Here is a 72,089-nt window from a genome sequence, read left to right as displayed (position 1 = left end):
ACCTAGCAGGTTAAGACAGAAGATCTTCATGGCTATCTTGGCCTGCTACAGCTTTCTTAATCTTACATAAATGAAATTAGTTCCCATCACCATGATCTGTTACTGTACAGAAGCCATAGTGACAATGTCCTCCTTTCAAATCTTGTGCTTTCCCTTTAGCTCAAAGAGCTACCGACAAGACAAAGCAATTCCTCTGTGATCCTCTAAATGTGATTTCTCTGCTTTTATTATCCTCTATCAGGAAATGTCTGGAAATAACTGCTCAACAGGAACAAGAGCAGTGCAGGACCACATCCTCCAAAACTCCCTGGGGAGGGTTTTGCTTCTTCTCCCTCCAACTTTATCCTTTAAAGAAACCTGTGCTTAGGATTTGCAACTTTTATGCAAACTGCTAAAATCTCAAGCAAACACACACCAAAAAAAAAGTCTTTACAAAGATGATGGGCTGTAATGTTTGCCATTTTAAAAGAGTCACTTCTTAGTCTGCTGCACAGTAAATCACCCATTTGTTTCACTCAAATCACTTCCCATCAGAAAGGACCTGTGGAAATGCAGCAGGAGCTCTGTCATTCCCAGGTGATGAGTTGGCACAGGAGGATTTATCTCCATCATCTACCAGTATGAAAAGCTGGTGCTGCGCTTTTCAACACAAGAAACAGGGGAAAAGTTGCTGTTCTGGTCTGTGAATTCATCAAGAGCTGACTTCATGAAATCTTAATGAACAGATTTGAGCAAGGACTGGGGATAACTCATTCAGGCAAACAAAAACACATTAAGGCAATACTAAGCTCAAGAAAATGTAGACCCGTGGAGCCTAAAATTTAGTCATTGCAGGTGAAATAAATAGTATCTTTTTATATGCATAATTACATTTATTTATATACAGACAGAAAGACAGGCAGACAAAGTGAGACAGAAAGATGAAGTTGTAAGTAACCATAACTCAGGATGCAATGATCTAGCACTGTACAGTAACGTTTTCTGTAATAATAGGTTTATAACATCAGGACAAAAGTGGCCCTTGAACTTCCTCAAGAAAAGGCTGATAGCAAGGGAGAATTTTGTCTAGCATTATAGTGAGAATCCAAGAAAGTAAAATTTATTCTAATGTATAAAAATGTAGATGCACAACAGGTTGGACTGACTTGTGCAGTTTTTTCTTTCTTTCTTTCCTGGATGAAAGTGCTCCTTCTATGCTAGCAATCCTACCTCTAACCCACCTTTCTCTGCCATCATTCCTGAGTTGTGCTCTGCAGACATTGATGTTCCTTGAGGCTTTCCAGGAGCCCGCCCTTCATCAGGGGCTTGAAGTCAGGAGAGGTTCAAGGCTGGCTAAGGTTTGCAGTAAAAATGCCAAGAGGTAGGTGGAGAATTATAAGGAAGCTGTTTATCTCAAATGCCAGTAAGAGTAGAATGATGGCACATTCTGAGGTCCAGCAAACATTGATGGGAACACTTTCTCATCTACCAGATATGGTCACTTCCTCACTGAGGCACTGGAAAGAAGCCTCACTGTCCTTATTTTTTCTCAGGTGATGAAGCCAGGGTTTGGTAAGGTGAAGTGCTTGCTCATGTGGTGAGTTAGGCAGAAACCCAGGACATAAACTATGTCCTGTTGGATCTCCTGCTTCCTCCTCATCTACGCCACTCCATGCCATTCTGGTCCAATTCTGTGGACCCTGTGAAAGTCCCCATTCTTGTCACATACTTGTGTCTCCTTCTTTCAATGTCACATATAAGGAAGCAAAGGCCTAGCTTGGGAAGTGAAATGCAAAGTCCACTCCCCAAGAAATTCATTTGGGTTGCAAAGAGATTTGGGCCAGGGCATGTTCTGCTCCTGCAACCATATGTGACAGGCTGCCTGAATTCCTTTCAAGCCTGCTCACATAGCTAATGGAGGTCACATAAGGAGACAGCTAGTGCAGACTTCTTTGCAACTAAGAGCACTTCACACTCAGAACATCTGAAAACTATACAAAGTAGAGCCTAAGCGATATTAGTTGGACTATTTCAGCTAATGGTTGTTTTATCTTCCTATAAACACTTTATTATTAATTCCATAAGTGGTTAATATGAAACCCTTAACAATGTTTTCATTTAGAAGGACTTGGTAAAATCATCCACTTGTTAGGTATATAATTGGCAAAGTTGTTAATATAAATATAAATTATCATATTGTGGTCATGTGTGGTTAATTTTTCTAACATAAAGCACCGAGGAACCCAATATGGAAATGTCAGAATTGCCTCAGAGTGAAAAACTCAATTTGAATATTTATGTACATGCTCCAAGTTGAGGCAATCCAGCAAACTGTTTAATAAAGACAAAAGGATTCAGCTGTTTGTGCATTTTAATTTGCAAAACAAAGAACATCACATAAATGTGATTTAGTTATATTATTACACACTTTAATTTATTATTCATGCATTTTATTTTCTATAACCAAAACAAGAAGACATGTGTTGCAAAATATTCAACATAGCCACAATTGAAGCCAGGTACCATAAAAGGTGGGTTAACCAGTACAGAGCCCAACGGTAACAAGAGCAAGCCTATGCATATGTACATGAGTATGAAAGAGAGAAAGAAGATTCTCCTATTAGGAAATGTGTTAAATGTATCCAGTCAAAATGTGGAATATGTTTTACTTTGTGAGCACTATGCCTCTGCTGGCTACTCCTTTGTTTGTTGTGTTTGTTTATCAAGGAGAGGACACACGCTGGAAACACGAGGCCCGGCCTTTCCTGTTTTCTTTTGGGCAAGTGAGTGCCTGCCTCTTTCCATCTGCTCATACTGCAGTTGTGTCAAAGACTGAAGGAGCAGTGTCTCTAGTCCAGCTCAGTGCATGCAAATGACTTGGGATATCATGACCAGTAAGAAATGACACCGTGGTGATCCCAAGTCCCAACTGCTCCTTAGGCATGTGTATTTCCTTTTCCTTGTTTATTTATCTTAACTGTGGCAAAAAACATATTGCGAAATTCACCAGTTTAACCATGTTGAACATACAGGTCAGTGGCATTAAGTACATTTGTGTTGTGGTGTAGCCATCACTATCATCATCTCCAGAACTTCGTTCATCTTGCAAAGCTGAAACTCTGCCCATTAAACCCTCAGTCCCAATCCCCACTTCCCTGACATTGGTAGTCCCCACTCTACCTACCATCTCTCAAAGCTGCCTTTAATTGTGACTACTTTAAGGACCTCATGAGTGAAATCATATGGACTCCATTCATAAATGAGATCATATAGTATTTATGTTTTTTGACTGGCTTATTTCATTGAGTATAATGTCCCCAAGGCTCACCTATATTGTAGCATGAGTCAGAATTTTCTCCCTTTTAAAGGCTGAATAATAGTCCACTGTATAAATACCATATTTTCTTATCCTTTCATCCAGCCATGGACACCTGAGTCACATTTGTTGTGATGCCATGTACTGGGTGGGGCTTTTTGTTAATATAATTTATTTTGACTGTCTTTACATAAGGCAAGTCTTGTCTAATTCCCATCTCTCACCCACTCTCCTCTCTGGACTTCTCACCCAGTTTTGCCATTTAGCATGCCTGTTCATGCCTCTCAATAAAAATTAAATTATGTCAATACAGTCTCCTTGCTAAGGAAGTTAGAATGATAATCTATATTCGAAATCAATAATTAAACCAGACAAAAAGCTTCTAGGTAGCTTCTAGTTTTTCTTGCAAACATTTGAGAAAAATATACATTCCTTGAGTAGGAGAGACATTTTTTGAGATTTTAATAATAAGAGATTTAATAATGGAGAAGCAGTCTCCCTTGATTAAATCCTACTCAATACAAGTCTACTGTGCTTATATGGGCATGGAGAAACCTAGAAAATCCTGACAGAAATTCAATGAGTTGCTTGAACTCCTATCTCCCATTCATTCACTATTAGTTCATTCAGTAAATTTTGGATTTGTAACCTGCAAGGCTTTATACTGCTATGTGGACCCAAATTTTTGCCCTTGTGTTGCTCATTACATCTAGCAGGGCAAATATTAAGGAAATAGTGCCCAAAGCAATGAAAAACATAAAACGTAAAACTATGTCAGGTGAAATCTAAACAGTGAAAAGAATATGAAGTTATGGTAGCAAAGACACGGCCATTGGATGTAGTCTTCTGTGTGTGTACAGTGAGGAGGGTAGAAGTAAACAGAGGAGTGAGTCTTCTGCCATCTGATCAAGAGTACAAAGCATCATATGGGGGGATGATATAGGTCACCCCACTTCCTTCCTTTTCACTCATTCATTCAGACAGGCCAGTAAGTAAATGTTATTGTCATCAGCTAAGTACCTTGCACAGTAGTAGGCACTAGGAATATAAAAAGAAACAAGATAGACATGTTTCTTACCTGTTTGGAGATTACATCTCATTGAGGAAACACACATAAAAAATACAAGTAAAGCCAGAAAAGCACCAAGTAAACAAATAAAATAACAGCATCGCTGTGGGTTCTATGAAGGAGACCTACCATGGCTGAAGTAGAGAACACATTCTGGGGAAACTCCTTTAAGTAGAATGGTCAGATAAGGCAGCTTTGAGAAGTAAACACTGAAGTCTTAAAAATATAGGAAATAACTGGTCATTCAATTAAATGGAAGGAAAAGCATTGTGATGAAAAGTTATAGCATAACCAAGCCCAGCCATGAACTTGGATGGCCACTGACTATAGACGAGTTTGATTTTTAGATAAAATTTGTAAAAGGAGCAGAAATCTTCTAGGCCCTGGCAATGCCTTTAGGGGATGTTTTGTTGTATTTTTGTGTTTTGTTTTTTATTTTGCAAATCCAAAAAAGTGACAAGATATGACTTGTATCTTAGGAAGATTATTCTTGCTCCCTGGAGAAGCACAGCTCATGGGTGCCACTTGGGAGTAGCCCAAGGTTGGGATGGCTGTGTCCCGCACTTTTCATTTTCACAGCATATTTTTCTTTGGGTGCCCTTATTAGAAGTAAGCTCCACAAAGGACGTGCTTCTGTCTGCTTCACTGTTGTACTCCTGAGGCTCGCCGGTGCCTAAAATGCAAGTGACATCCTCAACAAATATTTGTTGTTATTTTTCAGTAAGATCCTTATCGCTCAAAGTGTTTACTTTCACACACTGAGATAATGACCAGGATAAATTTACTGAAACAATATCTGTGGTGGGGTTCTTATCATTTTCACTTGGCCTGAGACTTCTCATGAATGTGCCTGCAATTTCACTCTATTCTCCAGCAAAGATTTAATATCTGGAAGTAACAGTAAGATTACAGATCACTAAGGCTTCATTACCTTTACAAAACAGACTACAGGGCATTTACATGTGTGCTCTGAAATATTATCGTAAAACTAAACCTCACCTGTTAAAACAAACAAGCAAAGTAAATTCCATGAGGCATTATAGTTTCAATAGCAATTGCATTATTTTTACAAGCTAATTCATAAGCCAGATAATTGATAATGGTGTACCCTTTCATAAACGTGAACGTGTGGTGCACTATGACAATAATACGTCAATGCAGATGTGGAAATAACTACACTGATCCCTCAGTAAAAGTGTTTTACTCTTATCACTGTTGGGTACATATGTCACCTGAACAATTTATTTCTTTCTCTACTTGAAATAAAACTCCTAAAGTTAAAATTTTAGATTTGGAAACTTAAGAAAAAATAAGTTTTATGAGAGTCTGCCAAACATCAAAAAAAAACAAAAATGTGAATGACAGCTAATAATCATAAAAATAGTAGTAACAAAGCATTTGGTTTGAAAAAATCACTACTTTACACATTTTAGCCAATTAGTCAGCACAACCATTTCCAATATTTCATATGTTTTGGCATTATGCAAATACATCAGAATGACTGGCTACATTTTTCTTTTTTTATTTAAATGTTTTTACTCTAAATTATTGCAACTTTTAGAGGAGAGCCAATGTTTTTAAAGGGACTTATGCACAGCACGCTTTGATTTGATTAATCATCACAGTAAAAAAAAAAAAAAAAGAAAAAGAAAAACCTGCTAGTCACTTAACTAAACTCTCTCTCTAACAACTGCAGTCCTTATTCTCTATATGGCATGGGACAGGTAAACCTTACCTCTACCAATATAAAATGATGCTTAATATGCATATTATAATCTCAGTTCCAAATACCCTTTCATATTCCAAATTCAATAAATAGGAAAAGAGCCAAACTTTGAGATCTAGCTGGAATCCCTTAGAAAATCATGCTTACACACATATTATGTGGTAAACTCATTGTAAAGATACATCTATAAATAATATCGATATACCTTTCTATATTTAGTTACAAAGACATACATCTTTATATCTATATATATCTATGTATATAGATATATATACATATATCTATGTATATCTATACACATCTCTATATAAAGATATATAGATAGATATAGATATAGTAAAGATATCTACAGATATATATCATGATCATGATCATACCTATTTTCAGTTTCAGTAGACCAGAAATTCTTTCTTGAACATCACTCACTGAAATTATGAGAATTTCTATAATTATAACTCCCAGTTAAAGCTGATAACAACTTTGTGTCTAAAACTTAATCACAACTATAGGCTTAATGTAGTACATGTAATGGACCCTACTTCTCAATGTGAGTGCAAATTCGGAATATAAATTGGTATTCACAACTGAAATGATATGTATGTTTATTAAAAGCTATTTTAAACTAGTATTCAGTAGGAAATATTGACTAACTTCTAATATAGTATAATATATACCAAGATATGTATATGGGGGCATAGTTCTTGGAAAGGTGGGAGATTATTTCATTGAATGGTGGAGAAAAGAACCAGGAAGATTTAAAATAAATGAACCTGAAAATGAATTAACACCTACAAGCACTCTGGAAATAAGTAAGACTCTAACTGTAATATGAGTTTGCTTCAGAAAATCCCTTGACTTGAATGCTTTTGAAATTCTTTAAGGAAAATTACCAGATGAGTGAAAAGCATCAACATTATTAGTAATTGTTTTCATAAAACATTAGCAACACAAAAATAGGTAGTAAGCTTCACAACTATAAATACTGCATACACTGCTAACGTTTTGGCAAAATAAATAATAAACCTATAGACTTGTTTATTGTTTTTTATTATTTCTACACCTGAAAAACAAACAGCCAGATGAGTAAAGCTATCAAATGTACTAAGTGGTATTCAATAGCCTAGAAATAGTTTCCTAACACACCAGCTTCCTTTCCCACTGTGATTTCATTTATTCATCTCACTTATTCAACAAATGTTTTAAGAGGATTCACTACCTTTCCAGCCCTGTGCTTGGAACTGCAGGCCAAAAGAGCATGGAAAGAAGCCTGACCCACAAGGCACTAAGGGCCAGGAGTGGAATTTAGACAGGCATGCAGTTGTCTTCATTAACAGTAGTTGCAGAAGAAGTGGTGCTATTGTCAATAGTGGTTGAGTCTCACCTCAAGGTGAGTAAGAATTAGAAGGGTTGCGCTCCTGTGCTTCTCATGTAACTGAATATGCTTCTAGGGTCCTCATGGGTGGTTGGGCTGGCCCTGAGGTTGTTCTCCATCTTTTCTCCATGATGAGCACCTGTTCATCATGAGTCACAATGGAATAGGACATTTCAAAAGACTTCTTAACTATAACATTCTCTAGACCAAAATACGGTCTAGTACATTTTCAGGGTTCCCCAGATACCAGAAGAAGTAAACACAGTGAACAATTAAGATTCAATACGTAAGGAGCTGGAAAAAGACCACCCAGATAGAGTAACAGTCTGTCCCTAGGAGAGATTCCCAGCCAACCCTAGGAACCTAGGGAAGACACAGGATGGACTCACAAGATAGTGAAACTGGTATGGATATTCCTCACTTCTATCATATGTATTGCTCAAATCAAGAATTTCCCTCAAATCTGAATAGTTATCCTGGGTCTCTCTCAAATTTAATTCCAATATTGGTCAGGTTAGAGATTAACAGGAGTGAGGGATCACTCAAGGAAGAATAATTTATCTTATTTCTGTCCAGGGAGTCAATTATCCTATGAACAGTGGAAGAACTCTAGTTTTGGAGCTTTCTGAATGCAAAATGGGAATTGCAGCTGTGAGTAAAATGTTGCTTTGTGAGGGAAAAACACAAAGTGTGGCAAATGCCATAATGTACACTCAAGGTAGAGACAGTGGGAACCTCAAGTGAATCCAGTCACTGTGTTAATTAGATGACAGGGCTGAAGCTTTACAGAAGCCCAAGTGTGGAAACGGTGGAAAGTGGCCAGGTGGTGCGATGCCAGGATACCAAAGGCACCAGAAGCTAGGGACAGTTATATTGTCAAAGGAAGCTGAGACTGTCATCAGTGCATATATCAGCACAATATGGAGAAGAGCAGGCAGGGACAAGTTGAAAGGGTCAGGTGACAGGGGATTTGGGCTTTGCTGGTTCCAGAGGCAATCATGTGTTCTCAGGCTTGGAGGCCATCAGCCAGGTAGAGGGATACAATTACCACTGGGCAGAGGAAGCCAAGGCCTTGAGCCCAGAGAGAGCTGCCCAAGCCCCTGGGGAGCCAATTGCTGGAGTCATAGTTCCAGAAGGGCAGACCAGGGCATTCCTGTCCCATCCGCTTGCAGCCTTCACCAATCCTCCGCAGCAATAATGATGCACAGAGCCCAGGAGAGAAGAGACACTGCTTCAGGCAAAGGCTGGGCCCCAGGCAAGTGCTTGGGGCTTCAAGGGTTTCTTTCATATTCTTTTCTTTTTCTTAAGAATAGTTTAAAGGTTTGGGTGTGTTGCACAAATTTGGAAATTTTAGATTTTTTTAATAATAAAAGAAATGTAGTAGATACCTTTATAATTAGCACCATGTCTTTCTTTTTCTAACGTGGCTATAAGAAAATTTTAAGGGCATGGTTCATGTTTCTGACTCTCATCACACTTCTGTTGAACAATCAGAAGACAAAATGAAAATTCACTGTTATTTTTTACTCTAAACATTCCTGATCTGCAGGAAGAGAAAGAACTCTTAATCGTTTTTCTATTTCTGGACACTTGCTTTGATACCGATAAAAATAAAAAACAAAGGCATTTGTCTACATCTTACCAAAAGAGACTTGGTTTTTGACCTAAAAGTACATGTAGGAGACACTTTAAGATTAGTACATCTCCCTCCTCATTATCGTTCTATGAATTCTGTATTAACATCCCCCAAATACACATAACATTCTCTTATTTAGGGAATTTTATTTTCTCACATTTTTCTTTGCAATAATATTATGGTAACATACTCATAATTGCTTGGTTAAAGACTACCATACTGTCTTCCAGACAGTATTCATCAAGCTATATTACCATCTACATAAAAACAGTTCTTCCACACCTTTGCCCAGCTTTTAAGATTTTGTCCAGTTTCATGGAGTAATTGTGTCATTTAAATTTGGTTTTCCTGCTAGTTGCTGAGATGGAGCATTTTTTTCATCAGGTTATAACTAGAACAAATATTAAGCAGAAAACAACTTTCCCATGCTCACACTTCCTGTTCAAACTCAGTCTGGTGCTCTGATGTTTTCCACATGTTCTCTCCATCCTCACTTTTTGGGTGAGACCTCAGAAAATCCCTTTGCGTTTCCAATGACTAACAGAAAGTGAAAGTGATCCAATTTCTTCCAGTCACAGGAGCAGTCTTATTTTAGGAACTAAAACATCCAGCTCAAAAGCATGAAATTCTTTACTCAATTAGAGTTGGCCTATCCTCCAGCTTGGCCTCCCTCACTCCAGCACTTTCCCTCTCTCTCTTGCCCAGCCCATGGAGGAGCTGATATCTTCCTGCTTATTCCTTTTACCCTCATATCACAATAAGTTATTAGTTGCTTGGGGTTTTGTTCTCAGCATTTGTGGAAGCTCTGTAAATATTCTGCATATTAAATTTTGTCTGTTATATACGCATATATTTCAATATGTATATACACATATATAAATATATATAATTTTCTCCTAGTCTACCCTTTTTCTTTTTTTTAACTTTGTGCCTTTTACCAAATATAGATTTTGAATGTTGATTTATCAAGCTGTTCTTAACTTCTGTGGTTTATGTACTTAGCAAAGCTTTCTATACTTCAAGATACAGAAATAGACTCCTATTTTTATTTTTGTTAAACCATTATTGAGATAAGCTTCACATACATTAGAATGCTCCCATTATAGTATACAATTCAGTGATTTTTAATATAGGCTAAGCATACCTAATCCAAAATTCTGACATATCTCTAAATCTGAAACTTTTTGAGCTCTGATCATGATACACCAGGGGAAAATTTCACATATGACCTTATGTGATAAGAAGAAGTCAAAATACAGGCACACTAAAACTGCCATATAAAATTCCCTTCAGACCATATGCATGCAGTGTATATGAAACAAATGAATTTTGTGTTTAGACTTGGGTCTTATCCCCAAGAAGTCTCGTTATGAATATGCAAATATTTCAAAATTGGACAAAATCTTATATACAAAACACTTCTGGTCTGAAGCATTCCAGAGTAAGGGATGTTCAATCTATATGTGGTTTGATCAAAACATACAGTGAGTATATACTTTTTTAAAAAAGAAACCTTTATTACAGTAAAAGTCATACCGCTGCTTTTAACCCTTCTTCCCTTCACTTTGGGTATTTTCTTTCTCAAATTAGAGTTAATTCTCAACACTAATATATCACACCAAGTAAGAATCATTTAGTTATCTGCATTCATTCCTATTGAGTAATAATTTTTCTGAAATTATAATTTAAATCTCAGCACTGTGTGGTGTATCAATTTTATTATGTTATTATGAATAATGCTATTTTAAATATTTAGTACAAGTTTTTCATACACATAATTTTTTTTTATTTTCTTGGCTATATCCTAGGAAATGTTAGGTCAAATGCTAACTCAATGTGTAAATTGTTGAGATCCTGCTAGCCAGACTATGTTCTAAAGTAGTTGCACCATTTTGCATTCCTACCAACAGTATATGAGGATTCCAATTTCTCCACGTCCTCATAACACTTATTTGACTTTTGATCTTAGCCATCCCAGTGGGTGTGAAGTACTATCTCATTGAAGTTTTGATTTGTTGTCCAATAATGATTTAATGGTGTCACAAATTTCTTCTTGAGTTTATTGATCATCTGTGTGTCCATTTTGAAAAGTTTTTCTGAATCTTTTATCCATTTTTGGTCGAGTACTTTGTCTTTTTATTACTGAGTCATAAGAGTTTTTATGTAATTCAAGACCCTTATTAGATATGATTTACAAATATTACCTACCATTTCCTGGGTTGTGATGTGTTGTGTTCTCTCTGTCTCTTTCTGTCTCTCTGTCTCTATCTCCCTGTCTCTGTCTCTGTCTCTCTCTGTGTCTCTCTCTCTCTCCACTAGGAATTGAACTCAGGGCCTTCACAGTGTGCTACATCTCCAGCCCTATTTTATTTTGATACAGAGTCTCACTAAGTCATAGATTTGTCCAGGCTATACTCAAACTTGCCATCCAACTGACTTAGCATCTTAGAGGTCTGAGATCAAAGATGTGCACCACCCTGGCTGGCTTCATTTTCTTGAGAGTGTATTTTTATATACAAAATTTTATATTTTGATACAGTCCCATATGTCTGAGGTTTTGTTTTTGTTCATCATTTGTATTTTGGATGTGAAATGTAAGAATTCGTCATCAAACCCAAGATGATAATTTCCTCCCATGCTCTCCAGTAGGAAGCTAATAGGTTTTAGCTTTTATATTTACATTTTATATCCATTTTCAGTAAATTTTAGAGTATACTTTGAAATTGGGGTCTAAATTCATTTTTGCTAGTAGATACCTGGTTGTCTCAAGTATCATGTTTTGAAAAGATTCTTTTCACATAGAATTGTTTTACCGTCCTTGCCAAAATCAATTGAACAAAGTGACAGAAGATATCATTTTTTTGTTTCATAGACTTAAAAATTTTTAATTTAGATTTATTTTGGAGTATGGTGCGAGCTGGGAATTTGTTATATTATTTTCTAGATAGATTGTAAATTGTTAGGATAACATTGTGCATAATCGATTGTTTCTTCAGTAACCTGAAATTTCACTGTAGCATTTCATTAATTTGAAATGACCATGACCGTGGTGTTAGCTTTGTTGCTAGGACATAATATGCAATACCCACAACATAAAGGAGGAGAGATGTATTTTGGCTTACAATGTTTAGAGGGTTCCTCCAAAGCAGGAAGGCATAGTAGAAGGACCTGGATGAAAGAAAGCTACTCACATCATGGTGGCCAGGAAGTAAGAAGCTGACCAGGGAGATATACCCATCTGCACCAAGCCCCCAGTGGCCCACCCTTTCTGTCCAGACCCCACCTCCTAACAAGTCAGCTACACCACCCTGATGACTCAATCACCTTCCAAAAGCCCCACTTATGAGAGCATAAAGGACTTTGGAATCATTCCTGGTCTAAACTTCAACACTATGATGACCTTAGAAAAACTGTATGGGGCAGCGGGTATAGCTCAGCAACATAGTGCCTGCCTGGCAAGCATAACATCCTGAGTTCAATTCCCAGCACCAGAAAAAAAAATTAAGAAAAACTGTATGTTTTTTTTAAATTTTTAATTTTTTTTATTTTAAGAAATAAAAGAAGGAAAACATTAACAAACAGACACCCATTTACAAAATAGCATAAGAACAACACAAACAAAACAGTGTTACAGACAAAGTTGTTGGAAATTAACAATGGTTATTGTATTGCTTATTGATATCCTCAGAATGGTTTCTCAAGAAAACAGAGACATACACAATTGATTAAACAAGTAATCATTGGCTGTTCTGTTCTGTAGAGGAATAGAAGACAGTAGTAAAATTATGTTAGCTATCCTGTATATATATATTTACATATTTTCCTCTTCTTTCCCCTCTCTTTTCCTGCACCACAGTTGACCTTTACTTTTGAGCATTTTCTTTTCTTTTCACAATGTCTATCATACCTCCTAGTTTTTATTCACTCCTTCAGGTCTTACACTAGTAAGACAATACTATTCTTACACATGCAGGTCTGATTTATTTCACTTATGAGTATGGTCTCTAGTTGTGATCATTTACTTATAAAGGTCTTGAGTTTATCTTTCTTTATAGCTGAGTAATATTTCACTATATAAAAATACCACATTTTTTAATTCAATTCTCAGTGGACAGACATTTGGGTTGCTTCCACAATTTAGCTATCACAAATTGCACTGCTGTGAACATGGGTGCACATATATCACTGTGATATGATGTTTTCAGATCTTCTGGGAAAATACCCAGAAGGGGAATAGCTGGGTTGAATGGGACCTCTAGACCTAGTTTGCTGAGGAATCTCCAGACTGATTTCCACAGTGGTTTCACCAGTCTGCATTCCTACCAGCAGTGGAGAAGACTTCCTATTTCTCCATAGCCTCACCAGCATTTGTTATTGGTTGATTTCTTAATGGTAGCCATATTAACTGGGGTGAGATGAAATCTCAATGTTGTTTTAATTTGCATTTTGTGAATGACTAATGATATTGAACATTTTCTCATGTATTTATTTGCCATTTATATTTCTTTATCTGAGAACTGGATGTTCATCTCAGATGCCCATTTTTGGATTGGGTCTTTGAATTTGGGGGAGCTGATGTTTTTTAATTCTTTATATGTTCTAGATAGACGACCTTTGTCCAAGGGACAGTCAGCTAAAATTTTTTCCCAATTTGTGGGTTTTCTTTTTACTTTGCAAGCAATTTCTTTAGATATGCAGAGACATCAGTAGGATGAAATCCCAGTTGTTGATTCTTTGAAGTATTTCACATACAGTTTGGCTTTTGTTTATGAACTCTCTGCCTACCCTTATGTCTTCAAGGTTTTTACCTACTTTCTCTTCCAATAGATTTTGTGTTTCTGTTTTAATATTGAGATCTGTGATCTATTTTGACTTGAGTTTGGTGCATGATGATAGACTTGGGTCTACTTTCTGTCTTTGGCAGGTAGCAAGCCTGTTTTTCCAGCACCATTTGTTAAAAAAGCTATCTTTCTTCCAGTGAGTTAGTTTGGCCCATCTATCGAAGATTAGGTGGCTGAGTGTGTTTGTGGTTGTGTCTGTGTCTTCTAGTCTTTTTCACTGATCTTCTGGTCTGCAAAACTGTATGTTTAAGAGTTTGTATTTGTCATTATATTGTCTCTCTAGTGTAAGAATCTGAAAGAGTAAATAAAACCCAAAAGGTACAATAGACATTGTGAAAGGGAAAGAAATTGCTCAAAAGAAAAGAACAATTGGGATAGGGAGAAAGACAGAAGAAAGAAAAAAGAGAAAATATATATACGGATATGCAAGGATAACTGGGATAATTGGACTGCTGATGTTTAATGCTTTATTGAAAGGAACAGTTAATGCTTAAAATTTTTTTAGCCAATTCTGCATGCTTATATCTGGTAGCTGAATGACTAATTTGAAGACAACACTATGCAATATAACAACCACTAGTGAATTCCTACCATCTTGATTAGTGAAACTGTATCATTTCTAATGTTTTTTATTTTTTTATTCTCTTTAATTTTGTTTGCTCACTCTTGCATTCTTACATCTGGTTATCTAAGTAACTTCGCTGAAGATAACAATATGTAATATGACAACCGTTGTTAATTTCCTATATCTTGTTTTAAAGTTTTGTATTGTTTTTACTGTTTTGTGTTGTTTTGTTTTTATCTTTGTTGTTATTTTGTTTTCTTTTCTCTTTAAAATTATTCATTTTTTAATTACTAAACAAAAAGTTTGTGTTTGTAACACTGTCTGTGTTAACAGTCAACAAGACATTTTGGTCTAAGAACTTGGTTCATTGTTCGACAATAACGTTTTCTTCTCTTGTTTTCTTTCCTTCATGATCTCCATTCTCTCTTGGTAGGGAGGAATGTTAGAATTTTTGGATCAATCTCTTATACTTCAACCTTCGTTTCATGCTTCCTAGCTCTTGGTGCTCTCCCAGCATCTTCTGAGAGAGTAATTTAATCTTTACTTGAATCTTTACCCTAACCCTAATTTACTGTTCATTTGTGCTTTCTGTATTACTAATTCCAAATCTTCCACTTGATATTATTTTTACAAGCGTATGAATGTAATTTCTTCTCATGTCTGTCTGAGGACATTGATTTACTGTAGAAGTCACAGGCAGGCTGCTGTCTCTGTGCCCTTCTCATCCCTCACTCTTAAAGAAACCTGTACCCAAACCGACTGTCATCACCTACGTGTCTTTACCTGAGGACTTCTATTGATTCAGAAGCCCATACTGTTGCCAAAATCATGGGAGGAAATAGTGAGTTAATATCCTAATAGCTGACAGGAATGTTTATACCCTTCACCCTCAGCTGGGATAATTCTAACTCATTTGTTCCACATCGGTTCCCAGTGTTTCCCCACTGGAACTGAGTTTTACTTGCACGCTGTGGCTGTGAATCCGATCTCATGAATCCCATTAATTGCCTTCTCTTCCCTTCCCTGTCTCACCTTCTCACTCTCCTACTATTTCCTTCACCTTTAAGCAAATTAGTTGTACTTGAATCTTTGTCTCAGCACTTGTTTTTAGGGAAGGAAACTAAGACACCCTCTTTCTGTGGACTCCATTTGTCCAAATCTTCCATTTATTGTGTTTTATGCCTCTGCTTTTGGTGAATGATAATTCTTGTTTATTTCTTTATCTTTATAGTTGAACTCTCCTGCTTCTTTTTCTGTTTTGATAAGGTGATCTAAGGAGTTGTAGGAAAAGAACCATGCAGTTATCTTTTCTTTCCCAACCTTATCTCCTCTTATGCACCCACTGGTCTCTAGCCTTAGCTTCTGATGCCTCCACTGTAGAAGCTGGAGATGCAGGAGCTGAGGGTACATAGTAAAAACAAGAGATTTATTTAACCAACACATTTGAAGTCTGTTGATAGTCCTACCTGAATGAAGAATACACCTATGTTAATTTTAAACACACCAGGCATTTTGTTAGCTCCTCTAGGAGTTCCTACTGCAAGCCACCAGCTGCAGTTCTTTTTGATGCAGAATAACAGCTAAAGACTCCAATGCCTGGACCTGGGGCATCCACACTGACTTTCTTCACTGGGGGAACTAAAACTATCTAGCTGAACTTTCTAGTAAAGTTTCTTTTAAGCTCTAGGCTGGCTGGCAGGTCTAATTGACCTATAGGTGAAAGAATTACCCACACAATCAAGCAAATGAAAGCACAAAGCTTTATTCCTGTTTAAGGCAAGCAGGGCATCATTCCAATACAGCCAGTTCTCTTGTCTAAGACAGCCATGTAGGGTGAAACTGGCAAGGCTCGAGGGTTGAGACTACCCAAGCCCTTTGGAGCTCACAGTTCACAACCTCCCTTAGGTGCTGAACTTAGAACTACAGGATTAAATGTTTGCCCTACTCAGTTTTGGTCCAATTCCTTCATCTTCCTCCATTATGGAATGGGAATGTTTACTCTGTCACACTGTGTATTGGAAGTATTTAATGTTCTTTCTGAAATTTTCAAGGACTCACAGCTGAGATTTTACTTTGAGTGATGGAGGAGAATATAAATCTAGATTTTTCATCAATGTTGGAAAAGTTAAGACTTTTGTTGTCTCTTAGAGGCAAACTAAATATATTTTTTCCTAGTGAAATGGTGTTGTGGATTGACAACTGGTGGTCAGCTTGTAAGACCCAGCTGAACTGAACTGGTGTGGTGCTGTGTAGGAGGCCCACCTGGGTGTTGTTGCCCACAGCACAAAAGGCAGAAGTGGAGAAGAAGAAGAGAAGCTGTTAGGGAGCTATTAGTTCTCCTGGAGCTATTGATTCTCTTGGAAGAGCTTGTCATGCTGGCGTTCTTGATGAATTTGGCTGTTCTCATCACTGATGGAGTTCAGGACTTTGTTGTTCCTGAGAATGGCTATGGTTCACTTTGGGAGAACTCGGGTCCTTATTTTGAGCATTGCTTCCTGGCTCCAGAGGGGAAGATGGTGCACTGTTAAATGTTCTGGAGAACATTTTCACACTGGCTTCCCTGATATAGACTCAGCTGTTCTTATCATTGGAGGAGCTCAGGACCTTGTTGTCATGGAGGATGCCTGTGGTACCTTTCGGGGGAGCTCTTGTTCTTACTTTGAGCATTGCTTCCTGGATCCAGGGCAGATTCTTCAGACTGATAGCACAGACCCTTCATCCCACTGGCACAGACTGTCTAGCTTTCACCACTGACCTTTGGGCCTTCACAGTGCACATCCATGGAACAGACTTACATGAGGCATTGGCATGGGTTCTAGGTCTTTAGATGGACTCACGAAGAACATTGCCATGGGATCCAGGCCCTCAGTGGGATTCTTTTGATCTTGAGTGTGTGGACAGATTTCCTTTACTCTCTTTGTATATGATTCTTTGAGTGACTATTATATAATAATCATACAATTCAATGTCCTGTATTCCATTGTTTCCCTTGTAAATCCCTGAGAGCAACAAATGGGTATTAGAAGCCATAGCAGAGTCTTACAGTTCAGATCAAAAATGTCCCCTAAAAGTCTCATGTGTCCAGAGGTGGCACCTGATCAGAACAGGTGAGTCACTGAGAGTGTGACCTGGAAGTGTGTCAGCTTTTCTCTCCTCTCTATGCTTCCTGGGTGCATGGACTGAACAGTCTCCCTCTGGCATGCCCTTTCACTGTGGCATTTCTGCCTTGGAGACAGTTGACAATGGACTGAACCCTCTGAATCATGAGTCAAAATAAACCTCTTATTCTCTAAGTTGTAGGTGTCATGTATTTTTTCCTACTAGTGGGAAAGTGACTACTGCAGGCTCCAGTACCTTCCACTTTCTCCTTCACTTTCTGGCTATGAGATGATTAGTTTGTTCCATCATGCACTTCCCACTATTGTCATCCTGCACACTCACCAGAGGCCCAGTGCAATGGGACTATCTAATTTTGGACTGGACTCCCCAAAATTGTGAACTAATGTAAGACCTTTAAAAAACTTAATTCTCAGATATGTTGTTATAGTGACAGAAAGCTCAATAACACAACATTTCCTTTTCATTTTCTTGCATAAGTTTTAAATTATATTTTCCACATTTAGGACTTACATAATTCAATGCCCTCTTCATTGCCTTTGAAATCACAGTGCTCTGAGCTGCCCCAGGTATTCATCTGCTGTCCTTCTCAGCTTCAGGAAATGGACAGGCTCCAGAAATGGTAACTTCAGCTAGAACAAGGCGGCTATTGTTCAATTTTAGTTTCAAATTAGATCTTAAGTGCAAAGTGAGATAATTGTCTTGAGAGCTGGGGCTTCTTAAAAAAGAAGTGTTTTAAGATTTCAGAATCTTTCTTTTGCTTATCAAGAGGATGCCTAATGAACTTGAATGATAGAGCTTGGCACCAGGAAGCTACCATCTCGCCTTGGGAAGGTTTCCCTAACCTTGGACGTGGAGTAAAGATAACAGAAAAAGAGTTGGAGAAGAGGTAAAAGCCCAGTTTCTAGTTTCTGTGGCTGGAGGGGTAAAGAGTAGGGGCAGTGGGAGATTCACAGAGTTGTAGGCTCCTGAACTACTTACTCAGCTATAGATTGGGACAATATTAACTGTCCTTAAATATGTGCCATATCCTACCTGGCACCAACTACACGTAATCAAACAGACTCAGAAATTCTTATCCTAGGAAGGACTAGAGACAAGCTCCGTTAACTCACCGCAGTTTCCATGTAGAATCAGAGGACTTGATATTCCAAGACAAAGATACTTGCTGTTCTTTACACTGTCTGTGTTTCCCTGGGCGTTGAGGTACACATTGAAAACTCTCAGTACATCTTTTACAAAGGTGCTGGTATGGAACTACCAGTGGACTCATACTACAGGTCAGACATTTATGTGTCTCCAGGAGTTATTCCTCATTTATATACTTTTTTCTTTGTCTTTTTGAGACAGGGTCTCACTGTGCAGTTCTGGCTGGCCTTGAGCTCACTTTGTAGCCCAGGCTGATCTCGAACTCATAGCGATCCTCCTGCCTCAGCCTCCTGAGTGCTGGGATTACAGGAGTATGCCACCACGCCTGGCTCCTTCTTTATATACTTGTTCTGGAACTAACATTTAACTCCAGTGCTACCATCATCATTCACCCTCAAACTGTACTGCCAGTTTTAGGGAACCTCCTGAGAGCTCCCAGCAAAAGAACAGGATGTCACAAGATTGAGTTCGGAGGACCCGCCAGGACAAACTCTCCTGATGACAAGAGAAGACTGCAAGAGGTGACACAGGGAGGTCAGCTAACCTAGCAACAGTATGGAAGACTTGGCACTGATCAGAGGAGAGGAAAAACAAGGCCAAATTCAAAGTGTTGGCCATGCTAAGGAAAGGATATGTGTTCCCCCAAAGAAGATGCCACTGTGGGCCCTATTTTGCAGCAAGCTCAGAGGACACTGCTTTCCTGGGAAGACCAGAGAAGACACTAGGCTGTGAGGATGAGTCATCTTCCCACTGTACCCAAATACTGTCCTGGCAAGGAGCTAGGCAAGAGAGGGCTGCTCTAAAATCCTAAACATTTACCTAACTGCTAAATGAACTCTAAAAGGATCTTTGTCTAGAAAAGGCATCAGTGTACCTTTCTTGGGCCATTTTCCTCCATCCACAAGAGGATGAGCACCAGTGCAGAAGAGGGGGTAAATTATTTTAAAAATTAAAGAAACTACATTTTCTGTTGTGAGGAAAATTCACTTCCACATAGCACTAGCCACACTGATATAAAAGAATGGTAACAAATACCTTTAGACACTGTACGGCTCTGGTCTGATTTTTTAAAAAAATTAAATGCTAGATTTGATTAATAATATTGGTGCGGAAAAGTTCTACATCTTTAGTGTCACAAATGTCAGGCAAAGATGATGTGCTCAGCTTTGCCCTTATTTCCAGTGTCTGCTGCAGTTATGAGAGCATGGGGTGGAAATAGACGGTTGAAAGTAGAAGGCCCACCACTTTCGCAGACAATCAATTACTTTACTTAACTGCAATTACACTGGGAGACCAAAGTGTTTATCCTTCTCTTAGCTCCCCTATTTGCTCTTCCTCAGGAGGCGCTGGATAGATGGGCACTTTTAGATGCTGCTGTAGATAGTCTCCCTGCAGTAAAAGGCTATTAGTGGGATTGCTAGTCAGCCAAAGTTACAGCAAAGTGCACCTTCCCCTGTACGAAGGACAGAGAGTTCTCTAATGGAATGACATTAGAGACACACACTCAGTGCGAGACTGTGAGTGCTCAACAATGTCAGCACCAAAGACGCTGAATTATGCTGGACCTTGACTCTCTGAGTCAGGAAGGGCAGTAGCACCTGCTCAGTCTGAAAGTGAAGAGATTGTTCAGGCCAATTAAAGAATATTGGTAACTATTCATAGTTATAACTTAGAGTAGTAAAAGCAGGTGAAGGAGAGAGAAACTTTAGAAAACAACATACAGAAGAAAACATCGTTAGGGATAACATTCTGTTATAAGCAATAAAAGCAAAAGAAAAAGGAGCTGAAATATGTCTTCCCTTTCATCTCCATATATGGAACTATTGCCGAGGACCATTGCAGAGAGAAGGGCAATCACGTTTTATCCTTCTCATTCATCTCTCGCACTCCATCCTTGCGCTCCCTGGCTCCAGCACAGGATTAGAATACCTTGTTTGTAACTTCTAGAGTTTACTCTGCCTTCACGTAAACTCAGTGCCATATTGAACATCAAAGGATATATTTCTATTATTCCACAGTCACCAAGAGTCATAGAATGAGTCATTGTAAATCCCAAAACCCGCAGAAGCAGCCCATAGTATCCAGTACTGAGATTTGACAAAAGCAAGAGAAAGAATGATCTTATTGGGTTTGTAGAAACAGAGCTTGCTAATCAGGGACCTTCTGGCCATTCAGGACCAGCTGTGCTAACTTCTGTATCTAGTCATTAAGTGCACTATGATATTCTGACTTGCCAGGAATGCTTACATATTTTAACAAATAATGAGTAGAATAAATAGCTTTCTGGATCTTCAGTTCCTCTGTTGCTGAATGCTAATTTTGTGCTAAGATCAAACCTGAACATTATTGATAAATTTTTTGAGTTAATATCTCACCAATCTTATAATTATTATTGTCTTAGGGAGGTGAACATAATCTGTCCATGATCACACAGAATAGGTAGAAGGGCCCCCAAGGCCACACACATAAAACTTTCCCTTTGGAGTCAGAGTATGCACCCTGATTGATACAGGTCCTTTCACTGAACTTGTCCTCATAGTAACTGAGACCAACATTCAGGGAACGCTCTAGGAGACCCTGTCCAAGGTGCACTGAAAATCAAACCTCTTCCCAAACCTTATATTATGGCCGATGTTACAATACAAAAGCAAAAAACAAAGCAAAACAAAACAAAACAAAAAACCCCAAACAACAACAAAAACATCCCACAAGTACATAGCTTTTACATGCATATTTATTTATACCCTTTCTAAATTACCATATGTGTCAATAGGCAATATTCATATTTCATGGATATTAGCTTGTTTTTGCTTGTGTTTTCCCAAATCAACATGAATTTTCTGTTGATATAATGGTCACTAAAGTTGTTTGTGGGCCACCGCTCCACATAATCCCCCAACAGACACATACTACTTATGCTGTCCTATAATCTTATGTCTTGATTGACTAAAGGACACTTCTGTTTAGTAGGAGGACTTCTCCACAGGTTTTCTGTGCTCTAAGTATTTGCAAAGCTTCAGCTTTCACTGTACAAGGGGAAAAGTATATGGGTGAATGTAGAAATCTTTTCTCTTCTTTTATTTCTGCATATGTATTATAGTACTAGGCCAATTATTCACAATCTTCTGTTAGTCTGAGGCAGACTACGTGCTATGAGTTAAGTGTACATTTTGCACTGGATGGGGAAAGATATTGTCAAAGACAAGGAACAAAAGTGCACATAGCCTTGTTGTGGACCTTAGTTTGGAAGACAGGAAGTTTGTAATTTTTTCAGACTTTCAGGGTTTAAAAATTTGCAACATGTTAGATACATGAGTCTTAAAATATGAACAACCCTGGACATTCTACCTGAAAAACACATTCTTGTAGAGAAATAAGAAGACTCTGTAATGCAATAAAGAATAATAATAATACTGGTAACACAACAAACAACAGCTACAACACCCTCTTAAGTGTAACTTTAGATCACAGTAGTGTAAAATTAGTAAATTAGTCAGTGATACAGAGAGACTGAGCTAATAGGGTAGATAAATGGATGGGCAGATGTATAGAAAAATAGATAACTGAGAGGAGAATTTGTAAAGGGCATTGGTTCACACAATTATAGAGGCTAAAAAAATCCCACAACAAGCCATTTGCGACTTGGAAAACTTGGGATTCCAATCATGTTGCTCAGTGCAAGTCTAAAGATCTCAGAACAAAGGAAACAACTACTCTAACTCTAAGCGAGATGGAAGGCCTGAGAGCCTGAGGGCTGCTAACATAAGTCCTGGAACACCAAGTCCAGAGAGCTTGAAGTTCTGATGGCCAAGGACCAGAATTGAAAGACCCTCACAGACATACCCAAAGCAAACACTTTACCAGTTTACCAGTTTTCTAGGTATTCCCTAATTAAATCAAGTTTATACATAAAATTAACTATCACAGATATTAAACTAAGTTAACAGAGGACTAATCTGTATCTAACCAAATAGATCACCCTTTAGCTGTGCTAAACACAGGTGATTTAATATAAGGGAAGAACTATATAGATGATGGATGAACAACAGCACCAAACAAGGAATAGTGAGGCAACTCAGACACATACAACAGCAGGACTTTGGTGTCACTCTTAGAGCCAGAAGGCCAAAGGAGGATATGGTAGTGCCTGTTTTTCAGAAGCTTTGTTTTGCTCAAAAGAGAGGCTGGCCAGCAGAAGCCAGACCTGGAAATAAGCAGCGTTGTTCCTGGAAGCGCCACCCAACCAAAGAGAAGCAGGGAGACATCTAGGCTTCTCCTCCATCCCATCTGCCAATCTTCAGCTAGTGCCACCCGTTGGTGGAACCACCTTAGCAACCAGAAAGCAGGAGAAACCTGGCTTCCCTACACTCTAGAACATATCAGGCAGGAGCAAGGAAAGGATCTGAGAAAACAGGTGAGAGACTGGCACAAAGCCTGTTGGTTTTCTTCACTCATTACCAGTCTGTTCTCACTCATAAGAAATGAAATCATACTTTTCAAAAATCAAGGAGTTAAGATATTCAGATATAAGAGTGTTGACATTGTGATAGCTGGCATTTACATTAGCAGCAGGTGTGGCTAAGGAGTAATATACACTATTACTAATATATACTGGTGATTTAGTAACAATGCAACTAAAATAATATAGAATTAAAGATGTGAATACAAAATAGTAATATGCAGCTTTGCTTCTTTAAATAAGAACAGAAAACTTTTGCCATTAGGTTTCATGATTAGATTACAGTATGTTCCTGCATTCTGTTTTCTATTATCTGTCACTCCAATCTGTTGCTACCCTGTGCTCATCCATGTTTAACATGGGGCTATGTTTAGTCAGTTTTGCTCTCTGGGAAAGAGTTTTTGTGAAAGACAACTTTACATCTATACAATTTAATCAGTGACCCTAAAAACATGGGAGAAATTGTTGCTCATATTACATGTTTCTACAAACATGCTTTTCATAAGGCCATCCTGAGTGCCCTTGATCTGAATGGCCAAGATTCTCAAGCCTGAATTGTTTGCGCTCATCAATAAAAGAGAATTTATTCCCCAAACATGTGCCCTCCATTGACTACTTGTCCTCCAGCAATTCCTGCCATTTCTCTTTGGGACCCACATCTGTCTCAGGCCCATAGGTGGGTATCTTTCTGAGGTAAGGGGTCAATGGGAACACTTTCAGTAACTTGTTTTCTCCAGAGCTGGAAGTGCTTATTATAACAAACCCTTATTAGCAGTTAAAATAGGAATATTACTGATCAGTTCATTTTGAACTTCTTTTAATTATAAAGCAACACTGCAAGACCAACTTCTTTATCATTTAGTTAAATCCTTCTGTAAGCACAACTGAAAATACATCAGACAGAAATCTTTAGTGGGAATTTCCTGGGACCCCCAGTCTACTCAGCATTTCTCTTTATTCCAGTTGTACTGGGTCACCTGCTGCTTCAGCAGTGAGTCCCTCATGCCTTTGATCACTACACTGATGGGGCTTTTATAACGCTTGATATTTATAATCAGAGAGCTGCATGCAGGTTATTGTTACATATTCAGAATGTGCTTTTCCTTTCAATGAGAATGAGAATGATTCCCCAGATAACAATAGAAGTGATGGAAGTATTCACTGGAAAGAGTGAGGTTACAGTAGGACCACCGTGAATTTAAGTGCCTGGGATAGGATCATGCTTTGCCCAGAATGATGGACATATAGGCTGGTATCTACTGAAGAGGAAAATGAAATGAGATCACATGAAATGCAGGCAAACTTTTATCTACTACAGAGAAAGAACCTCCTGGGAAAATATGGGCCTGCTAGGAAATAGTGCTGGGTATCAAAGGTGATTTATGTTTCCTGTAGTCAGTTCTGAACTAATTCCCAGAATGGCATGAGGGGATGCCAATTTGAACAGAAGACAAACTGTGCTCTCTGTCCATTTCAAATCACATCACCTACAAGAGTAATACAAATGGCTTGGATTTTTTTATAGTCACTTACTTCTAAGGAGGTCCAAGGGCTTCCTACCCATGATCTCATTTACTAGCACACTGTGAACTCTATTCTCCCACGTGCAGGAGAAGTGCAACTTCCCTGCATAGAAAAGAAAAAGGGACTTCCTCTACTTGCCTCTCTGCTTAACCCTCTGTACAAGCAAAGGGGTAAATACCTCTGTGCTTGGATATGTGTGATGCTTAAGACACTGTATCATTTCTTGTTGCATATTTAGTTGACCCCAACCCCAACATCAATCCCATTTCTTCTCTCCATTCCCAATCCCACTACTTCTTCTCTTTTAAGCCCACTTTGTGATATGAATTCAGAAAAATGGGAGAGTAAGGGTGGAAGTATGCATAAAGTAGGAGATTTCCTGCCCTGATCATACACATGAATACCAGCCAGGGTCCCTTCTCTTTGTCCTCTGCTCTTAATTGAGAAAAGCTTTATTCATTTCCCTGGAAATGAATGAATGTCTCTGGGAATCCCTTATTTATGGCTGCCAGGTAAATACACAAATTTCCAGACAAAAAAATGGTAGTCCTTAAAAATCTCTCCCATGCCAAGGATATAGAACTTTAGTTATTAAAAATTGATGTGGTTATTAAAAATTTGATCTCAGACATACTATCTTCTTAGATGTCTCCTCTCAGTAGTCCTTGCAATAGGAAAGACACTGTCTGAAACCCAAGGAGCGAAGGCCCACTTATTGAAAACCCTAAAGTATTGTGGTTGAGGTTATATTTTTATACATCTGTAACACAGGGTGAAGAGCAGACACCTCACTCTGCAGGAACACTGGAATGTTTTCTTTTCTTTCCTAGGCATCCCCAGCTTGCTGCAGAATAGAGCTGGCAAAGGTGAGGGGTGGTATTTAGAGCCCTGTTTTATTTTTCACTATTTCAAAATTAAGTCCTAAATTTTTTTAAGAGAGAGTGACTTTTAGCTTTGGAATAAAAGCATACACAAATCATCATTGTTGCAGTTTTTCCCCCTCAAGCTTCCTAGCCATTACAAATTAGTCCTCACACTCTTTGCAGAAGTATTGTATGAAACAATAGAACTATGATCTTCATTGTTTAAGTAGCTTTTGAATAAAGGTATGTATTTCCACACCTATGGATCCACATAGAGAAATAAACACCTTTCAACATAAGTTTCATGGGATGTATTTCAGTACCAAATATATTTATTTTCTAGAGGATAAAAATAAAACCTGGTTGTTTTCATGTGCCTTTATTGCAGAATGAACTGGTGTCACTGAAACTGTTGTAAAGAACCTGTTGTAGGTTCCTAATAGAAACAGCCCTGTCCTGCAGATAAGTATTTGGGAGCATCCCCCAAACCATGATAGAAAATTCACAATCAACTAAACATCAAGGTCCCCAAACTGCCTTCTCTGTTTGGATGCCACTGTGTGGGATCTACCCTGACACTTTCTAAACAGACTGCATGAATGGGATGTCTTGTCTGCTTTGGCTGGTTATCATTCTTGTTTCAGAACGATTTGAGAAAAGACCATAAGCTTGTGACAGAGTGAATTTGTGATCTTATCCAATCATCTGGGCTGTTTGCAAAACTTCAGTAGGTGGCAGCGTTTTGTTGATAAATGTTTTGTTAGCCAAGTGATCACATTTAGTGCAACTGTTGCAATATTAATAAACTGAACTTATGATCATGTTTGCCAGGACTGAAAATATTACCATTCTATCCAGCGGGTGCTCTTCTTGGACTGACAGCAGCATTCATTGTATTGGGGATGGGGGGGCTACCTCTATGTGACTGTGTGTGCAGTTACAGGAGAAGGGATGGAGGCAAAGGAAAGGGTTAGAAAGGATACTGGAGAGAAAGAAAGAAACTATAAAGGACCTAAAAGAGGATATCATGCCCACTACTTGGCTGATTATTACAAAACTCTGGGATAGCTTGAACATTTACTCTTTCCTTGGGTATGTTATGTGGCCCACATGACCCTAAAGGAGATGTCCACAGTCTTGAGGATACTGGCTGAGGGTCCTTGGCTACAGATGAAGCTCAGATCCTTTGCAGCAAAATGGGAGACTCTGGGAGCTGAATCGCTAACACCCATTTGATGAAGTTAGTGAAAATCCTACACTGCCAGAGCTGGGACAACTACTTCTCAAATTACAATGACTCTGGTCAAACTCACCATGACCAACAAGGAGGACAGTGCCAGAGTAGTCTGTAGAAAGAGGGAGATGGCAAGCCTTTTACCAAGAACTGCAGCCTTCACCCAGCTCTCTTCAGATCTGATCCCAATCAGTCTCTGTCATCTCATTTTTCTTCATTCCCCTATGGAACCACTCTTTTGAAGGTTGCAGAGGCCTGGCTGGAAAACACTTCAAAGTGACCACTCTTTTTGAAGAACTTCTCCCACTTTAACCTGTTCAAAATCAGTTAGGCCAGCATGACATCAGGGTCCCCCAAGAATCGTAGACACTGAACCCAGGACATGGTGCTGTTTCCCTCCAACCCACTTGAGATGACCCTTATTCCATTATGAGATGACTTATATGAGAAAGACAGATTCCAGGGGTTGACTCACCTCATTTCTCAGCAAGAAAGTCTTCTCTGATCACCCCAGATGGAGGTACATTTTTTTAAATCAATGCCCATTGTAATTATTGATATGCCAGCTTCATGGCTTTTGCCACCTGAAAGTAGTAAGTAAACTTGTCATCTCTGCACTGGGCTTCAATCTCTGGACCTCTAAAAAGAAGACCATGTCTGATATGAACCTCTAGGTGCTCAGTTAAGACTTTGCCACTGCATCATTTGTGTTGCTTTCTATTTATACCCATTATACCTATTATTTTTGCCTTGTATCAAAATAATAAAATGCCATAGGAGCGAAGCCTGCTTTCCCCTGCAGACAAGAAACTTCCTGCATGCAAAGGCCCATTCTAGTTATCTATGTCTTTCTCTAACGTGAGCACAGTGGCTTAATAAAAATGGTTCGAGTTCATTAGTGATGAATGGGCATGCCTGTCAGTTTCATTGCTACCTGGCAAAGATGCTTTCAATTTTTTTTCTGTAAATTCATTTCTCTAAGATACCATGATTAAATTTCTCACCAAGAAAAGACCACATACTCTATACCAATTCAGTCATGGTATACATCTGAGTCACTACTGGAATGATTGGAAATTATAGTTCCTTTGCTTCTACATAAGCATAAAGCACTTTTCTTAATGATAATTAGTAATCTTTCTTATTTCTATTTATAATGGCATATATCAATTCAAAAGTTATCATTTATGGGAAGAATCCACTTGCTCCCGACAAGATTTTTCTATGTAGTTTAAGTTAGCCTTGAACTTACTATGTAACCTATGCCAGCCTCAAAATCAAGGTGATTCTTCTGCTTTAGCCTTTCCAATACTGCAATTACAGGTGTGTTCTACCATATTTAGCCATCCATCCTTTCTTGTCTATCAAGAATTTTGATGCCATCCATGTGGCCCACTTCTACAATCCCAGCTACTTGAGAGGTTAAGGCAGGAGGATCACAAGTTTGAGGCTAGCCTGGGTAACTTACTGAGACTCTTTCTCAAAATTTTAAAGGATGATAATACAGTAAAAAAGGCTCAAGATATAGCTCAGTACTCTCTGAGTTTAATCCTCACTACAACAAGAAGAATTTCCATGAAGATGCTGTAAATGGTGGCCCAGAAGAACACACTGTGGATTCCAAGTTACTGTTTGGCATAAATTAGAACTAAAGACCGTTTACTTTGTCCATTTCCTTTCTCTTCATATGAAATGCTTTACTAACACTGATGTATTAGTTAGTTCGTCATGTCACACAAAGTTATGGAAATTTAAAAGTGCATAATATTCTACCCATAATATTCCATCATCATTACATGCAAATATTTTCCAAGAACCCACAGGGAGCCGAGTGACATCTATGCTTAAGATTTTACACACAGTTGGAAAAGATGACATAATTTGGAGAAAGGATTTGGACACAGAGTAGCTGAGCAGCACACATTTATAAGTTAGCTTTTATTTCTGGCCATTCTGTTACACATATAATACGAAGCTGGGAAAACATATATCCTTCAATTTCTGCCCCAAAATATGTTTCATTCCGTAATATAATATTGTAGTTCACATGATCGTCTTTCCTCCATCCAATTCTCTCCCTACCAAATCAACCAAGGCCCACTACACACTCATTCCCCTATCCAGGTTCACAATAAACCTGAAAATGAACTCTGTCTGACAAAGATAAACCCTTTTGAAAAAAACAGTGTAAGCACTCCCTCCCCAGACTTACATACACGACTAGAATCACCTGAGACCAAATCATCCCTGGAGTTTCTAATGTCTACACAAGTCACTAAAACCATGTTTCAAACTTCTAAGCCATACCTCCCTGGAAACTCTGCGGCCACGCTGATCTGCCCATAGCTCACTTCAGAGTGATCATTAGTGCAGTCAAGTCCCATCAAATAATTGGCCTTCACACTGAAGGAACAACTCAGCGTTCCCTTCTCCCATGATGCAACCCACATAAATGCCAATTAGTTGCAGCAATTAAATTGCTCATATGGACCAAAGAGAAACACACCATTGACAGAAGTGGATGATGATATTAATGAATTACATAGTTATGGGAGACCAAGCAAGTATATTTTCCATGGTTTGCTCAAATAATCATTTCTACCTCATAAGGTCAACTCTTATGTAGTGGCAACATTATTATTTGAGGATTAAATTTATTATATACTAGATAGCGCAGTTTTATTCTACTTTTTGCATTTAACAATAATAAGATTAATGAAAGGTCTAGAATTCATACTGCCAACCTGATATCAGTGGGCAATGGACGTGTTATAAGTACAGACTTTAATTTAGGAGGCAGCTTTAGAAGATGACCTAGTTGGGATAGGAGAAGATAAGAATTTGAACTTCTCCCTAAGTTCTGATAGGTGATGAAATATTGAAAGTTGACATCTCAGCCAGTTCCTGCAAGACATCATTATGTAAGTCTCTCATTATTAGAGTATTGGCAATCAAATGGAATTAATTTTATATCAGTATGACCTATATGTCTGGCGTGAAGTGGCAGTGCAAAATCATTACAGGAACCACTTTCCCTTCCCAATCAAGAGAAGTTGTGCAGTTGTCTTGAGTCCAAGAAACCAACTGAGAGAGGTGCCAGAAAGAGCAGTGGGCAGGAGACTCAAATCCAGGTACCAGTTCCATTTCTAGTTCAAATAGATGGCTTTATGTAAATTAATTCTCGTCCCTGGGTTTATGTTATCTTCCTGGCAAGATGAGGCCAGAAATTTGCCAGGACCATCTCCTCTTAAAGGAAAGGTATAGCTTTGTAGAAATTCAAAGACTAAACTTTGGAGCATTCCAAAATAAGAAATGATTGTAGAAATGTAGAGGAAATAGAAAAAATGAGAATGAGGTATTAGAAAAGCCAAGAGTCTTGTATCATGGAAGGTACATGGAGAAACTGAAGGAGAAAGAGGCAGTGCTGATGAATCAAATGAGATAAAACCTGAGATTTGATAGCTACATTTAGTGATGTGGAGGTCTCATTAGATTTAGTGGAGCAGAAAGCAGGGTGTAAGTGAAATCCTAATAAGGGTGATTTTAAGAAAGAATGAGAAAAGAAAAATTGAAGATTTTAAGTACAGAGAACTCTTTAAAGGAGCTTTGCTATAAGGGAGAGCATATAGCAGCAGATAGAAAGGGCAGTGGGTATTTATTTGTTCTTTTCATTTATTTTTGTATCTGGTTTTACAAGATGCTAAAAATAACAGCATGCTTATGCACTAATGACAGTGATCCACGAGACAGCAAACAAAGCTGAAAGGAGCAGGTGAGAGTTGAGGGAAGCACTAGAGAAATGCCCACACATCAGTGGGAAGTGTCAGGATCTGATGGAGGAAAGGAAGGCTGGACCTTAGCTTAGCACACCCTATCCTTCTATGGAATAAGCGAAGGAACCAGAACAGTGGATGCTGCTGCTGGCAGGTGGGTAGGTGTGGGGCTGACAGCCTGCTGAAGGACCCAACTAATAGCTACCATTTTCTACTGGAATAGGAAGCTAAGTGACAGATAAAGGTGCAAATGAGAGAAGAAATATTTGAGGTTTGAGCAGGAAATATAATTGTCTAGAGGAGTAGGGAATTCATGGGCTAGTTGCACAGAAGGAATCTGGGGCACTACCTCAGGTCTGGCTGAGATTAGGGATCGTGAATTTGAAATGAAAACAGCATGTGAAAGATTAATGTAAAAACACATCATGTGGTAATTCCATTCTGTCCCAAATACCTTCCCATGCAGAAGGCCCTGGAAACTTGGAAGGTGAGTGGAGTGAGAAAGAGATGAAGAGAAGTTAGGGGACCCATGTGACAGTTTGTTCACCACAAAATGATCCCAGAGCTGTTGCTACAACACATGTGCATAATTTCCCTCTTATAAGTATTCGTCATGAAGAGTCTCAGTTTTTCCTCCCTATTCTCACTTATTCAGGTGCAGTCCTTGGTGTGCAGTACTCAGGTAACTTACTCCTGCCAGCCCTCTAACTAGCTGGTCACCTTTAGGCTTCACATCTGTTTAGAAAAGATCCCAAAAGGTTCTATAAGTTTTCAGGGTCAACCCCAATCTTTCTGCCTTCCTGTATCGGTATTCTACAATGCTAGTAGTCTCATAGACTATTGAATGGTATTTGTATACTAGTAACCAATTTTTATCACCAATAGAGGCATCTACTCTGAACTCCAGACCCAAATATCCAACTGCCTATGAACATGTTGATGTCTAGCAGAATTACAGATTTAACATGTCCAAAATTAAATTCATGATATTCCTACTTAGTCTGCACCATGTTGATAAACTCAACTTCATCCTTCTCAGTAATCAGTAAAATTCTGGTATTTCTCCTTGATTCCTCTTTCCCTCACCCTCACAACCAGTCAACAAATCTCACTGTTCTTACCTTCAAAATATATCATGAATGAAACCACTTTTCACTTCCCCCACCACAACCACCTTCCTCCACACTAATGCTGATCTCCACTGAACGATTTTAATCACCTTCTGACAGATTTTTGTTCCCAGTTTTGCTCTCTGGGGTCAACACAGCAACCTGAGTGATTCCAATATAAAGTAACTCAGATGCAGTAATTTCTGTCCTTAAAGTCTTGCAACCAGTTCTCATTTTTCTCAGATTAGAAGTCAAAATCTTCTCTGTGATCTACAAGCAAATATATACCTTCTACTTGCATCATGAACTCAAAACAATCCTCTTCTGCAGGTCATTCCCTTGGCTCACTGAACTCCAACCATCTGCCTTGCTGGCCTCCTTGGTCCGTGAACACAGATAATACACTTCTGCCTCTAGCCTTGGTACCTATTTTCCCTTTTCCTGGAATTCTGTCCCTGGCGTTCCACTATGCATTCTTTATGTATTGCTCAACTGTCACCTTCTCAGGGAGGGCTATGTGACCTTCTACTTCTAATTTATAGTTTTAGTTCCTCCATTCCCTTTGCTCCATTACTCACTCTTGATTCTCTTTTTCCATAGACTAACAAATTCCTAACATACTATCTACTAGAGATGGCGAACCTATTAGAGCTTTCAATGATACAAACAGCTCACTGTGCGGTGCATACTATAGGTTCGCCACCATTGCTATATACACTATTATATATGCACACACTATTTACCATATTTACCCTCTCTAGAATGTAAGATTTATTCAGACTTTGCATGTTTATTTTGTTAATTTCCATATGCCCAGCAACTAGAAAATTTCCTGATACATACTAGGCACTCAATATTACTGAGTGACAAAATTCCCCATTCCCCAATATCTGAGTATTATAATTTATGACAATCATTTCTAATATAAATTGGGGTAGTTAAATGTGTGAAAGGACTATTTTTTATCTAAATATTTTACATATAGTGACTATGGTTTTATTTGAATTTGTATAGTTGAAAAACCTTAAATTTAAAGCCAGGTGAGACTGATATAAAATTCTTGTCATGTCAGTTGTCACCTAAGTAGTCATCAGGAGCATTTTGGGGCCAACTATGAAACTGATGTAATGAGGAGCCTGCTATCTGAGGTTTTGATGAAAATGATATTCAGGGATTTATACTGAACGTGGAACACAGTGTCAGGTACAGACTAGCTCCTCAGTACGAGTTGTTTTGAGTGTTTGAATTGCATGAATTAATCAGGTGTGCTAAGGCTCCTGGAAGGTTGAGTATTTAACCCCTCTCTCCCCACAAGAGCACTGTGATCCAGAGGAAAAATTCTTACAGGGGAAATTTCTGGTATCAGCAGTCACGAAGGCAATTTTTATTCAAGAAAGAAGGAAAGGCATGAGGATCTGGAAGGAGAGGGAAGAACACCTCTCGGGATTCCTTGCACTCCGTGGCAATCCACTCCCACCAGCGCCCTCCAGCCCCACATACCTAGGTGCCTTAATAGAGTGAGAGACTGACTCAAGAGCCTGTCCGTGACTTCTGCAACACAAGGACAGATTATCTTTGAAGATTAAAATCCTAACAGCATGTCCCCCACAGAGATAAATGCTGAAAGAGAGAAAAGACAAGGTAGGTCAAAGAGAGATGAAAGAAAAACTAGAAATCATGCAATAACTGCCGTATTAATACCTGACTGGCTAACATGCATGCCCTGTGGCACATTAGATGAGAAATTTTAAAGGCTGTAAATATCAGAAAAATAAGAATCCTTGACCCCAGCAGTTGGGATTCCCAGGCAGGCCACAGTTGCCATATAGCGCCTTATATTCCCCCGCCCACACATGTGGAGAGACACTTGTTCCCAACATTCCCTTTTCCTTTAATAAGCCAATAAATATTGATTCTGACCCGCTTGCCACTTGTTCTCCTAACATCTTCTTTCATTCCAAGGCTTCTTGAAACTATAAAAATCTCATTTCCAGATTCCCAGTCTGGCTAGAAGGACTCAGTTTTTCAATCAGATCTCCCAGAGGTCTGATCGCAATCATTATGAATGAGAAAAAGCATTTTGTAGTCTTCCCCACTTGCTAGCAGACAGAAAGAGCAGGGCTAGTTACCTACTGAGGCAATGTTGAAATTAAAACAGCTGTACCTGCTACTTACTGTGGGAAGATCACAGAACGGTGGAGGGCAGCAACAACCTGACATCCAAAAGGAGGCAGGGACTGAAATGTACGGCTTTCAGACCAAATTTATGATTAAAATGTTAACAAATGATCCCTTTTTCTCTCAGGTAATACACTCCTCTCAGGTAAAACGCTTGTTAAGAACAGGATTTTGAGTAACATACATGATGATTAAATTTACTATATGCTTAACACTATTGGGATAGGTCATTTGTATAAGTCTCAAAAATTATGAGATTTAGATTCATAACTACAGGAGATTCCACTAATTAGGGTGACACAGAACCAAGTGCACTCAACGTACACTGTGGAACTTTGCAGGGACTCTGATGGCAATTTTAGAAAAATTAAAATATGGACATAACTTTACTATACGTTAGAGATTTCCCACCCTCACAAAACCCTCAATGTCCCTAGATGAGGGCAGAGTGCCCATCATTCTTCAAGCATTTCTGCTTTCTCTTTGGGCACATATATCACAAATTTAATGTATGTATTTTCCAGTTTGTTGTTAGTATCTGATAGAGTTCTGTCACAAAACAATATTATTTGAGTAAATAAATTGATCAGTGAGTAAGTTTAAGAATGTCTACACTGGAGAGTGGAAGAGATGGAATTTGCTTTTTTGTATTATTTTCCCACTCTTCAAAGTCCAGCCAGCTGTTCATCCTCTGGAGGGCTCTCTCATACAGCCAGGAAGAAATTTACCCTCTCCCATTTACCACAATCTGTTAACCCTCTCACCTACCATATGAGTGTTTATTTTACATCCAATGTGACACAAACTACGTGCACACACAGCAAAGTAGAGTCCCCTGCAGATTTGATTAAAAATTCTAACTGCTGTTTTGCCATGAACTTGAAGACAATGTTACAGAGCTCCACATTCCAATTCACTCACACTCTTCCTCCCGTGTTTCTTGGGGCAGTGTTGCAAGCTTTTTCGTAGATATTTTAACTAGTCTTCATAATTTCTTGTGAATGCGATTCACTTTACCACTTTCTTTTCTGTCCTCCTCCCTTACCTCCAGCACTAGAAGAACATGGGTGAAGGAAAGAAAGGGGGATACACAGAAAACAGCTGGAGAATAAAGTCAAAATCGAGAGGAAGTAGGGGGACCTTCCACTGCTTCTGTGTTCTCACTTCCCTTATTCTGTCCCTTGACCAAACCAAACTCTAAATCATTTTCACTCATTAGAGATAAATCACAGCCATCCTCCTAGCTGCACGTTCCTTAATATCCAAGGAGTAATTATAAAATTTCATGTATTTAGAAGAGCCTCTCTATAGAGTGAAGCCCTGTATAAGAACTCAAAAACACTGTTGAAAGCAGGTCCCATCCAATCAGTAAGGTGAATGTATCTGTCTTAATATTTGTGGTTAAAATGGAACAGGGACTTAGGCTTCAGATATATGTGAATAATAATTTCTGTCATCTTCCTCCATCTGTACACTGCTTTCTTTAAATCAGCAAAAATGGACACTATCAAAAACATATGGGACATCCAGGAAGACAGTCAACAAAGCAGGGGCTATTCGTAATGTACAAAGCTGATGATCGCTCACAAAGATGTTGATGTCCTTATGTCTATTCATTTATCTGCTTGAATCAAAAGGTTAGTGGAGGAGGAGGGAGGAAAGAGGGGGGAGCCTTGGCATGATTAACAATAGGTGCAAGGCAGGATGAGCTAGATTAAACTGCTCCATATGCAAATTATACAAGTGTGATTGCATCAAACCATGCAGAGTTTAATGAGTATAGTAAGATGCCTTTATCTCTGCTTGGATATGTTCCTAAAAGGAAGACTGTTCCTAGATAAAGCACAGTTTAATAAGAAGATTTTTCATTACAGAGTCAATGAGCATTTGCATATCTCTCCCTCAGCTTCCCCCCCTCTCTGTTCTGCCCTCTCAGTCTCTTTCAGTCTCTCTCTCCTGTTTTTCTCTCATTCTGTCACATTCCTTCTCCTCCCATCCACCAGCCTGTCTGTGATCCACACGGCTACTCTCTTCGTATCTTCTTTTTGGTAAATTGAAGTCAGTAAACATTTGCATGTTGTTGGCATATATTTTAAAGTGTGTGTATACTCAGTGCAAATTAAAAAGAGTCGAGATTAAAATCCTTAAAATCTGATTTGAGTAGTTATTTATCTCAGAGGATTTTTCCATTTGTTTAACATTACCATGTTTAAAAATTCTTTAAATGGTTATTTAAATGTGTTCTGGATACATACACATATATATATATATGTATATTTTAGTTTTGCTTTTTATTTTCATCTTGCTGAATTGCTGTGTAGGTTTAGAGCTTATGTTAAAATGTTAAAAACATAGACTTTGGAGCCTGAAGTCAGGCTTTCTGCCCTACAAACATTTAATCCTGGACACTGCACCTCACCTCTCTGCCCATCTTCCTTGTTGATCCCATGGGCACAATTGTATCTACTCATAGAATTATGTAAGAATAAAATTATATAACGTATGTAAAGTAATCAGCACAGAGCTGGGCACATTAGACATGCTCAGAACTGATCATTATCCCTAAAAGTACAGCTTCTAAGACGCAGCAAAGCTAGTATTCTGATACTCTACATCTATGTATACATAAACATGAATACGAACGTATATATGCACACATATTCATACATACATGTGAGCTTTGATTTTATCAATATAGTTACACTCAGCTTCAGGTCCCTGGAATCTGCTTCTGATGAGCAAGAGATACCATGTGCAAGATCTGCAATGGGAAATAGATTTTGCTGTTTAGTTTTTTACCTAGCAACACCTCCATCATTAAGACTGGTTCTAACCTAGCTCTGTTTCACATACATGGCCTTCTTTCCTTCCTGAATATGTGGACCTAGGACTTTCCAATCCTGTATCACAGAATGCAACAGTCTTATAGAGAATGTAAACCTGCTCCCAACATCTAATGTAAAGTCAGTTCTTTATGTTCATACTTTCATACCTTTTGTGTTAGTTTTCCAGTGCTGTGACAAACACCTGACACAAATACCTGAAAGGAGGAAAGGTTTATTTTGTCTCATGTGTTCAGAGGTTTCAGTTGATGTTCAGTCAACTTCAATTGCTTTTAGGCCTGTGGCAAGGTCGAGCCACCATGGTAGAAGGGTATGTTGGAGGACATCCAGGAAGTCGACAACATAAGAGAAAGAGCCAGAGAAAAAGCAGCCGATGAAGACATACGGTTCCCCAGGTCTCAGCCCCATGACTCCACTCCTTTCAGCGAAGCCTCACCTCCTCAATTTCTATCATCTGCCAATAATGCCCTCAAATTACATTCTTATCAACTGGATTAATCCATTGGTGAAGTCAGAGCCTTCTTGATACAATCACCTTCCCAAAGCCCCACCTCTGAACACATGAGAATTCTAAGGGGCATTTAAATCTATTTGATTGTTTGTTTGTTTGTTTGTTTTTTCCAGTACTGGGAATCGAACTCATGACCTTGCACTTGCCAGGCAGGTGCTGTGCCGCTGAGCTAAATCCCCAGCCCGGGGGCATTTAAATCTAAACCATAACACCTTTGAAATATAGTCTTAGAACAAAAATAATCACCCTCAGGTAAGATTATGCTGTGAAAAGCAGTACTTTACAGATTGCCCAGCTCTTCATAGAAGCTGCTTCTGTATATTTTTCGTAAGACTAAAAGCTCACTGAAGACCAAAGCACGTCTGATTTCTTTCCATTCCTGTTCCTAACACTGAGCCTCAGTATTCCCCACATCTCTGACAAATTAAAAATCTTGTACTGCAATTGCTAATTTAGAGGATTGCAGTGGTATTACATTTGCACTGGGTGAGTTAGGTACAGCTGACAAATAATGTAGGATATATTTTAAATATCAAACTGACTACAACTGATTTTATGCACACAACCACAAAGAAATCATTATCAAAATTCATTATTTTTATTTCTGAGTAGCATTCTATTACAGGAATATTTCTCAATGCACTTATCTTTTTATCAGTTCATGACCCTGTTTACAAATAAAGCTACTGTGACTATTCCCAGAGCAGTCTTTCTATTCACATATAATCCTTTTATTAAATACCTTGGAATAGAATGGTTACATGATCATGGTTTTATGAACTGTAACCAAAATGATTGCACTGTCTCATATATTCACAAGCAGTTCTTGAGAATTTCAGATCCTTCACATTCACATCAAATTATTATTTTTAAGTCTTTTTCAATTTAGCCATCCTTATATACATGTAGTGGTTTTTATTAATTATCCAAAGTTGTCCAGAGATTCAGAACCAATAAGACATACATAGGTGGATAGAAGGCTTAAAGGAAGGGACTTATTAGAAAGGTTGACTCACATAATTAGGGACAGTGAAGAGTTCTGTGACTGACCATCTGAAAGTTGAAGTCCCTAGGATACTTATAGCATGGCTCAGTCCATGTTCAAAGGGCTCCAAACCAGAAAAGCCAATACTATAAATCTCAGTTCAAAGCTGAGGGTTGGCAAACTGGAAGGGTTGATTTATGATGTGCCTCCTGGAGTGCCAGAGATCCTGGAATTTTGATGTCTTTGGAAGGGAGAAAAGAACTACCCCACCTCCAGAAGAGAGGAAAGAAAATTACCGCTCTTTTGGTTTCTGTCTCTGAGCCACAGCACATTAGATGGTGCCACTCACAGGTAGCCAGATTTTTGCCCATGATTCACAGTCCAGTCTCCTCTGGAAACTTCCTCATACACATGCTCAGCAGTAATGTTCTACCAGTTCTCTAGGTGTTTCTTATGGTAGCCATGTTGACAACTGAAATTTGACAACTAAAATTCACTATCTCATCTTCTTTCTCTTATCTCTTAACATGAAATTACTGACTTGAGACTTTCTTTTCAGCACAATAAGCTTTGCCAAAAATGCAACCTTACACCACACAAATATTAATGTTATGCTTTTTTTCCAGATCAAAATACTTTCTAATTTCACTTCTAATTTCTTCTTTGACCCATGGGTTATTTGTAAGTGCATTATTTAGTTTCTAAATACTAGAGATCTATCTGTTACTTGTTTCCAAATTAGTTCACTTGTATTCAGAAAACCTACTTTTACTTACTTGCATCATTTCAAATGTATTAAGACACAGTATGGTCTCTCTTGGTAAATATTCCGTGTGTATTTGAAAATAATGAATATCATCCTGTTATTGGCTAGAGTTCTATAAATATAAATTATGTAGAGTTAGTTGATAGTATTAGCTAAACCTTTTATATTTTCACTGATTTTCTATCTACTTGTTCTATTACTGTTGACTTTGATGATGGGTTTGTCTATTTTTCTTTGAAGGCCTATCAGATTTTGCTTCATGCATTCTGAAACTCTTTCATTAGGTACATGTGCATTTAGCATTTTAAATTCCCTTGATAACCCAACCCCTTAATTATTATGAAATTACCTTCATTGGGCAATAGTAATAGTCTTTTTTTCCAATATATTTCATCTGAAAACAAGATAGTCCCTTCAGATTTCCTTTGATTATTATATTTCTTTAAATGGTTTATAAAGTTTATATTATTTTTATTTTTTATTTTTACCTCTTTTTGTCTTTATATTTAAAGAGTTTCTTGTAAGCAATGTCTAGTTGGGTTTTGCTTTTGTATCCAACCTGCCAATATCTGTTTAGACCACTAACAGTATGATTTTCAATCAATTTGTTATTTCTTTTTTCTTTTTTTCCATCTGTTCTTTGTTCTCATTTTTTAAAAAAAGTTTTAAAAATTTTATTTGCTCTCCTTTGGCTTATTAGCTATATATTTTATTTTAGTGATAATTATAGTAGACATTTAAATTTGTCACAACTTAGCTAATGTGATAGTATACTATCCACTTACAAAACCCTTTTAAGCCTTCTGTTTCTGCCATCATGCCTTATATTAATTTTGTTGAACTTTTACTTTTATATACATTGCTGTTATTTTTGTTAATTCAATTACATTTTAAGGAGGTTTAAGTAATAAGTAAGTGCATATTTACTGATGTATTTACTATTTGATACTCTGCATTCCTTTGTATGAATCCATATATCCATCTGTCATTCTTCTATTTTAACATTTTTGTTGTTTTGCTGCTGATAAAATCTTTCAGTTTTTGTGCATATAAAGAAGTTTCTATTTTGCCTTTTTAAAACTAATGTTGTCACTGCGTATGTATTGTTAGGTTGAATTTTTCTTCAACATTGAGCAGTGGTGTTCTACCATATTTGCATAAGATATTCAGCCTCATGAACCAGAACTGCAACCATAACAAGCATCCAGTGTCAAAAAGAACATAAGCCTAGGAAAGGGTCATACAGAAAATCCCAGCTTTGCAAACAACATCGGGTTCAGGTTATAGGAATATCTGGTCCAACCTCAGGGCAAGAGTCACCAAATCTCCTGGCACTCAGACTCACTGAACGGCTACTCACATGATGAGAACTGGAATCCCATTTTTGTCCTGACTGGCTCAATCTTGGGCCAGAGAATGGAAACCATTCATCACTGAGCAGCATTTGGGAAACTACAGAAGACACAGGAAACATCCAGATGACTTATGCTTACAGTCAGTTGTATTACTACAAGCAACTGTACCTACAATGATATTACCCAGTATTTGTTTCTGGCGCAGCAAACCTGGTATATCAGAGTGATTCTGGACTATTTCTGTCAAAATCTTCCACCATCTCAAGATGAAGGTGAACAATGAATAAAGACTTGAGGAGCAAAACTTTCATGTATTTACAAGATGTTTGATTATTGAAACCATTTTTTGATGAAAATCTTGCTAGTAATTTGCTTCACCGAGGTTCAAAAGAATTGAGCATATCAATTCCATTCCTTTAGATATTGTTCTTGATTTACTAATTATTTTAAAATTTAACTTTGTTCCAGGGAATTATTTGTGTGCTATGATCTTATCAGAGGTTTCAAGATGTAGAAGGTGTCAGTCAGTCAAGAGACCTATGAGGAAGACAAAATATGTATTGGCAAGAGCAATTGTATTTTCTGAGTCAATCCTAACCCTTGGTCTAAGACCCAAGAGAGAGAAAGGAGAGGCTATCACATTTATTCATGCATTTATTCATCCATCCATCAGATCTGTATTGTTTCATTGGATCTCAAATAAAGTTTCTAATTTTTATAGCTACTCCAGACAATTTATGATATCTTATGTATCTGTTGATATTTAGACATGTTGCCCTTATTCTTAGAATACTCTCTTTTTAACTTTTCCAGTTATCTGAAATAATGAAATGATAAATTGCAGTGGATAAGGCTCATGTTATAATTCTTCTGGGTCTAGTCACATATATAGATACTTGTTAATTTTTAATATTACCATTGTCTTTAAAAATTGTCTTCATGACCTTCTTAGGCCTCTCAGAGAACACATTACTCAAATGAGGAATCCAAGTAAGATCACTGAACTTGTCTGTTCATGAACTAAAACAAAGGTGCAACTGTTTTTCTTAGGGGAAGTAAACAATTCTTACAATCAAAGCCCATGTTTAAGTGCTAATTAACTGCTAGTCCCTGTTAGTATAGTGTCCATGAAATAGTAATTCCAAGTTATCTTGAAAAGACTAAGTAGAACTAAAATATATTGCTTTGGGCATGTATGTTATTATTTTTTATGATAATTTTGATAGTTACATAACCAATAATCATGAAACCTCCCACCACTTGGTCTCTGTGTGTAATCTTAAGACACACAGCCAACAGCCAAAAAATGAACTGTGAAAGGAAACTCTAATCTTTTATTTGTGTTTCTAGAAGAAATCAAAAGCAAGATATATAATAATATGCCAGAACACTACTCAAATCCCTTTCCTTTGTCCCTTATTTCACTTCTGTACAGCTTCTCAAAGCCTCAAATACAAATCAACTCCATTCTCAGCCATAATAATCCCCCTAACCTCCACTGCACCCACAATCTTTATAAACTCTAAGATTTGCTGAGCCTCTCCAGTTTTGCTTTTCTTCCACTTGCTGAGTGTCTTAGTCACTTTCTCATTGTTGAGACACAATACCCAACACACACAACTTGGAGGAGGAAAGATTTATGTTGGTTCACAGTTTATAAAGGCTTCTGTCCACAGCTGGCTAGCTCCAAGGTAGGGTGGCATGGCAGAGGCTTGCTCAGGGTAGGGCAGTGCAAAGCAAAGATGGATTAAGGGAGGAGAGAGGGAGGTAGACTCTTCCAGTCCACATTCCCAGTGACCCACCTTCTCCTACCAGGCTTCACCTCCCAAATCACATTATACTATAAACTCAGGGCCAGGGGTCTAGCTCAGGGCATGGCACGTGCCTGGCAAGTGCAAAGCCCTGAATTCGATTCCCAGTACCAAAAATAAATAAATAAATAAATTATAAACTCATCAGTGGGTTTATCCACTGATGAGTACCATGCCCCCATGATGACAACACGAAGTCCCACCTATGATGACAAGGGGTTTTAGGGGGACATTTAGATATAAACCATAACACCGCATTTCTGTGGCCCTGTCGTTCTCCTAATTCAACACTGGAAAAGATCCAGACCAGGCCAGGTAGGCAGTTGGAAGAAAAATGGGTATTATAAAAAAATCATTTAAAAAGAACCATGCCCTTATCCAGTATAGCTGACTGTGCCTCCCAAAGTTCATGCATTGGAAACTTGATCCCTAACACAAAAGTGCTGAGAGGTTGGACCGTTAGTTGGTGAAAGTGGACTTGTTATGAAAGTTCCCCAGCTCGTGTGAAGTGAGGCCTCTGCCATGTTATAACTCAGCAAGGAGCCTGTACCAGATGCTGAGCAGGTGCTGCTGCTGTGCCCTTGAACTTCCCAGAACCACGAGCTACAAAGAGTAAACATGACTAGAAACTGAGAGAACCAAGCAGTTTTGTAGATTTTAGATTTTCGTTACACATGACAGGAAATCAAAATCCTAACCATAAATTGACTCAATTATCTCTCAACATTTCAGAGTTACTGATATCTCAGAAAGAATCGCTACCTTAATCTCCTGATTTAAATCAGTGATGTGCCATATCCCTCTCTACCATAATTCAAATGCTAATGCCACACAAACTTTTGTCCGAGGGGACAGCAAAACAAAAACAAAAATAAAAACAAAAACCAAGTTCACATCCTGTTGCGTTTTTGCTTTTGTTTTCCTGCAGTCCACAGCAAGGTGGGTTTTTTATAAGTTTTAAATTGTTACAAAAAATCAAAAGAAGAATAACATTCTGTGACATGTGGAACTATGTGCAGTTCAAATTTCAGTGTCCATAAATAAAGCACCCTTAGTCATTCATACATGCTGCCCATAGCTACCTTTGCACAATGAGTGCTAATGGGGGTAAAGACAGACCACATGACCCACAAAACCTAAAATATTTACTAGCAGTCCTTTCATGGAATAAAGCTTGCTCACCGCTGCCTATCTCATAACACTCCAGTCTTATTTGGCTTAGGAAGTTCCACTAGTGTCTGCTCAATATTTAGACAGCAAAAGGTCACTGTAGGTAGCTGATATAAACCTTTCCTATGAAAAATAGGACATCACAAAATTATTTGCCTGAAAACCATCAAGCTACAAACTATCTAGGTCTATGAAGACAGTCCATATTTATATGACAAATATATCCCTTCAGGCTCTGGATACTATTTTTCCTGTTATTAAAGCAGAACCAAGAACTTTAAAAGTTACTGTTGTTATAAAAAATTTAGTTAACACTAAGCCAGAATTCATTTGCATAAACAACTGCCTCTATGATTTCAGTTGGATCCCAAGTCTCTTTCTTTCTGTTCATCATCGAAGGTGTCCAATTATTTTCTTCTGAATAATGGCTCTATTCAAGCCTGGAGGTGGCTGCCTGCATGCAGAAGGGGGTCCTTGTGAGACAGAAAAGGACATATGTGAAGTCAGCTGCACTCCTTCTAGAAGAAAAGCACCATGTAGCTAGCTACTGAATGCATTAGAAAATTAAGAGGTTCTGTTCATATTACAATGCTACACTATGGGCATATTACATGCTACACTATGGGCATATTAAATCATGAATTTAGTCCCCTATGTCTTTTCCCCTCCCCATTTCTGCTTATTAATTTTGAGTTTTCAGTATTTCAAATCTTGATCTTATTTCATGTAAGTCAGGCTTACTCCCTACCCCTTACTACCCCTTCCCCTTGTCTTCATAAGTCACTTGAAAACACTCACTTACCCTGCCTTGAAGGTAAAAGTACTCCAAGAACTTCAAGGTTACCAAATGCAAAAGCTGTCTTTTATTTACTTCACAGTCAGTAGACTGAGAGCACAGAATGGAAATTTCAGTTGTACAGATCAGTCTGTGCTTAGAAGAAATAATGAAAGAAAAAGCAATAGAAATTCTTAAGACTTTCTTTAAAAAATAATATTACTCAGTTAATAGCCTTGTTTATACCAGCATAGCAGGCAGAAATACAGTTAAAATGCTTTTCAAAAAAACACAAAATATATTATTATTAATGCATCCAAAAAGTTAAGTCAGTGATGACTATTCATTGCTTGGTGTAGAGAGAGAAACGTTTGAAGTTATCAAAGCAAGAAGTCTTCATGTCAAAGAAAAAGATGCTCTAGTGTACAGATGAGTTGAAGCTACTACTTTTAAATGGTGTGAATTTTGAAGTCTCCAAAGAGATATAGAAGAAACCAGAATGTTCAAGAGCTCACAGTGGAAGGGAAGGAATAATTGCTGAGATCTGAGTTATGAATTGGAAAGTTCTGGGTGCACAGTTTGAAGACAGCAATTACCTTACCTAAACTGTTCTCCAAGCTGCTGAAGTACAAACTCTTAAGTATTTTTGTGACAACAACACACAAACACACCGTTTTCCCCCTGCATCCTAGAAGGACACTTCCAATCTTAGTGTGATAGATAAAAACAAAAAAACAAAAATAGCCACTTCTGATCTAACTATCTATCATCAGTATAATTTAAGCAGGTGCTGTAGGCTGACAGTTTGTATATTGAGGCCTTATACTCCTGTTCCTCACACGATGACTGTATTTGGAGATAGAGTCTTTAAAGAGATGACAGCATTAACATCAGTGCAATAGGATACAAATCCAAGCTGACCAGGATCATTATAAGAGAGCATTTGGAAACATAAAAAGCATTGGCAGGTGTGCAGTCAAGGAAGGAAAGCCACGTGGGGATGTAGGGAGAAGGCAGTCTTCTTCACACCAAGGAGCAGGACCTCAGAAGAAACCAAACCTGCCACCATCTTAAATTTCTGACCTCCAGAACTGAGAAGAAACAATTTCCTGTAATTTCATCCATCCAGTCTTGTTATAGAAGGTTTTGTAGGCTACTATAACAGGTAATCAGAATATAATCTCCTGCAGACAGACATCTTTGTGACCAACTATATCAGCAGTTATTCAGAGAGTCCCTGGCAGGTAGTAGATGCCCAGTAAGCACTCACTGGATTGAGGGTTGAAGGGATAAATGCCTCGGCCCCTCCTGAGCTTCTGCTCCCTCATCATTGAAGACAGAGCTCCCATACCACACCGGGTCCTAGGAATATTAGAGGGAACACACCTGTGTGTATTTGTATCATCCACAAAGGAACCACATCAGGCCTTCTTCATTATCACCTTGTCAACATCATCACAGCAGTATCTAGCTCACAATTACCCCAAATCTGTTTAACTGTAAAATGAACAGAACTGTTTATCCAGGAGAGATGGTAGAAAATCGTATCGTCCATTAGTATCTGGAAGGAATGAAAAAAGCCTTGGATGGCAGATATTTCAGAATCCTCATGACTTTTTCTATTCTGAGGTTAGAAGACACAGGAGTTCGGGACATAGAGTTGTTAACACACCCAAAGCAGTACAAATGCTTCTTGAAATGAGAGTCTGAATAAACAATTAGGGATCACAGACCACTGAGAATCTCCATGAGACAGAGGTTATTTTCAAAAATATCCACAGACTTATGTACCCACATGGGTTTTTTAAAACTCTTATAATAATGCAAAATTGTCCCCTGCTTTATAGATAATGCTTTTCTGTTATGCTTAAGAAGAAACATTAAATTTGCACTCTATCCATTCTTATGCATACAAAATATGAACACAAAAATGCAGTGATTACTTAATTATGCTAATATCAGGTTCTGAGATATACTATTCATAATTTCAAAGACTTCATCTGTACTCAACCTCTGACTTACTGGTCCACCATTTCTTGTCTTCTCTCAAAGTTTTGCCACTTAACACTAAAAGGTTTACTTGACTTTAGGTAAGAGAGTGGAACTAGAGACAGATACTTGAGTTTCATCTCCTTCTCTACAACTCTTGATTTCCAATAATAAGAAAATCACTTTCAACCCTCAGATTGTAAAGTTTCCTTATCTGCAGAGGTGGGTATAATGATGTCACTCATAATCACAACAAATATACACTCAAGTCAGACAACTAGGATTTAAATCCTGGCTCCTCTCTCACTACTCTTGTATCTGGCCCACTACTGATGGACATTTGTGAGCCTCCAGGTCCTCATTTAACAGGTTATCCTACATAGTATATGCTTTGCAACTACATAAAGTTAACCAGACAAAGAAGAAATGGAAAGCTGAAATCTACTTGTTGGGCTGTGTGACTTGGCCTGCCTCTCTGTTTGCTCATAGGAAGGGATAGAGTTTAATTCACTGAGATGTTGTCTTTCCCCAAATTGTGAGCCCACCCTTAGGAAGAACTTTCCTGACTCACAAGGTATTATATAGATACCTACAGCTGTGCACCTGTCTCATTTTGTACCCATTTTACTTTGAGGATTAAATGAGATATACAGATTCTCAGTAACTTACAAAAGAGTTATCACAAGTCAAAAGTCATTGAACATTCATTCTGAACTTAGCAAGCAAATCACACTTTAATCTAGCCTCTCTTAAACATGCTCAGAACACTTCTAGTAGCTTACAGGTGGACAAAATCATCCAACATGAAACTTGCCTTATGAAAAGTATTGAGTATTGCATATATGCACACAGATGGGCTGTTATGGCTTGTGTATGGATGCCCCCTAAAGCCTTATGCAGTCATAGAGGAGCTTTTCAGAGGTGGCCGGATCTAGAAAGTGTGATGCTAGTATTGATTCATGATACAATGCTAGGATCAGGGACACTAGGGTTAAGGGTGTGAGTGCTCCCTACCCTAAGTAACCTGGATAAATTATAAGGTATAGAAAAAGCTGTGGTCAATCCTTGTTGCTTTGCTACCTTCTGCCTGCCATGAACTATTTTTCCTCTGCTATGGCTGTCTGCCATGCCTGTCTTGGAGCCAGCTGATTATGGACTGAAACCTTTACAAACTGTGAGCTAAATAAAACTTTCCATTTTAACTTTGGGTTCTGTGCATTTTGTCTCAGCAATGAGACAAAAGTAACTAAGACATGGGCATTCTTTAGACATGATGGTATCCAAATACATAAGAGTTCACTGTGGAGTATTAATCATTTCCCCTCACGATATGGGAGTGATTAGAAGCTGCCATTGCCCAGTATTGTGAAAGTGTCTTACACACATGAGTAGCTGAAGAAAAAAATCAAAGTTCAAAATCATAAGTATAATTTATCCTGAATGCATATTGCTTTTGCACAACTGTAGAATTTAAAAATTGTAAGTGGACTGTGATGGGGGAAAGGGAAAGGAAGGAAGGGAAAAGGAAAAAAATATATATATATATATGTATACACAGGATAGTTAAGATAGTTATACAGCTAGTTTCTCTTAGTTCATTACAAAGAAAGATTTGTGCTAATATTGTTTGAACAATATTTCATGCCTATATCTTGTACACTGAGTAACTACTATGAAGATAACAATATGCATGAATTAATTATTGTTACTCTCCTATTAATCTGTTTTGAAACTGTTTTATTATTATTTTTATAATTTTGCTCTTTAAAAGAAAAAAATTGTAAGTGGAGTCATTGTAAGCTGGAGGCCACGCGTGTATGTGTGCTCATGCCGATGCAACCAGTCAGCTGTTGGCTATGATGCTGACTTCATCTGGACCACTCCCCTCCACTCTGTCCTCACTGCCAATGCTCCAGCTCCTCATCACTTCTGCCACAGGAGCTTACACAGCCTCCTCAATGGCCATCTGCATCGACTGCAGCTCTTCTCTCTAATTCATGTGCAAGTGTGAAAGTGATACTCATACTCCTGGGAACCTGCATGGCTGACTCAGATCTCTGATGTGACTTACAGGGTCTGTACCAACCGCCACCACAAGCACAAGCCCCCTGCTCCACAGCCACGCTGTGGCCCACTTGGAGGGGCTGGCACACCTTTCCATCCACACATCTGCTGACCGGCTGTTGCTCACTCCTCAGGATTCACTTTTCATCACACCAGCCCAGGTGCTTACTCTAAGCCAGCTTTTGGAACTCTGCCTGCTCCAACTTCCAGGTATCTGCCCAAAGCTACTGACTTACTAAATGAAATTCAGACTTGAACTTCAGGCTACCTGCTCCATTTTCATCACTCTTTTTATTGCATTCTCTTGCTTCCTTTCATACAGAGAGCCTCTGATTTCTATTCTTGTAGTAGAGCAGAGGCCAAATTAGTTCAGATCAACCTGGAAAGCTGGCATTTAACCTCCAGCATCTACCCTATCATAGATGCTGTAATCATTGGCTTTTTGTGTCTTCTACTGTATTGAGTGAAACCTAGGTGAAAACTGTGCCAAAAGTGGGACTCCAGGCCCTGATTCACAGTAGATACCCAAGAAATCTTGTGAAAGAGAAGGAGGAGAGGTGCCTTGCAGTGGGAGTCACAGAAATAATCAATGGAAGGGTATTATACTATGGTGGAAGTCACCTGTTCACTGAGGAGATGAAAAGTTGCAATCTCCCATAGGTTACACGTAGTATTAAAGTTGTTAAACCCATTAAGATCAGAGATTGCATCTGATACATTCCATAAACACCTAATACAAAATTAGAGTCCTAAAGGTTCTGACAACTGTTTTAAAATTTGCATAAAGTTGTATATGATGTATAACAGAATTCTAACATTATGCCACTTTCCACAAACCCTAAAAATGATGTAGATTCAAGGACCAACTAAAACTAAACAAACAAAAGCACTTGTTTCTGAACTTTGTAGCCAGAGGCTATGAAGACTAGAACTCTGTGTGTGCGTGCTTGTGTGTGTGTGACTTTGTAAGGAAAAGCATTAGGAAGATCAAGATTTCATGGCAAATATGTCATCCCAGAAAGTTTTACCTTTATGAAAAAAATTAAGCACCCTGGGAATAAGGAACCGAGTGCTTTTGAAGGTTTGGAAGGTTATCCTTAAGGAAGGAGGTCGCGGAATCCTATGACAGACAGAGATGTGCAAGAGTGAACCTTCCACCAGTTCCTGGATTGGGGTCTGGAGTCTTGATCTGTGTACCGTGAGCTTGAACATCAGGCTTCTGATGAGAGGGGTACAGTGCCCAAGGCTCCACTCATCCAGGTCATCAGGCAGGATCTATGAAGGCACAGGCAGCATTCTAGATCGGCTTGCTAAGTCGTGCTCTTCTGCTGAGACTTGTAAGTAGGTTCTTCCCATCCCCAGGTAGAAGAATGTGCTGGCTTCCCCAGGAGGCAAGAGGCTTGGGTTCAGTTGTTGTGGCCTTTCTGTGACTAAGGAAGTTCACATCAAAGATAGTGGATGGGTTACTGCAGCGTGTAAAGGCAGGAAAGGAGCTTTGAGAGAGGCCTCAGATCCTTGAAAAAGCGCTGGTGTCTGCCACGTAGAAATATCATTCATATTGATCGCACCCTTCGTAGTTGTGCTCAACTTGCGTAACTGTACAAAATAGCCTGAAGTCATATGTTTGAGAGCTCTGATCCCGTGTGAGGCTGCAGGGGCCTAGAGCAGCTGTGTGTTGTGCTTTCCTTGCTAGTTCAATGCTTATGCATGAATTGTGGAAACTAAAGTGATTTTAGAATGAGAGTTTTCAGAATCTGCTTAGGTTGAGTAATGTTATTAGCTCCGGTGTCTCAGAACTCAGATAGTCTTTCCAACCATAGGAAGCTTTCCTGAAGGAGATTCCAACCATAGGAAGCTTTCCTACCATAGGACATGCACTCCTGTCATGACTGTTATACCCAGACAGGCACCAAGAGCACCCACAGGACTTAGTGGAAAGCCAATATCGGAAACACAAGAGAGTCTTGAAGCCTTTTTTTGATGTTACAAGAAGGTAGAGGAGGAAGAGAACTTGACACCTGTTGTATTGTGCCCCTCTTTACAACCCCACATGCTAATTCAGGTTATTACCACTATAAAAAATGAGGAATCTGGGACTGAGCTTTTGCTGAGTTGCTGTTTGTGAATCATTTGCCAAAAACTGCACAGCTCAGAAATGGCGGCTTCTAATGTGAACCTGTAACTATCAAACTCCATTTCCTTTTTCCTTCCATTGTGTTATTTTGCTTCCTGTCTGTCATACATCAAACCAGATTCTGATTCACTTCGCAATGCCTCCTTGAATTTTGATTCATTAACTAGAACTGAGGCTAACTTGAGCCCCAAGTTTACCTTTATCTATTCACAGCTAACTTACCATTTTCTGGCTAGAACAGCCCGTATTTAAAGATCAAAGTATCCACTGGCTCCCCTTCCTATCATTTCCACTGCTGCCCAGGCTTCATTGGGTCTCTAACCAGAGCTGTATTTATAGTTTCTCTTCAACCCATTAAAAGTTCCTATTTCATCTCTGATTTCAGGTACATTTAAGACACCTTAGAGCTGGAGCTGGAATGTTAGAAGCTATAACTGCTTTTCTGTTCCTTACAGTAACTATCTTCACGATAATTAACACAACAATAATCATCAGATTTGTGACATGAATCCTCCTTACCTGTAAGTATTCAGGATCACTTTGGCTTAACTGGTTGAGCACAACTCTAAAGAGTTGCCATGGTTAAAAAAAAAAAAAAAATAGTCGAAAAAAAAAGCAGAAGGAAACCATCTTAATTTATCATACAAAGAGCTACATTTCAGTTCTAACCAATTAGCAGTGTTCAATATTATTAAAATCTGTTGACAAAAAAGTAGCAGATGCTCCATTTTCTTTGATGTTAATTAATGAGGTTTTTACCTCTAAAAATTTTGTAGAAACCGGATCTTCTATAATCAAATAGCTTTCGCCTACACAAAATCTACTTCTGGAAAACATGTAAGTGTGTCAATATTCAAAAAGTATAATTATCCTTTGAGTTCTCTTGATCTTCATTTTTCCCTTAGTGTTCCAACTGCAAATATGCACCAGTTTCCACCAAGAGAAACGGTGATAATAATTACACAATGGTGATTATGAAATCTCCCTGGCTGACTCTTTATGGCAAGGCTGGCTCATTGGCACTGCTGTAAAATTGGAAGGCTGTAAAAATTCTAACAAGGTACTCCACCAGTCTTCAACCTATAGAGGAACACTTTTTTGAGAATGCTGATTTTCTAACTTTCTTATTTTAAAAACTTTCAAACATATACCAAAGTGTAAAAATGCAGTGACTCCTCAGTTACTCATTACCCAGCTTCAACAATCACCAACTTCTCGGTATTCTTACTTCATTGATAACACCATCTACTTCCTTATTCCCACATTGTATTACTCCATGTGTAAGTGTTTCCCTGCAGATGCTTAAAAATAAAGACCTTTGAAATACAAGCAGAATAGTTCTGCTACATCTTACAAAAGTGACACCAATGTCCTAATGACAATGTATAAATTTGCCTAATTCTTTCTTCAGTTGAGGAGGTGTTTGGTTTCTTTGAATCAGAGCCTAAATAAGGCTTGTAGATTGCACTGATTGTAATAAAGTACTCCAAAAATTGTCTTAGTTTACAAGAAACATTTATTTATTGCTTACATTGCATTAATACTGACCTGACCCATCTAGTCATAGATGAGCTGGGCTTGCCGTGTCCCTCAGTTCCTGGCTGAAAGGGCTGCTACTGCCAGGGTGTATCACTCTCAGGGTGGAGGGAGAAACAAGGGGAGAGAAAAAACCATGCAGTGACACTGAAGACTTCTGCTTGGACTCGGTGCATGAGTCTTGAACTCAATGACCAGAGCCAATCCTCAACCAAAGCCAAAATCAGTTTGGCCTCAAACCAACACCAAAGTTTTCTGTTCCACTGAAGGTGATGGAAAGGAGTTTTCTATAGTCCATTAAAAGTTATGTGACCTAAGAAATAAAGACATCACAGAACAAAGTATCCCAATTTATTCGTATTCATAGAGGCCTATCTTGCACCAGTCCTGCTCACTCCATTCTTTTAAAATGAAAGTATTAAAACCGGGACTCAGATATCTAGGTTCCTCTGTCTCTTGACACATAACCAAGAGGAACCTTAGCTAACCACTGATTTTGGATGGGCTTTTGATACCTTCTCCCCTTGACTTTGAATCATTGTTGCTAGAGCTCCTTACGATGTTAGTAGATGCTATAAATGTAAAGAATGGCTTCTTGGGAAAATTATTGGATTAAATCAGGTGAAAGTTATCTTGACCATAGGTCTTCTCAGACATACGGGTTTCAGAGATATGGATAGACAGAGGGAGTATTTCTTAATTTTATTTCACCACAGGATTCTGTTTTCAAAGCATCTTCAGCAAGTAGAGTTCTGAGGAAAGTCTTTGGGAAATGAGAGTCAGTGTGATGATGGACTGATTTTGCAGGATGTGAAGATCCCTGAGTGATCTTCAGTTTGAGCTTTCCTTAGTGTGCTTTAATCCCACCACTAACCTGATTGTACCATCTGGGCTACTTTTTAAAGCATCCTAATGCCTGAGTTCTTCTCAGATTTAAGAATCAGATTTAGTTCGCAGGTGTGGACTCCGAGGCAGAGGCATTGATTAAAACCTCTTTCTGTTTATTCTAATTGAGAGTTGGCCTCCCAAATCATTGTTTCGTGTTCATTTGCTACGTTTCAGATGTGATTAGAGTTGCTGCTTATTTTATCCTCTCCAATGTATTTGTGGCCATGTAACAGAGGATAGCTTCTCTATGTTTTCACTCATTACTTAAACCAGTTTTAAGCTTCCTTGAGGATTTCTTAGTACTACTGCTTCCCAACCTGGGTGATCATCTAAATTAAATATAGCAAATTCAAAAAAATACATATTGTTCGGCACAACTCCAAACATTATGGCCCCATAGGCTGACGGTAGGATACTAGGAAATCTATTTTGTTTCATCCACCCACCTGCCCCCGGAGTTGTCCAAGTGATTGCCATAGGAATCACTGGCCCACCCAACACAATTCCTCATTGGCTGAGGTTAATAAGATGCAAAATCACTCTAATTCTGGTGAGTTCTAACAAGGAGGCATTCAATTTTGAACCTACAGACTCCATTTACATGAATCTGAAGTTTTAAAAATTATAAGTGCTAATCTCTCCCAAACAATGCCATGTTAGTAGGAAATATGTATAATGTTATAACTATAGAACATTGAAGATCTCATATTTGGGCCAATATAAGAGAAAAAACAATGGCAGAGAAATGTAGTTTCCCATCATCTTTTTCTTGCCAAAAATTATGTGAATGTTAAAGTAGTCCTGAGTCAGAAGATGGATGACTCAGAGAACTAAATTTATTTGGGGGATTTATAGTGCTGGACCATTGGATGCAACAAACACAGCACCAATAATTACAATAACATAAATAAGAGTGATTCAGCAGACATGAACCAAGCTCAAGGAGTATCTAATTCAAACTGGGGGACAAGCACAGGAAGGGTTTCTCTAAACAATTGATATTTGAGATGAATTCTAGTACATCCTTGGTGAAAAGCTAACAATGGTTCTTGCCTGTTAAAGGAGTTGTAAAGATTAAATTGTGTACTTAACATATAGTGTTTAAAACAATGCTTGTCACACACCAAGTGCTCAATTAATGCTAGTAGGTGTTATGTGTTATTTGCTCTATGTGATGTCAGAATACGTGCAGGGAGATGCAAATATAGAATCTATCTTCTTTTGTGAAAGCCTCTAATTCAAACTTTAAAGAATGATGCTATCAAAAATAAAAACAAACTGTGCAGTGTTGAGCACTAAAATAGCAGGCACACAAAGTTAAGGTCTGTGCCACTTTTAAAAATTGAACTTGTATTTTTCACAGAATGACATGTCTGTGTGAGAGTTCAGATCCAATTCACGGCATGAAAATGACATTTGATGTGCCTGTGATCTCCTTCGCTTAAAGAATGTGAGTTCGTGTTAGCGTGAGTGTACAGCTGAGGCTCTTCCTCCCCGATGCAGGAGGGGAAAGAAGGAAAGAAGCCAGGGCTATTTGTGCACAGGCAGCAATTATACTCTGAAACCCGGAGCCTGACAGGAGCTGCTCCTGGGCAATCGACACTGCTTCCTGCCGCTGGCTGCTTAATGCTGTAGAGGTGATGGAACCCGAAGGGCGCGCATGAACAGGTGGTAATTATGAGTGACACGGTGTCGGCCTGTGCAGACATGCAGCCACGGAACAAAACACCGCAGTTAGCTAACAAGAGATCGGGAAGGTTTTTTTGCTGGCACTGTGTCTCCTGTCTGACATTTCTGAAATTGGAGGGAGGGAGGGGAGAGGTATTGTCAGCCTCCGTATTCAGAGGTATAATAGGCCAGCTGAGTTGAAGGGAGAATGGTTAACATTTGTTCCTTTAGCAGCAATTATATCAGCCACTGTTTTCATGTTGATTTGTCCACGCTGCTCTTTGCTGGCAATTTTTCCTTTTGAAAATGTGTCCTTTGGATTCTTTCTTTGATATAGTCGGCTTTCATGCTCAACCAGGATTCTGAACAATTTCCAGCCTGTTCATGGATTGCTCAATATTGCAGTGCATCCCACACACAAAAGAGGTTTTATAAAGTAGACCATCCTATTCTCCCTCTGCCTGGAAGGTGTCAGGGATATACTATCTTTTTCTGAAGATAAGGAAAAGCAATATTGGGGCTTGTTCTCCCAGAAGTACTTTTGAAGTTTCCTGTAGTTGTGGGGTGTCACCTCAAGGTATGTCAATAGCGGAGACTGCAAAAAACACCCACAAAATAACAAAGTTGATAATATCCAGTGAGTACATTTGAAACTGTTTTACCAGGCTCCTTTTGTATACTAGTTTTCCTCCTAATGTTTTTTGATTGTCTCACCTCTTGTGCTAGTTTATCTGGCTTGGCTAATTGTAAGCCACCGCCTGTTTGTTTTAAAGCTGGGTGGCTGAATGTTTATTGCATTGCAGACTCCTAGTGTAGGCCCATTTGTGTTCTGTTTGCTGAAGAAAATGGATTTGGTTTCTTCTTTAAAAGGTAGACTTAGTCCCATCTGTATGACAACATGACATCACTTGGCTGAAAGAAGAATGAACGGATCTTTGGGCATGAGCAGAAGTTTATTAACTCTTTTATCATTTTTCCTCCATTAACATCAATTTGAATTATGCAAGAGCAAGAAAGTGGGACAGAGAAGAGGATCATAAAGAAAGGTAATAATGGGGATGGATATAATCAAAATATGTTATATGAGTCAGGCATTGTAATCCCAGCTTGTCAGGAAACTGAGGCAGGAAGACTGCAAATTTAAGGCTATCCTTGGGCAATTTTGTAAGCTTCTGTCTCAATTTAAAAAGGGAAGGTCAGGTAGCTCCCTGGGTTGAATTCTTAGTACTATAAAAAAATTATATGCATGTATGAAAATGCCACAATGAAAGTCAATATTTCATAAAATTAACGTACAATAATAAAATATATTTATAGGGCAAAAGGACTTGAAGTAAGTAGCATATTTCTATCTCAATATTTGCAAAAGTTAAAAGATAATTATTTCTAAAGCCCATTTTGATACCTCTTGGGGAGGTGGAGGTAAGAAAGGAGGTCACACTAGCCCATGCACTGGTGGATACTTTGCAGATCTAGCCAAATTAAATCTCAGCCTCTTACTTGAACTGTAAGCATGGAGTGTTTTCTGGACAATATTTCTGAAATTATTTCTTTCTTTAGGTTCTTATGGGGCAAAAAGCTTTTCTAAGTCTTTTCCCTTCTCTGTTAGTCCTTTCCTTTTAGGAGGTTTCCTCCTTTCCACTCCTCACCTAGCAATATGCATGTAAGCCTTTTCTTTAAAATCTTGCTGTGTCTTCCAAAAGCAACCTCATTATCTATCTTCTATCACTTATATAAAGATAACTGCCAAGTTTCCAAGCTGACCCTAACATACAGACTGCTCTACACAGGGATATTTGCTATATGTTTGCTTCATGTCAAACATGATTCAGAAAAGTTCTTCTCAAGTGTCCCAGTTTTCCCTCCCGACTGAAATTAACTTCCTCTGTCAGTTCCTCCATCTTCCCATATCCTTTCAAATGTATAATCACTAGCATTGTCTTGTATCCTTTCGGTTACTTGATCTTTGCTTTCCAAGATCTGAAATTAGATCTTAGTGAATCAGAAATTTAGAGGTTGAAAGCAGCTCAGGTATTGAGGATAATTCTTGTACAACCAAAAAAACTGTAGCCCACATACAGTCAATTGTCAAAGACCACCTCAACCTTCACAGCTTGTTGGTGGAACTTGGGCTCACTCACCCACCTAACAAGTTCTTGTTGACTGCATGCAAGGAGTTACAGATGCCCTGGTGCTGTGAATACAAATAGGAATGTGAATCCAGACTCTTGGTGCTGAGGGTCTACTTTTACTCCAGAGTTACAATCACATAATTTAACTTTCCTAAGAGCAGCAGTGAAGTAGGCAGGGGTGAGTTATTATGGGTGCTCAAACAAGGGCAGTGAGAAGCAGGCCCAGAGAGGAAGGAACTCACCCTCTTACTCTCCTCACCCAACTCTCCTGCCCCTTCTGGACAAATCTGCCTAGTACATTACAATCAGTGGTCTGACTCTAAAATTTCTAAGGACCAATTTGATTTAGGTGAAATCAGATCATTTATGTAATAAACTATGTCTTTATTTTCATTGTGTCTTTATTCTGGGATGACTTGACGTTGCATTTTACATAACACGCCTATTGAACAAGCTCAGTTTTACATGTTGCTAAAAGAAGCCAAATTTGTATTTTCTATTCCCTTCCCTTCCTGTAAATTCTCTGTGCTTATTCTCTCCTGAGACTGAATGAAATGTCCTTGGGTTAAATTGACCCTTCAGGTAGGCTTGATGGAAAAGCCAACTTTTAAGAAGACTGCAGGTTGGCTCCTTTGATTGCTTGGAGGCAGCCTTGGGCTCTGTCATTAGGGGCTAGATGATGCTTCTTCCCCAGATCTCAAGCCTGACTTTCTTAGCCAGCTCCAGCCAACAGGCATGTATCCAGAGTCATGAAGTACGCAAACCCCGGGCAACCTCCCTGTTTATTTTCTTTGAACCACCATCATCTTTCCATTGGCTTTATGGAAGGAGACACTTCCTCTCACTGCTGAGGGTGGTAGAGAATGTGTCCCTAAATCATCCTTGGGACCAGCCTTGCCCACACCTTTTTCCTAAGTCTGGAGATGGTGGGCTGATGCCACAGGGGCTGTGCTCCCAACATCTTGGCTTGAAGTGGATAGTTGTGTACATGGCTGCAAAATGGGAGATACTTGACCCCTATCATAGCGTCCTTAGCTTTTAAAGCCTTAACCAAATGAAGCTGAGAAACCTCAGGATGAGTCACATGTACCATCCTATTATGCAGGAGCAAATCTGCTCTAGCTAGAAGAGACCTAAAAGACTTGGACATGTACTAGAATGTTTCTACCTGTGATTCGGGGTGATGTGGAAAGACTAACTCATGTTGAGCAATGTGCCTGCTTTCATAATCACCACCACAAAGCAGCCCTCACTCTGTGACCCGATGTCAGGTCCATCACTTACCTTTACCTGTCCTTTAATTTTTTAAAATTTATTTTAAAAAATAAAAGAAGGAAAACATATTAACAAACAGACATCCATTTACAAAATAGCATAAGAACAATACAAGCAATACAGAGTTACAGACAAAGTGGTAGGAAATTAACAATGGTTGTTGTAGTACATACTGATATCTTCAAAGTAGTTTCTCAGGAAAACAAATAGAGACAAGCAAGATTGATCAAATAATTAATCTTTAACTGTTCCTTTCAGTAAAGTCATAGAAGTCAGTACTACAACTATGTTAGCTATCTTGTATATACATACATACATAATTTTCCCTTCTTTCTGTTCTCTTTTCCTTAACCCCAGTTGCTCTTTACTTTTGAGCATTTTCCTTTAGTTTCACAATGTCATATCTCCTAATTTTTATTCACTCTTTCAAGTGAATGGTGGTACACACCTGTAATCACAGTACTCGGGAAGCTGAGGCAGGAGGATCATGGAGGATCACTGAGAGTTCGAGACCAGCCTGGGCTACACAGTGAGTTCAAGGCCAGCCTGAACTGCATAGTGAGACCCTGTCTCAAAAAAAGACAAAAAACAAAACAAAACAAAACAAAAAAGCTCTTTCAGGTTCTTACACTAGTGAGACAATACGTTGCTTACACATGGAGGTCTGGTTTATTTCACTTGTGAGTATGGTCTCTAGTTGTGACCATTTACCTGTAAAAACCTCAAGTTTATCTTTCCTTATGGCTGAGTAATATTCCATTATATAAAAGTACCACAATTTTCTTATCTAGTCCTTGGTGGATGGACATTTGTGTTGCTTCCACAATTTAGCAATTACAAATTGTGCTGCTATGAGCATAGTTGCACATATATCACTGTGATATGATGTTTTTAGATCTTCTGGGAAAATACCCAGCAGGGGGATAGCTGGGTTGAATGGGACCTCTAGACCTAGTTTTCTGAGGAATCTCCAAACTGATTTCCACAGTGGTTTCACCAGTCTGCATTCCCACCAGCAGTGGAGAAGGGTTCCTATTTCTCCACAGCCTCGCCAGCATTTGTTATTGGTTGATTTCTTAATGCTAGCCATTCTTACTGGGTTAGGGTGGAATCTCAGTGTTGTTTTAATTTGCATTTCTCTAATGACTAATGATGTTGAACATTTTCTCATATATTTGTTTCCCATTTGTATCTCTTTGTCTGAGAAGTGTGTATTCATCTCAGCTGCCCATTTTTGGATTGGGTCTTTGAATTTGGAGGGGACTGATATTTTTTAATTCTGTATATGTTCTAGATAGAAGCCCTTTGTCTGAGGGACAGTCAGCTAAGTTCTTTCCAAATTTGTGGGTTTTCTTTTTACTCTGCTGGTGATTTCTTTAGATGTGCAGAAACTTTTCAGTAGGATGAGATCCCAATTGATTCTTTGAAGTATTTCCCTTGCAGTATGGTTTTTGTTCATGAACTCTGCCTACCCCTATGTCTTTAAGATTTTTACCTACTTTCTCTTCCAATAGATTTAGTGTTTCTGTTTTAATATTGAGATCTGTGATCCATTTTGACTTGAGTTTGGTGCATGGTGATAGGCTTGGGTCTATTTTCAGTCTTTGGCAGGTGGCAAGCCAACTTTTCCAGCACCATTTATTAAAAAGGCTATCGTTCTTCCAGTGAGTTTGTTTGGCCCCTTTATCAAAGATTAGGTGGCTGAGTGTGTCTGTGGTTGTGTGTGTGTCTTCCAGTCTGTTCCATTGATCCTCAGGTCTGTTTTTTAGCCAGTACCAGTTTGATTTTATGACAGTAGCTTTGTGGTATAATTTCAGGTCAGGGATTGTGATTCCACTTGACTTGATGGACTTGTCCTTTAGAATCCCTAAAGAATAACTTGGATGAGGGAAAAGAGAAAAGAAAGAAAGGGAAATTATGTATATATGTATATACAGGATGGCTAACATAGTTATACTACTAACTTTTATCATTTTACTGAAAGGAACAGTTAAAGATTAATTATTTGATCAGTCGTGCATGTCTCTATTTGTTTTCCTTTTCTTTCCTTCAAAGAAACAACTTTGAAGATATCAATACATAATACAACAACCATTGTTAATTTCCTACCACTTTTTCTGTAATTCAGTATTGCTTGTGTTGTTCTTATGCTATTTTGTAAATGGATGTGTGCTTGTTAATATGTTTTCATCCTTTTATTTTTAAAATAAATTTTAAAAAAAGGAATACCCACCTCCCTGTCATGCCTTCAGCTTTACATTGGAGTCTAATTGCTAAAACACTAATAAAGGAGGGATAAAATCCTTTTATTCAAACCACTAGTCACAAATTTCCAGATTTAATGACATGAATTTCAATGGAGACTTTTAGAAATACTTTTTTAGGTCCAGATAATCAAAAATAAAAATTTGTAAGGAAGTATTTGGGGGCTGGAGTTCTTGGAAGTAGAATTCCACATATTAAATACACTAAATTCTATGCAACAGAACATCACAGATAACCTCAGACAAACATTTGGATTCAGAATAGCTCAAAATAAATTGACGTGAGAATGCAGGACAGTTATTCCCAGCTATCCCAGGGCCTCCTCCCCTGCATGTTCAGCCTCTCCCATCAGCCAGGCTGCAAGAGTGCCCACAGCATGCTGCCTGCTCTCCTGTGTTTATGCACAGCACATGGTTCAGAAAAGGAATCTCAAAGCACACCAGTCAAGGCTAGGAGTCTGTCAGTTATTCAGTGGGCATCTTTTTCAACTCACAGAATCAAATATAAAGGAAAACCCCAATGAAAATCCCTTTAAAGCAGAAAGGTAAGAGGAAACATCTGCCAGTTTTAGTTATCAATTTTTTAACCACCATCAAACATCTGGAAATTTATCCAGATTCTCTATGGGGGAAAAATATTTTCAGCTCTAATGAAATTTATGTTTCAGTTTCTCTCTAAAAGTGAGACAACTTAAGCAAGTGGTTACAGGAGTGTATACTCCTAGTCTGTGTTGGAGTGGCATCTGACTGAATCAGAATTAAGTGAGGCAAGTTGGCAAGATGCAACCAAAGTAACAGAGCTCCTTAAATTGGTGGTCTTGTCAGCAACCCAGAACCTGCCCTAGCTTCAGCATCACTGGAGCCGGCTGGTCAATTTGCTTTACTGTTTTTCTACTCTATTTTCTACAGAACAGTGATACCAGTCTCACAGGGTTAGAAGGACTAAGTAGAATAATCTTTTTAACCTGTCTGCCTCACAACTGCAGAGATCTTATTGATCGGGATATTCTTCCTTTCTATATTTGCCAAGGAAACGTGAGTAGGTGAATCTTCATATAAAATTGCATAAATATAGGGTAAGTTCTAAAAAATATGTGGCTGAGCAAGTTTGTCATTGCGTGAACACTAGAGTGTGTATAGACAAACTAAGATGGCAATAGTCTCACAGGACCAACACTGTATCTATGGCCTATTATTCATCAAACAGTCCCTAGGTGGTGCTCAACTGTAATCACTTAAGTGGATCCTACTTCAGTGGGGTGATTCTCAACCTACTTGCATACTAGACTTCATTGGCAAGATTTTGTAAAATCTTGTTGCCTGCACCCCAGACCTATTAAATGATAGTCTTTTAGGAGCGGGATCTATGCACTACTATGTTTTCAAAAGTCCCCAACTGATTCTGATGTGCAGCCAAATTGGAGATTGCTCTGACAGTCTCTCTAAGAACTTTGTTTGCAGTATAGTTTATTAGACTATTTGCTTCTACTAATACAATAGCCAGGACCCACATGTGGCCATGAAGTGCTTAGGATATAACTAGTTTTAACTGAGATGCTACAAGCATGAAAAACACTCCAGGTTTTGAAGATTTAACGTAAAACAAATGTGAGACCTCAATAATGTTATGTAATTGGTAATATGGAAAGTCCCTGACTTACAAACATTCAAGTTGAGAACTTTCATAGGTACAAACAGACCTTGCATTTGGTATTTTTATGTTTCATATTATATATTTGTGTCAAAGGTGTATAAAACTCACTTCAACCATTGTTAATCTCTATCATTTGGCTTGAAACCCTGTATCATTTTTAATGTCCTTGCTTTGAGTTGTTTGTACCTTCCTATTGTTCTTTTTTTGGTACTATTTTCTCTAAAATAAAAAAAGAACTTAGGGGCTGGGGATTTAGCTCAGTGGCAAAAGCGCCTTCCTGGCAAGCGCAAGGTCGTGAGTTCGGTTCCTGGTACCGGAGAAAACCAAAAAAAAAAGGAACTTACTTTGTCAGCCTTAAGAATGTTCTCTCAGAATGAACTCATTCAAAGTTAAGGGTTTACAGTATAATGAGAACACTTTGGATATTTAATGATAACATTAAATATAATAATTATAAATATAATAACCATAAAATATAGTATAAGTTAAATCTATTTTATCATATAGTTTGGATATTTTAGGCTAAGTAAAGGACATTACTGTGATTGATGTCACTGTTTCTTTTCCCCTTTTATGAAACTACTAGAACTTTTAGAATTATTTGCATGCTCCATGCTATATTTCTATCTGACAGCATGGTTCTAGATTAATGGTTTTCAAAGTGGGAATCTGTGGACTGGAAGTAGCACATCACCTGAAAACTCATTAGAAAAGAAAATTCTCAGGAACTGCCTTAGCTCTGACCTATTACAATCTGTGTATTGCAGGCTCCTCTGCAAATTCTACCAGTTGTAAATAGAAAATGCTTTTAAAAATGGCTTCTGTATTTAACATGTACCAACTTTTTAATCATTATTTGTCAAATGATACCACATCGTAAGTATTTATTTATCATTTACATTGTGTTAGTTATGATAAGGAACCTAGAGATGATTCAAAGTATAGGGCAGGACGTGAGTAGGTTATATGGAAATACTGTGTGATTTTATAGAAGGAGTTTGAGAGTCATTTATATTTTTGGATATTTGCGAGATGGGTATGTGAGTGGATGTAATAATGCCAACGCTCCTGCAGATGTTGAGGAGCAAGTATATATCTAATAGTCTGAGAATGAGGCTCAGTAATCTGCTTTATAAGCCTTCGGGTGATTCCAATATGCAACTTGAGGATGACTGGCCAGGATGATTGTCAAATCATGTATTCCTTCTCAAGCAGGTCTCTTTGTTCTCTTGCAATTCATCTACAATTTGGGAACAAAATACGAAGTGGTTCTCTTTGCTGACTGTCTGGTGACATTAGACACAAAAACTGCAGTGTACCTAAGAACATCTCTTTCCTTCTAGATCTAGGGCATACTTTAATAAAAGCAAAAAATATAAGAAATGCTATTACGCTTTAAATAAAATGTTCGATTCTTAGTATTCTTGAATTTCTGATATTTTTTATATTACTTACCTAAATTTTATTTAAAGTCTGATGAATATGAAAAAACCTAGTGTCCATTAAGAATATGTACTGCAAAATTTGCATGGCGTTAGATATAATCATCAAAAAAATGTGGGCTGGTCCTGTTCTAAAGATGGTATCACCAATCTCTGACTTATTTACTTGTTCTTTGATCTATATATTTGTGCTCATAACCTCTTTCTGGTTTCTCCAGAGCATGCTAAATCTTATCCGTCAACCCCTTTGTCATCTCTCTTTCAAAAAGGAAAAAGAAAATGATTCAAGGTCAAGCAGCTCCCTCATCACAAGCAGTTTAACCTAATTTGCCTGAAAGGAGATTTGAATTCTCAAAAATAAGCCTAAATTGGAAGCTAGCAAATTAAACGCTGACATTCACTGAAAGCTAAGAGCTGTGTCCTTCTAAAGCAAAAGAACAGGTATTTTAGGTCTCTCCTGACACTCTCAGGGATTACAGGAGGCCACCAGGCACTGGTGCCACGCACACTGCATGAGGTGAGAAGCTGCCTCGTGCATGCTAGTGGGAACGGAAGCAGCTGTACTTGCTTACTGATAGAGGGGCACCAGAGCCACAAAATGAAATTCCCCCCAAGTGAAGGAGATAAAAGATGAACCACTAGTCCATAGTATTTTCTAGACCATCTTTGCCTGAAATGGTAATAAAAACAATGAATATATACTTTTGGCTCTATAATAAGCAATAAATGAAAATGGCAGAAATCAGCCTTAAAGGAGACTAAAAAACTCACTGCAATGGCAAAGAGTCCCTGGTCAATGTCCTATTCATCAAACCCTATGAGAGTGGTGACTGGGAAAAGTCAGCAGGGAACGACGCTGCAACCACATAAAAGCACAATTCACCTGAGGCACATGACAGTAAGAATGTGACCATCTAACTGTACGATAGTGTTAAGATAGTTTTAGCTTTTTAAAAGTTCTTCTTGAGTATTAATAAGCAGTGGAGAGTTAAGAGTTAAAATTTCAGGTTCTTGAATGAGTCTGTCCTGGGTCTGAGATCCAGGTCTGTAAGTTACAAACTATAAGACCTTTAAGAAGTTTTGAGTGCCAGTTTCCTCTCTTGTAAGATTCTTTTGCAGCCATGCATCCCTCTGAGCTTTTAACAGCATTGAAAGAGATGATCCATTTTAAATGTTTAACGTAGTACCCAACACATAGCAAGTGCTTGATCAGTGCATAGATATTGCTTCATCCTATTCCTATCACTTATACAGTCCCTATCCATACTTCCAAATGCACAGGCTATGTAAAGAAGGGATCAACATTTTAAAAACATGTCTATTCTGCAAGACACCCTGCTGTTATTTTACCCTCACAACACACCTTAAAAGGTAAGCACTACACTCTGCCTTTTGCAGGTGAGATAAGAAGGTTCCCAGATATTTAAAAACCTTGCCCAAGATCACATAAGGAGAGAGAGAGAGAGAGAGAGAGAGAGAGAGAGAGAGAGAGAGCATGCCAGAATTTACACCCAAATCTACTTGGCTCAAAAATTCAGTCTTTCCATTATCCATGCAATCTTCTTGGAATCCTTAGCATTGAAGAAAAGAATCCCACTATAGCTATCTGAAGGGAGGAGATATTTTTCAGTCTTTATACATAGAAAGTTTAATTTTAACTAGAATAAGAAGTACGATATGTACAAGAATTAGTAAAGTTTTTTTTTTTCCATTTTTATTTGGGCGTTCTGAGACTTAAAGCCCCTTAAACCCTGGGCTAATTACTGCGTTCTATCCAATAAGGGTAAGAAAACTGGTTCTCAAGAGATCTAATGCATCAGAACAGATGCCCAGTTGCATATACATTTAATTTTAACAAATAGTTTTTCATAACTATAGGATTTTCTATATTTATTAAAAAAATCTGGCACATGAGAAAATATCAAATTGTGCTATCCCACCTCCATATGTGCCAGTTATCTATAAATATAGAAATGCAATAATTATCACTAAAACTGTTACTTGTTAAATTTTCAAAAACAGATAAATCATGAATATGAATTTGAAAAATAGTTTAAAGAGTTAAGAAGTGGAAAAGGAACTACAGTCACTGACTCTCTAACTCAGATGTGGCCTGAAAGCACCTACTCCAGATGTGATGTGTGAATCCACTTTGGCAAGTGGCTTTCAAACCTCCTCCTCAACACCCCCAGTGACAGCAAGATCACTATTTGTGCAGAATCTCATTTGCCTGTGCATCACTTGATCTCTTGATCACTTTATTTGTTGATCTAATGTTTTCCCTATGTTTATTTGAAGTTCGTTCATTCTAATGTTACCATGTATTGAGTCACCACTCAACGTCTGGTGTCCTGTTGGCAGTGTTCAATTCCTTATGTTATGGAACCTTAACCCAACCTTCCAAAATACTCCCATGATCACATGAGACAGGTTAATTAAGGTGCCACTCATGACAGTAAATATGTGGCCTGGTCTGCCTAGTTCAAAGGTCTGTGCTCCTTCTGCATAGGCTACTTACAGGTAACATACCATCACCAAACATGGAGTTGGTATCTTTTTGTCCCACTAGGGTAGCATGGGGCTTCCTCAAGCATGTAACTGACAGCTAACATGTCTCCATAAATAGTCTGTTCTCCAGGTTAAGTTTTCCTGAGCCTTCCTCATTATGTGCACATGATGAAATTTTGTTTTCTCACCTCTGTGGGACTTCTCTTTATTTCTTAGTTGTCAATTCTTGTGTTCAAGCATGATGACCAGAACCAGGTATGACACCCCAGGCATGACTTAAAAAATAAAGGAGCAAGGATAGAGAAAATCTTCCTATTCTCTCTCTCTCTCTCTCTCTCTCTCTCTCTCTCTCTCTCTCTCTCTCTCTCTCTCTCTCTCTCTCTCTGTCTCTTGATTCTCTATTTCCATCAAGGCAAATTTCTAAGCTTTTGTTGGCTGCCTCAAGTAGCCATCAACCACTGTCATCTGCAGAATTAACGAACCCCTAAAATCTCTCTTGTTTTAGACCCTCCGTCAAACATCTCCTCTCATTCTAGAACTGCCAAACCACCTGATTCACAGAAGTGACCAGGTTAATCTGCTTACTTCTTTGGCTATGGCATTTGTCTACAATAATCCTTGACCTAGGCCAATTAAACTCCTTCCCTGGAACTTTTCAATGGAGGCAAGAGAATTGTTTCCTTTGTTCTGACTAAACTAGAAACATGTGAATCCCAGAATTGTTAGGAAGCTAGAGTCAGTCCCTTGTAGCGAAAACTAAAGAATTCAGAAAGAGAATAAAAAATGAGACAAGTTGAGGGAGTCCCAACAGCACTCAAGTTCTGAGGTATCACAATTTCTTTACAGGATCCAACCTGCCCCTACTCTTGAGTGCAAACAGTGAAAGTTTAAATTTCTGTCACTTACAACCCAAGAAGTCCTGACTAATTCACTGCTACCGTGTCTCTGCATAAGCTTTTAGGGGATATGGGGAATCCAATTGCTGAACTTGATTATTTCAGTCATATTTCTAGCTCATAATTTTTTTTTTCTGGTACCAGGACTTGAACTCAGGCTGTGCCTCTGAACTATATTCCTAGTCCTAAAAATGTTTTAGGATCCTAAATGTGCTATTCTTTCCAGCTTCATGTTATCTACATATTTGGTCATTTAATTAGCAGACTTAACTAATAGTTAACAAAAGCTGAAACATAAGTCAAGACTGTAAGACAGGCCTCAAGTCAACCATAGGACTTTCCTGTTGAAACTGACTTTGTCTATCAGCAACATTCAAGAGTTGATTCTTTGAGTTTGCAATGCAAACTAGATCCCACACATAAACTTCCTGCTGCAGGACTCAGTATTTCTGCCCCTGAAATACATTCCAGGGTTGTAAAATGAAATGGAAACAAATGACAGTGGAATTCACAAATATCAAGCATTGTTCTGAATAGAAAGAGAGAAGGAAAGTGTAAGATGTGGAGAGATTTTGTTCTCATTTTATAGATGAAGAATCTGAGCTAAAGAGACTTGGCTATCATTGTTCAGTTGGCTTCATGTTTCAGCTTCTTTACTTTTAAATAATGAATGTGAAGAATTAAAATGCTTTTCGGTGTCTATTGAAGTGATCAGATGTTTTTCTGTATTCAGCTATGTGCTTTTTCATTAAAAAGAAAATGATTCATCTTTAATAATGCTAGCTCAGGGCTGACTGAGATGATGTCCTAAGTTGAGGGTGTGTACAGGATGCTGAAATGGAGGAGGGTAAGAGTGTAAGAAATAATCAAAGATACACTTTATACATTTCCAGATTGTACAGTGTCAACTTTCTCTGGGGTTTTCTTCATGCACAGGGGCAAATGAATGAGTTTTGCAGAGAGAAAAATTCAGGTTTGAATCATTCCACTTTCTCCACCTAAATGTCGGTGTGACATTGTCAACTTCACAAGATTGCCATGGAACACAAATCATTATATTGATGAAAGAATATTGTCCAGTACCAAGGACATATTTCTCAGTAAATGTGAGTTCTCTTCCCTCCGTACTAAATTTCTTCTGCTAATATTTAAAAATATATTACATATCCTCATTTACTTTTCCAAAATAAATTTTATAAAAAGTAAAATTTATGAATAGATAAACAGATGTGATAGATCTATACAAGGGAAAACCATGCAGCCTTTAAAAGGAAAGAAATTTCGCACATGCTACAACATGTATGAAACTTGAGGACACCATGCTAAGTGAAATAAACCAGGAACAAAAGAACAAACATTGTTTGATTCCACTTAGATGAGATCCCTAGAGTAAGCAAATTCATAAAGACAAACAGAAGAATAGTGGTTTCCAGGGGCTAAAAGAAACAGGAAGTGCAGAGTTACAATTTAATGGGTACAGAATTTCAGTTTAAAGTGAAAAGGATCTGGAGATTGGTAGTAGTGATGGTTGTGTAACAATATGAATGTCCTTAATGCCACTTAACTACACATTTACAAGCAGTTAAAATAGTGAATTTTATGTTATGTATATCTTACTGCAATAAAACTTGCCATCTAGAAAGAATTAAATTTGGTGGTGTTTTGATTACTGTCAATTCCAAATTAAAAATGCAAACTAAAGGTTTCCAAGCCATATGTTTCCCATATATGAGATCCCCAGAGAACCTAAGGTCAGTTTTGATAAGAGTCACACAGAGTCTCTGCTTGGTCATAGTGGGTACAGCATGAATGCAGCAGCAGGGCCCATGCTGAACAGGTAGTGGATGCCCCATGTCCAGGAGCCTGCCATGTGCTGCAGCCCACAAGGCCCTTGCTTTTCTGAATTTAATTGAGCTGGCACTGGCAGCTCCCTAAGCCTTTACTTGCTTCTCTCTCCTCTTGCTAAGTCTGAGCCCAAGAGACAGTAAAAATAGCAGGTTTTATCTTTTATATTTTCTCATTCAATTTACTCAAATTTTACACTTATAATAATTTTTCTATCATCATAATAAAAAATCATGTCAGCGAACATCTTAATATTAGGGAAAATCTTATTAGTAAAAGCTTGAACATTGTGACTCATGGAAATCGCTCTATCCTCTGAACTCTTAGCACCTCCTGTCTGTACTATTCAACTGGCATTTGTCATCTGGGGCTGGATGACATATCTTTTTTGTTCTCTTGAATTGCCATCTATCATTGAGTTAGATTCAGTAAATTCACTAACAAAATTTGACATCATCTTTGTCTTGGAGTTGATTGAGCATCCTTTGTCTATAGAAGAAAAACACACACTGATTTTTTTTTCTGTTATTGTTCAGCATATTTTAGCCAGATTTGCTGTCTACACTACCACAATCTAAATTGTCATTTCATATTTGAGACCTCCAGTGTCTCTCTCCATCTTATTGCCAGAATTATCTACTTAAAATACAAATCTGGTTAAGCATATATGTTTAACATCATCCATTCATTTATGTGTTTAATACAAACTTTCTGAGTAATGACTAAGTTGAATATGTGCCAGGCCCTGAGTTGGTTGTTAAAGATACAAAGATGAAAGATATATTTCTTGTCCTCAAGAAATTCACTGTCTAGTGCAGAGACAAACATGAGAACATCTGCAGTATAATGTGATCAAGGTATAAATAAAAAAATACATGACACCCCAAGACAGAATGGAAAATAGGATATGCTGGTTTAGGGGCTTTTTAAAAGCAAATGTATCTTCCCACTGGATAAATTCGATGTCAGGAATCTCTATTTATTTACCTTAGAGATTTCCCTGTTTCTTTTGTACTGCAGTGCTAGAAGGTTAGAATTAGGTATAACCCTGCATGTCAACACGAGAAATCTCAGCGGATAGCACTTTTGAGTCAACCGATAGACTTGGAGAATTTTTACAATATACACTTGACGAAGGACCTTAGTACTTACATTACTGCACTGTAATCACATCCATTGAATAGATGAACATTATACCATGAATATACATCCATAAAAAAGCTGAACAACCCTCTTTTTTGTGGCCAATAACAACATGAAGAAATGGCAAAAGATGTGCATATTCATCAGAAAAGAATGAAGATGTAGCGGGCTGGGAGTATGGCTCAATGGTAGAGCACTTGTCTAGCATATGTGAGGTCCTGAGTTTAATCTCTAGCCCCCCCCCCACACACACACACATGATCTGTACATGTACCAACTCCCCACAAGGAATATCATTATTATGTGCTACAAACCCATACTAATAAAAAATAAAAATTGAAAAAATAGCCACAATGATGACTCAAATGGAAAAGATTGAAAATACTAAGTATTGGATATGAAAAGTATCTGGATTTCTTCATCATTGCTGGTGCAAATGTAAATTATTACAAACACTAGGAAGTTTTGGGATATGTAAAAGTTATAAGAATATACATAGCAGTTTTTTCATGAAAGCCAAGAACTAGAAATAACTGACATGCCCATCAACAGGATGGGTAAGTATAGTTGCTGTGTTCACACACTGGAATACATACTGATCAGCAATAACAAAGAACAGTCATGCCACACATAGCATTATGGATTAATATCACCATTTTGAGAGAAAAATACCAACATTTAAAAACAGGCAAAACTAACCTACAGTAAAAGAGTAAAGTAATGGCAAGTTTCAGGGGATATTTACTGGGAGAAGGCAGGGGTGAGCCTTCTGGGATGATGGCAATATACGGTAATTCAATTTGAGTGTGTGTTTGGTGAGATGGAATTCATCAAGATACACATTTAATATTTGCATACTTTGTTGCACATAGATTAATCATTAATAAAATCCACTTTAAATACTTACTACCTTTGAGCTCTAGGTATGTCAGGGGCCCCTACCTTCCACTCCCCCAGAATCTCTACATATTGTCCAATGTCCCACCTACAATTGGTAGTTTCATCGGTCTGGAGTGGATGGTGAGAGTTTGTATCCAGATGTATTAGTCAGCTCTCCCATTGCTAAACACAATATCCAACACCAACAACTTAAAGGGGGACAGGTTTCTGGGGATCCGCTCCATATCAACTGGTTCTAAGATAGGAGTATCATGACTGACAGGTGTGACAGAGAAGCATTCTTAGTCCGTGGTAACTGGGAAGCAAAACAGGAGACCAATGCCAAAGAGGAAAGGAGGCAGAGGCTATGCACAGTCTCCAAGGACAAACCTCCATGACCCATCTAGACACACCCAAACTGCACATTAATAATCTGTTAGGTGTGTCTTACTCCAATAAACTGACATATCAGGATTCATAGTCACTCCCAGAATTTACACTATTTTCTCTATGTGCATTAAAATCCTTAAGATTCTCTAAAGGATGACATACTCTTGATGTTCTTCTCTCCCTAGCTGCAGATAGAAGCTACTCTGTTAACATACAGCCTCAACAACTGTTTTCAAAATGGAGGCAAAACTGTAAGAATTTCTGCAGGGAGATTATCTTCCCAGCATATAGGAAGGACATTTTGTTCAGCACTACAACATTCCTTTGCATATTTCAAACCCTGGGCATCAAGTCAGTGGAGAAGACCCAAATTTCTTCTTATGAAGTAATTCAGCAGCCAAATGTAGGTGAGCAGAATTTTGTTATAGGAATCCAAGGTCTCTGTCCAGCAGTAGTTTCTTTTTAATTGAATGTGAAAATATCTGAACTTCTAAAATACTGTAGCAGTACCTTCAAGAATGGTGCCTCACTTAAAAGTAGTCATTATTGATTGGGCTGTGTCAATTCTAAGGCCTTACAGATCTAATTAGAACAATAAGATCTGAGGACAGAGTTTTGTGGTGACATTACTGCCTTGTGGGACTTTCTCATCTGCATTGTCTGAGTCAATGTAAGATAAAAGCATTTATTTGAAAGGACCTGAAAGCATCCAGACTGAAACACCACAGGAGAATGGAACATGGCTGTCTCCCATTAAAATGTACCTTCTCATGTATGAACAGACACACCTCCTACCCAGCTTTGGCTCAGCCCCCACAGAGCATCAGGAATACCCCTTATGTTGGGCATCTCTTTTCCATGGATCTTCTTAAACACACCTTCAAATGTGAGTCTGGACAAAAGTGTCAAAACAGAAACAAATTCTGTTACCAATCATTCCATATCTTACATTGCTTGAATTGCTTTTGCATTGAGACAGAAAAGTCTCTGCATTTTTTGTAAGACACTGATGTCTACCTCCAGTCACGGGTGGCCCATCCAGAGGTGGAAACCAGCTTTGAGTAAAAAATCTATGGTAAAGACTAATGTGAATGTGACCTATATATATTTTTAATCATCATTGGATGTGATGCTGCACAAAACCAAAAAGAATGTGAATTTTAAATTTTTTCAGTGATTACAAGCAGCCAAATGAGATAGAATGCTGCTCCTGAGCTGACAGCAAATCTTACAACCCCTGATGCTGTCTTAGTTAC

The sequence above is a fragment of the Chinchilla lanigera genome, unplaced genomic scaffold (assembly GCF_000276665.1).
Source record: "Chinchilla lanigera isolate Chin_1 unplaced genomic scaffold, ChiLan1.0 scaffold00038, whole genome shotgun sequence".
Classification (NCBI taxonomy): domain Eukaryota; kingdom Metazoa; phylum Chordata; class Mammalia; order Rodentia; family Chinchillidae; genus Chinchilla; species Chinchilla lanigera.
The sequence above is the reverse complement of the archived record's forward strand: the minus strand, read 5'-3'. Positions refer to the sequence as shown.